The sequence below is a fragment of the Miscanthus floridulus genome, chromosome 8 (assembly GCF_019320115.1).
Source record: "Miscanthus floridulus cultivar M001 chromosome 8, ASM1932011v1, whole genome shotgun sequence".
NCBI lineage: Eukaryota > Viridiplantae > Streptophyta > Magnoliopsida > Poales > Poaceae > Miscanthus > Miscanthus floridulus.
In genome coordinates, this window is record NC_089587.1 from 66,490,568 (window position 1) to 66,562,656 (window position 72,089).

The 72,089-nt window shown below is 43.0% G+C and overlaps 2 protein-coding genes, 3 long non-coding RNA genes and 1 pseudogene across 7 annotated transcripts; 3 read left to right on the top strand and 3 right to left on the bottom strand.

Moving 5' to 3' along the window:
- Positions 1 to 7,259: 7,259 nt before the first annotated feature.
- LOC136472393 (probable methyltransferase At1g29790) lies at positions 7,260 to 8,714 on the bottom strand. The gene has a single exon (XM_066470104.1). It carries the CDS (start codon positions 8,712 to 8,714, stop codon positions 7,260 to 7,262), a length of 1,455 nt encoding a protein of 484 aa, XP_066326201.1.
- Positions 8,715 to 27,973: 19,259 nt separating this feature from the next.
- On the top strand, positions 27,974 to 29,210 carry LOC136469269 (uncharacterized; annotated as a pseudogene).
- A 2,356-nt stretch (positions 29,211 to 31,566) lies between these two features.
- On the top strand, positions 31,567 to 33,041 carry LOC136472394 (uncharacterized). Of its 2 annotated transcripts, XR_010762335.1 has the most exons (4): positions 31,567 to 32,338; positions 32,445 to 32,511; positions 32,694 to 32,785; positions 32,906 to 33,041. It is a non-coding gene; the product is annotated as an uncharacterized lncRNA (long non-coding RNA). The 2 variants fall into 2 exon arrangements; XR_010762334.1 differs by having other exon boundaries at positions 31,567 to 32,511.
- Positions 33,042 to 34,029: 988 nt separating this feature from the next.
- On the bottom strand, positions 34,030 to 38,268 carry LOC136476579 (uncharacterized). The gene is made up of 4 exons (XR_010763654.1): positions 37,894 to 38,268; positions 35,532 to 36,106; positions 34,193 to 34,637; positions 34,030 to 34,160 (listed from the first exon to the last, which is right to left on the bottom strand). It is a non-coding gene; the product is annotated as an uncharacterized lncRNA (long non-coding RNA).
- Positions 38,269 to 41,538: 3,270 nt separating this feature from the next.
- LOC136473856 (uncharacterized) lies at positions 41,539 to 42,979 on the top strand. 2 transcript variants are annotated; one of them, XR_010762763.1, is made up of 3 exons: positions 41,539 to 41,648; positions 41,807 to 41,920; positions 42,848 to 42,979. It is a non-coding gene; the product is annotated as an uncharacterized lncRNA (long non-coding RNA). The 2 variants fall into 2 exon arrangements; XR_010762762.1 differs by lacking the exon at positions 42,848 to 42,979 and adding an exon at positions 42,245 to 42,334.
- A 3,267-nt stretch (positions 42,980 to 46,246) lies between these two features.
- LOC136469270 (uncharacterized) lies at positions 46,247 to 48,874 on the bottom strand. The gene is made up of 5 exons (XM_066467528.1): positions 47,842 to 48,874; positions 47,016 to 47,347; positions 46,606 to 46,648; positions 46,432 to 46,518; positions 46,247 to 46,272 (listed from the first exon to the last, which is right to left on the bottom strand). The coding sequence occupies exons 1-5, from the start codon at positions 48,872 to 48,874 to the stop codon at positions 46,247 to 46,249; spliced, it is 1,521 nt and encodes a 506-aa protein (XP_066323625.1).
- Positions 48,875 to 72,089: the final 23,215 nt, after the last annotated feature.

Genomic DNA, 72,089 nt, shown 5'->3' on the forward strand with positions numbered 1-72,089 from the left:
GCTGACTTATGGAAGGAAGCAGTACGGAGTAAGATTGATTCTGTTATGTCTAATGAAACTTGAGAAATAGTTGATCGTCCCTATGGGTGCAAGCCTATAGGATACAAATGGGTGTTTAAAAAAAAGCTTAGGCCTGATGGTACTATCAAGAGGTACAAGGCAAGGCTTGTGGCCAAGGGTTATACTCAAAAGAAAGGTGAGGATTTCTTTGATACTTATTCACCGGTTGCCTGATTGACCACAATTCGAGTTTTGCTTTCCCTGGCAGCCTATTATGGTCTCATCGTTCATCAAATAGACGTTAAGGCAACTTTCCTAAATGGAGAGTTAGAGGAGGAGATCTATATAGATCAGCCGGATGGGTTTGTAGCAAATGGTCAAGAAGGCAATGTGTGTAAATTATTAAAGTCATTATATAGCCTAAAACAAGCTCCTAAGTAGTGGCATGAGAAGTTCGACAGAACTCTAACATCTGCTGGCTTTGTTGTGAATGAAGCTGACAAATGTGTGTACTATCAGTATGGTGGGGGTGAAGGAGTTATTCTATGCTTATATGTTGATGACATACTGATCTTTGGATCCAGCCTCAAAGTGATTGAGGAGGTGAATGAATTTTTATCTAATAATTTTGAGATGAAAGATTTGGGAGAGGCTGATGTTATTCTTAATATGAAGCTTCTGAGAGAAGGTGATGGTGGGGTAACTCTGTTACAATCCCACTATGTGGAAAAGGTGCTGAGTCGCTTTGGGTTTAGTGACTATGCACCTACTCCTACACCTTATGACCCGAGTGTGCTATTAAGAAAAAATTGGAGAATAGTAAGGGATCAATTGAGATATTTTCAGATCATTGGTTCGCTCATGTATCTTGCTAGTGCAACAAGGCCTAACATCTCATTTGCTATGTGCAAGCTGAGCCAGTTTGTGTCAAACCCGGGAGATGATCACTAGCGTGCTCTTGAGAGAGCGATGCGCTATCTAAAAGGCACTATGAGCTATGGTATTCATTATACCGGACACCTAAAGGTGTTGGAAGGCTATTGTGATGCCAACGGGATCTTTGATGCTGATGAGCTTTATGCCATAAGTGGATATGCGTTTTCGCTTAGAGGTGGTGCTGTTTCCTAGAAGTCTTGCAAGTAGACTATCTCAATAAAGTCTACAATGGAAGCAGAACTCACAGCATTAGACACTGCTGGCTCTGAGGCCGAGTGGCTTCGTGATCTCCTTATGGATTTACCGGTTGTTGAAAAACACATACCGGCTATTTATATGAACTGCAATAACCAGACTGTGATTACAAAGGTTAATGGTTCTAAGGACAATATGAAGTCCACAAGGCATGTTAAGAGACGACTAAAATCTGTCAGAAAATTGAGAAACTCTGGAGTAATAGCATTAGACTATGTTCACATGTCTAACAATCTGACAGATCAGTTCACTAAGGGTCTGTCACGTAATGTGATAGAAAGTGCATCGAGAGAGATGGGTTTGAAACCCACATGAAATTTACTATAGTGATAACCTATTCTATGTGATCGGAGATCCCATAAAGTAGGACGGTGAAACAAGCTAGTAGTAAATTATGAGGAAAGATCCTTAGTAAGACTCATTTCTGATGCATATCTTTCCTTTTAGTAAGGTAGGTTGGTTTTTATCTTAATGTGTTCCAAGTGGCTTGCTAAAGCAAAGATGTTGTCTTATAGAACATCTTTTGAGTTACACACCTATATGAGTCAGTCTGCTGGTCACAGTCTATGAGATTTGGGTGATCTCTAAATATTTATGAAAGGCACTGGAGTATGACTTATATGCTTCAAATAGAGGGAATGCCTCTTGCAGCCAAGTATCACCTAAGGACTTTAGTGACATTCACCTCACACAAAACTGTCAATTCAAGACTTAGTCCATTGTTCAGTTGTGACTGAGTGAAACTATTGCTCTATATGGATATTTAACTTAACAGTCTCCATCGAAACACTAGTATATAAAAGAAATATGGTTCTGAGACTAATTTGTTACAAACCCTAGAGTTTGGTGGGGATTGTTGGATATATTATGGGCTTGGCCCGTATAATATTTAATAAATCAAATAAAACTCTATGGTACGTAACATTAAGCGTTGTATAGTTTAATACCATATGGGATTTTGACTGAACGTTGACTCAGCTTATATGGTTGAAAATTATTCATCTTAATTGAGAAGCTGAGAAAAGAACATAGGCATGCCACACGCGTGCGCACGCCACCGCCACCGCCGCCGGCCGGGCCGGGCCGAGGCCGTGGGCGTGGGTGTGGGTGTGGCGTGGCGTGGTGAGGTGGGCGAGCGGCGAGCGAGCGGGCGGGCGTGGCCAGTCTTTTGCCACTTAATCCACATAATTACGGGAGTTTTCTCTCCTTTATGGTGGAGACGAGGTGATTGCACTGTTTCCGTTTTCCCGTCTCTTCGTGTCTCCGTCTCCTGGATTCCTCCGTTGGCTCTCTTCCTCCCCGTCGTAGGCATAAAACAGAACGCCCTCCGTCAGTCCTTCTTCCGCAACCGCTCCCGAGAGAAACCACATCTCAGTAGCCCTCTGGCTTCCCCATCCCGTACCTCTGTGCGCATAGAGTAGCGGAAGAGCAGGTGTCTCCGGAACCCTCGTTCGCCTGAGAACCTTGCACGGGGTGAGTGGCGATTAGGTTTTTAGGGAGCGATCCGCAACTGCTCGTCCACGTACGTCCTCTTCCTGGTGGTGATTGCTCTTGGAACCTGTCTTCTTCCCGGTGATTGCTTACGAAACAGTAAGGCGTCTTCTTCCTGGTGACCGTTCGTGGGACTGCACTGCGAACATCTTCCTGCATCGACTGTGGTCCACGACTTCGAGCAACGCACTATGTCGACTAGTGCGAATGGAGCCTCCGATGCCCTCGGCATGGGACCCTCCGTTGGGTACATTCTTATCTTTGTAATTACCACATTTTGCGTTCTTACTATATCGATTTGTATGTCATGTCTGCATGCTGTAGCGTTCGTTAACGATATATATATATATATATATATATATATATATATATATATATATATATATATATATATATATATATATATCGTCACAAACTTGTTGATGTTATATTTCTAGATTAAATTGACCATGAAAATACCTATATATATATATATATATATATCGTCACAAACTTGTTGATGTTATATTTCTAGATTAAATTGACCATGAAAATACCTAATTATCTAACAAGTTCTACCATACCTTTCCCTTTTTATGAGCATGGAATCTTTGGTGATTGGTATTTTTGAAGATGATACCAATATAGATTGGTGCAACGATACTCTGATCAATCGGTTCTGTCTATACTCTATACAGTGCCCTTTTCATCTGTTATTGTAGTTGATTTGGTAGGAGAGTCGCCAGCTGCTAACTAACGATGAAGAACAAAGGCAAAACAACCTTTTTTTTTCTTTGTAACCTTTGCTAAGGAAAACAGAAACGCTAGGATTAGGGCGTTCGAACGGTTATCTTTCCGTCGGACGCCTTGTCCACCGCTAACTCCCACTCCTGAGTTAATAAAAAAGAATCCCCACTCCATGCTTGTCGGACGCTTGCATATCCTCCCTTCCCTGCTTGCTCCCTACGCCGCTGCATCCACCCACATGTCTTCTCGCCGCCGTGCTTTGCTCCCAGCTGATCCCAACCAACCTCCGTTCGCTCCCATGGAAGGCATCTGTACGGACGGACAAGAGCACGTGCGTGACTCCCCACTCCACCTCGTCCGTCATGACTCCCTACCCGCCCCCAGCGCCACCGACGAGCACACCGGCGACCTCCACGCGCCGCCCACCGGCCCTATACGCCACCGCTGCCCGTGCCACCCCCACCCCGCCCTGTATGCGTCGCTACCTAGCTCCATGTTGCCGGCGAGCTCCGCGTCGCCGGCGAGCACACCGGTGACCTCCACGCGCCGATGAGCCTCCATTCGTTGAAGCAGCAAAGAGATGTTTTGCGCTGAAAGTGCATGTTGCAACCATATATTTCAAGTGTTTCAGAGGTATGTTGCAAGTGTTTTATATCTATATTGCAAAAATAGATTGGGTTGTTGCAAAAGTAGATCAGGACGTTGCACATTGTAATGGCTATACACGTATGTTTCATGTGTTTTAGACGTATGTTTCAAGTGTTTCATCTGGATGTTGCAAAAGTAGATCTGGATATTGTATATACATGCATGTTGCAAGCTTATGTTTTCAAGTGTTTCAGGTGTTTCATACATATGTTGCAAGTGTTTCATCTAGATGTTGCATATGTTTTGCAATGGCTACACACATGTTTTCAAGTATTCTTAGGTGTTTGCAAGTGTTTCAGATGTACGTTACAAGTGTTTCAGCTGTTTCGAACGTATGTTGCAAGTGTTTCATCTAGATATTGCAAAAGTAGATCTGTTGTTGCACATGTTGTAATAGAACCCACCTGTCGTGCGTGAACTAGGAGGGGAGGCTGATGTCGTGACGTCACCCATGACCGCGCGCATGACTGGACCGTGCGCTGGCCATGCGAGCTAAGTGTCCGATATTTGGAGTTGCACTGGATGTCCAGGCGCCAGTAACTCCGTAAGGAAAAGCAACCTTTTTTTCTTTGCAATCTTTGCTAAGGAAAAACATGTTAGGTTGCTCTTAAAATAAAATAATAATGCTCTAGTAGAAAAATATTATTATAGGGCTAATTGTTGTAGCTAACTCTTGCTATCATAATTTTAAGTCATTCCTCTGCATGGGGGCCATTAGCTGAGTTCTAAAGAATTTTGTTTTATGTCATTATTTAACGATGAAGCTATAGCTCACCCGAGTGATTTGGAGCAATCCATCACTCAAATTTTCTCTTCTCCAAATCCGGCCTCTCCCCCTCTTCTTCTGCAAGTTCGGTGGCAGGCGGTGGGGACGGCGAGAGGGCAGCGTTAGGGTTCCGACGGTGGTGGAGGCGGTCGGGCCTGGTCGGGGTGGGGGCGCCCATGGCCATGGTGGCGGCGGGAGGGGGGAGGGGAAGAAGGTGGCCACAGCGGGCGCGATAGGGTCTCGCTGGGGCGGTGGGCGGTGGGTGGCATTGATGCGTCGAGAGGAGGAAGATGAATAGTGATCCTTGTTTTAACATGATATACCCTTATCCAATAGAACTGTCTAAAGACTTTTCAGGTTGTGTACTATACACTCCAAGTTGGTGCAATAGATCTGTCATGCGTCTTCATGCCGAGGCCTGAATTGACAGGCTAGGGCGAGGCCAGCCACTGGTGGTGGGCGTGGGGGATGGCTAGGGCTCAGGTCAGTTGGCTGTTGTTGCTGCTGGTGTGGAGGGGTGGCGGTGGTGGCTAAAGGCACAAGGTGCGGCTACTACTATTGGCGCAAGGCTGTGTGGCTGTTGTTGGGAACAGGGAGCGGGAACTATGAGAGAGAGAGAGGAGGGACCTACACAATTGACTCTATAGATACTAGCTACCTCTGATAATGATTCCATTTTCAGAAGCCTCTACAGAGCCAATTGTAGAGGCGGCTGGACAGTGAGCCACCTCTGAAGATGCATCTACATAGGCGGCTCGCTTTGCTAGGCACTACAGAGGCGGTTTGATCAGGAGCCATCGGTTGTAGTAGTGAATATATCTGAAGACCTAGATGTGTATCAAGTTATTACATGAGGTAAGTTGGCCGTAAAAAGTGAAATATCAGTGTTGTAAAATGTTCTCATTTTTTATATGATTCATTCACATTTTTTATATCAGATTCAAAGTGCCTTCGAATTGAATTACCGAGAAGTTGCGTCTCATGTCAGGCCAAGAGATGCCACTACAAGCAAGCCCCATGTGGCTTGGAACGAGCACACGAAAATTGTTTTCTACGACATCTGCACGTAAAGCTTCATTAAGCTAATCCAGATGAGCAAGTCAGAGGATCTTGAATCATGACGCCCTGTTCGCTGGTTGGTTTCAGCCAGCCCAAACCAGCCAGCCAACAGTATTTTTCTCTCACAATAAACCAGCACCAGCCAACCCAAACCAGCCCAGAAATCAACCAGCGAACAAACCGATGAGCTTGACCTGACCGTTGAAGTATATATGTGGTTGCTTTGTCTCGTGTGCACAACATTTAGGGTGTGTTTAGTTGGGGAGGTGAAAAATTTTAGGTGTCGCATCGGATGTGTCGAAATGATGTCGGGAGGGGTTTTTGGATACTAATAAAAAAACAAATTACAGAACCCATCAGGAAACTGTTAGACGAATCTAATGATACTAATTAATCGGTCATTAGCACATGTGGGTTACTGCAGCACTTAAGGCTTTTCATGGACTAATTAGGCTTAAAAGATTCATCTCGCGATTTTGCCGAAAACTGTGCAATTAGTTTTTTTTTCGTCTACATTTAGTACTCCATGCATGTGTCCAAACACGCTCTTTTACTGTAGGAGTCAAAAAATTTTGGAAACTAAACATGGCCTTAATTCATCACTTTTTTTTTGCGACGGTTTAATTCACCGTTTTAGAACTGTACTGCTAAGTACACTAGTCAAATCTCACTTGGGAACTCGTGTCAGTGCACAAACAATGGTTTGACAATCTGATTCTATTGTGTCTGCCTAATGAGGTGTTACCCACCTGTGTTCGAATGTGGTGTCACACAATAATTTCTAAGCTTTTTTTCCCGAAAAAGGTAAGGTATACATACCGCGTTTCCAGCGCACCCAAGGCTAGAGCCTCATAATCCCTTTCTTTACATATGTATGGATGTGGTGTGAGGGTGGAGTGTGTGGATTATTTTTTAGAAAGAGCAAGAGTTTTGCCATTTTTTTATTAGACGAAGAAAGGAGAAAAAACCATAATTACAGAAAACTATAGAGTGTGTGGGTTGAGTGCATTTTGTTGTACCCTCTCAAAAAAAGTTCTATTGTACCCTTAAAAAAAGAAGGGAGGTTAATGATTATCCAGTCTGATGCAGGCCCTTTTGGCATGCCATTAATCTAGCTTAAATTTCTCCGCATCCACACAATTGAAATTTTGTAAACAACAAAGAGCTTTTTCTCTGGTACATCTTGCAAGCTTTCTATGAGGAGCCAGACTAGACACAGTTAAACTGGCTTGAGGGAGGACAATGTCATACTGAATTGGATTGGGAAAACACATTGAAATCCTTTGCATTTATTGTTCAACAAGTTAGATTGAATCAGACCCAATTTACAAAGATCATCCGGTGCATGCAAATAACCAGAGTCAGCATGATGATCATATCACGACCTTGGCGGTTTCTCGAGCAGCGCGGAGAGGTAGACCTCGTCCTTGGACTTGAAGGAGACGACCCACCGGTGCTTCTTGTACCTGAACTGCAGGAACATGTACATGTAGTCATCGAGGTCCTTGCGTGCGCAGGCGAACTTGTCCACCCAGAGCAGTCCACCAGGGCGGAGCACACGGTCCCAGTCAAAGAGCACGAAGTCCAGCAGCTGCAGGTCCACCCACCCCTCGAAGAACCCTGCCGTGTGCACCAAATCCATGGTGTTATCAAACAGCGGCAACCGCTGGCTCATCGTCGCGTACAACGGCACCAGCCCCCGCAGCGCCATCGTCTCCGCGAACGGGGCGCCCAGGTTCATCGCCGCTGACACGATGGTCACGTTGCGCTCCCGCATGCGCGCCGCGAAGCTACCCGTGCCCACGCTCATGTCCAGGCCGATGCGCACCTCGCCGGGCTTCGCCGCCAGCACGTCATCGATACGGAAGTCGGCGAGGGAGGCGGTGCGGTTGGTCGACGCTGCGCCCATCCACCGCTGCTTCTCCCGGTCCATGTCGAAGCACCCCACACACCGGTCGTAGCCGCGGCGCTGGTTTCTCGCGGACAGGCACTTGTAATCACGACAGTGGTAGCGGCTCCACCGGACGTTGCCGTCGTCGGGCAGCGTCCAGAGCGACTCGTTGATAGGCAGCGGGCGGTGGAAGAGCTTGGAGGCCGGGGCGAGGCAGCGGCGGCGCGGCAGCGGGTCGCAGCCGCCGAGCATGAGGCGCTGGCCGAGGTCCCAATCGTCGGGGCAGTGCGAGCCGACGTCGTAGCTCATGTACTCGTCCAGCTCTCGCCGCATGAGCACGCACGCGTGGCCGATGGTGCTGTACGTCCGGTTCGTCCCGTACACGCTGGGCAGGCCGTCGCGGTTGCCCTTGGCCGTCACGTACTTGCGCGTCTCCTCGGCCGTGAAGAAGTTGACGAGAGGGTCCACGGCCGGCGTGGTGGAGGCGTCGCCGTCCCCGTCGTCGGGGCGCGGGATGCGGATGAGGCGGAGGGCGATGTGCGCGCTGTAGAGCGGGTGGATGACTTCGTCCTCTAAGAACCGGCGGAACTCCGGCATGGTCATGTTCTCCTGCGGCTTGCGCCTGGCCTTGCTTTTCTTGGTCTTCTTGGCGACCTTGAGCGCCGTGGCCTCCAGCTTGTCTTGGAGCTCGGCGAGCTGGACCAGCACGTCGTCGACGCGGTCCGCGAGTGCGCGGATGTCGAAGCTGGCGTAGCCCGCCGTGTCGGTGTGGAACTTGGTGCAGTGGGCGGGGTCGACGTCGAGGCCGGGGAGGAGGCTGTGGGTGGCGTAGAAGCGGTGGAGGCAAGCCATGCTGATGATCATGACGAACACACCCATCGCCAGCTGCATCACCGCCATGAGCCGCGTGAACCGGCACCGCGCGAAGCAGAAGCCCTCCATTGTGTCAATGGTGCTGTGACATCTTGCCGTCCAGCTTGGACTCTTGGTGCCAGAAGTTAGTTCCTTTGGAGAGTAATTAGCGTGGCAACTGAAAAGTGATCAGTTCTTAGGGTGCACTCCACTGTGAAGCTCAGATCTCCATGCTCATGCATGCATTGTTTGTTTATCAGCCTACTCAACGCTGAAAAAAGGGAGTTAGAAAGAGTACGACATGAAGCAGTTCAAATGCATGGATTGTTGGTGGAGAAAGTTGACGAGTGAAAGTGTGTAACGGAAGAGCGAGTGATACGCAACCGCAACACAGAAGCATACCCCTCAAATATATACTCTATTTCTGCCAGTGGCAAGGACAGTTGTTAGACTCGTGTCTAGTGATCTATAATGCTGATTTTAGTGGCAGCATGTGCTATCTATCTCGGTTTTGATGTTGTTTATTTGCTGAATCTACTGTTTCCGTATTGATAGCAGGTTCTGATGATTGCTAAGCTCTCAAAACTTCAATGACCATGGGTCGATCATGTAGCGCTAATTATGTTAAACAGATAGTCCAAATGGTAATAAAGAAATTAAACAGATAGTCCTTGACCAATTTTGTTGCCCTTTCTTTTAGCTCATTTTAGAGAACACATTACTCGATTTTAACTTCACTTTTTACAGGAGTACTTAACAATAAACATTTTGTTGCTTACAATTGATAAGATTCTGAACTTTGATCGGTGGCAGGAACAAGTTTCCCTGCTATCGTTTTTTTGTTTGTCAAAACGACAATGTAGAGAACATCCTATTATGCGATTTTGTAGTAGACTAAGTTGTTATATATTAATGTTAGTCTTGAAAAATATTCATTTTGATTACATCAATGGTAGTTATCGATTCTGTTTCGCTTGGTAGTTCCATAACCTGATCTATATACTAAAACTAAAGAATGTGAGTCTAGCTTAATTAGTTGGGTGGAAGATACGATCATAGATCCAACCACCAGTTTCAGGTTCTGACTCGAATTTACCGCCTAGTTTCAAGTTCTGACTCGAATTTACCACCGGTCATGTCCATTTTTTCTTAATAATGAAAAACTTAGACATGTATCAAGTAGCACATGAGATAAGTTAGCCAAAAAATGTGGATGATTAGTGCTGTAAAAGATTCTCATGTTAGATACCAGATTCAAAATAGAGATTGAATTCACTGAGAAGTCGCGTCTAATCTCCGGCCAAGAGATGCCACCCAACGGACAGCCTACAAGCAAAGCCCCCATGTGGCGTGGAGTGAGCACGGGGCCTGGAGTGAGCACACAAAAATTGTTTTCTACGACATCTGCACACAAGCTTCGTTAAGCTAATCCAGATGAGCAAGTTGGAGCTTCTTCAACGATAATGCTCCAATTAAGACGTTCGGACGGACGTACGCCTCATTCTGCTCACTCCCGCACCCAATCCCACGCTTCATCCTCCCTTCCGCGCTCGCACCCCACCCACCCCGACGAGCAGCCATGGCTGCCTCCCGGGCCGGCGGCGGTGCCCTCAACCACCCTGGCGGCTCCTCCCCCACCCCGGCAGCGCCCCTCCGCCCACCCTGGCATCCTCACCCACCGGGAGCGCCTAATGCCCGCGGATCTGGTTCCTCCACCCCTGTGAGATCCATGGAGGTGGCACGACGATTTTGCAGGTAGGGATGAAAAAGATCAGAAACGGTCGGAAAATCCCTCAACTGTTTTCTACTTCTACATTTGAATACAAAAAAGAAAGCGAAAGCTGTAAAGCCAGACACGAAAACAAACACGAACTTATAGAATATCGAGAATTTCAAAAACGAACTAATTCTAGCAGAATTATGTCGAACACGGTTGGTATACGAAAAATCAATACTGAATATTCCCATAGGACCAAGTGCATAACAATGACCAAGTGCATAACAATTAACAAGTCTACAACTTTCATATAAAAATATCTCCATTCAACACCATATCGGAAAGATATGATTTTTCTAAGACAACAAGTGCTGGTACGTGATTAATATAGTGCTTAAACTTTGTTTAATTTTTTTTGAACATATTAGTGACCTCGAATGAAAAAACTAAAAACTAGAAAGTTGTAGATCGAGAACTACGATTTTCATATACAAATCATCTTCATCCGAGATTGTATGAAAAAAAATACATTTTTTCTAAAGCTGGACTTCTAGTGGGCCAAATTTGGTTCAAACCAAAATTTGAATTCGGGATATTCTGAATTAAAAGTAGAAAAGTAGAAAACGGTCGGAAAACGTCTAAACCATTTTCATTCCGATTTTGAATTTGGTGTTCCGTATTTCGAACCGAATTCGAATTTGTCCGAAAATACGAATTCGATCGGGTCAAATATGGAAAACGATGCGGTTCGGTATGGGATATTTCTGTACTGTTTTCATCGCTAGTTGCATGAGAGTGGGCGGCTCTCCTCCACCCCAGCGTGGCGCCCTCACCACCCCGGCGGCGTCCTCTCTCACCCTGGCGACAGAGCTTCCCCACCCCGACGGCGCTGAGCCAAGCCCGGTACTAGTAGCGCTGGTGGCAGTGGTGCTCGCGCGCAGCCGCTCGTCGCCGTCTCCGACCCCGACGACCGGAATCAACTGGTCCAGCCTTCCCCTCCCCTATATTGCATATGTATGTTTCATGTGTTTTAGGCGTTTCATATGTATGTTGTAATTGTTTCATATGGATGTTGCAAAAGTAGATCGGGGGATGTTGCGCATATTGCATATGTTGCAATTGTTTCAGAGGCATGTTGCAAGTGTATGTTTCAGGTGTTTCAGATGTTTCAGAGGTATGTTTCATCTGTGTTTTTCGGACGCATGTTGCAAGTGTGTTTATCTGGATGTTGCATGTGTTTCACACATACGTTACATGTGTTTTATCGGATGTTGTGCAGTGCGTGGGCATCCAGACATGGGCATCTGTCCGGACATATGGGCATCCGTCCGGATGTCCGGGTGCTAGCACTACCGTTTCTTGAATCATGAGCTCATTTGACCTGGCAACACCAAAAATGCGTTCAAATCTCGTTGGAATTCTTGTCGGGACTACATGTTGCAGATAATGGGTTTTCACTTTGGTTTTAGAGCTGCTGTTGGGTATGTAAACTCTGAACTCTACTATGAGACCAAGGCCACTGTTAACGGGCAAAATAATTGGTGAAAATTACCACTCCGTGCCGTGAAAACCCTCTTGAAATACATGCCTAGAAGTTCTAAAAAATTGAAATGATGCATATTCATAGTGCATAATATATAAATGTACATTGTCGCAAAAAGTTAGATACAAAATCATTTTTTAAATATTAACATGAAAATAACAAATTTTCATGTGTATATCAACTAGAAGACACAAACTTTGTCTTCTAGCACATGCACATGAATTTTCTCATTTTCATATGAATTTTTATAGATTGAGTTTGAATCTCAACTTTTACAACAATGTACATCTATAGATACACTATATGTGCATCTCCTTATAATTTTTGAAAAAATTATAAATATGTGTATTAAGAAGATTTTCATGATTCCACCAAAGAGATGGTTTCCCACCTAATATTTTCCTGTGTTGGTGTGTGGTCATCAAGGATAGGCATGTGAGTAGTTCAACCTCTCACAGATCTGGTCATCTCTAAAAACTAAACCCTTTCTTAAAAAAAACAAATGGTGATGATTCACAACAGCACAAGTACTGGAGCATGATGTAGGGCATACTGTGCTTCGGCCCTCCCTTGGCTAACAAAGATTAACAAAGGTTTATGTATATATTTACAAACTAGGTAGCATGCTCGTACGTTGCTACGAGACAACTAAATTTTTATACTAAAAACACATAGATCGCACAATAAGATAATAATACTGTAAGACATTAAACTGACATTTAATCTAAAAAGCAAAGTTTGTGAAATTAACAGTCACTATGAGCACGACACCACAGGCTCACAAACTCTACTATATAGACCTTTCCGTGATACGGCTAAAATAATGTTTTATATCGGCAAGAAGTCTCCGATATTACAAACTAAATGAAGCAATCAAATGTTAGACAAAAATTACTCAATCCACATATTTTGAACCTGTTTGACCAATGAAAATGCACAAAATGACTATTATATTAAACTATATTTATGTCCATCATCTATTCAAAGTGCATGTCGCAAGCGTGTAAATAATTTCAATATTATTTAGTTCTCTAAATCTATGAGACGCGACACGGTGTCCTTAGCAAATTCTTGAACTCGGCGACGTCTGGCTTCATCAACAAGCAGACGATTGCGTAGGCCTATAAACAAATAAAAAACTTTTGGGTTAGTGTTGTAGTCAATAAATTAAATCAATGAATTGCCCTAAAAGAACCTCACTTTGAAAATCATGCGCCTGATTACAAATAGGACTGAATACCAATTCGCTGAAATCGTCAGTAGTGGTCACTCCGCCTATAATGCATGAGCAAAAAAAATGTAATAACTGATACTTTATTTAGTTAATACATATGAGGACATCAGTGATACAATACCTCTCTTTCTATTCATTTGTACATGGAGGCCAGCTAAATGCGCAACTCTAATGCCGCTCGCCGCCATTCCGATAAGTGACGACATATGTGTGTATACTTGACTGTTATTATGATGCAGTGGTACCTACGAGTTACAAAATTGATTAGCATCGAACAATAAAAAATTGATAGCATGGAGCAATAATAAAATTTTCAATCTAAGTATCTTTCATTCATCAGCACCACATATATGTACGGTCGCATCCGTACGTCATCCCTTCCTCGAATATTAGACACATGCACAACTATACCAATGACATCTACAAACACAAACGATAGTTATTGATGGAATAGGAGCATAAACAGTTAACTATGTATTTTTAAATATAGGCGTATGAGGTATACCGGCAAAAAAGTACTCAGCTTGAGTGTATACATCCTCGAATTCCATAAAGGTACGAGGACACTAACAAATCCATAGCTCTCTCGGTGGTGCATTAGCCATACTTTGTGGAAATAGAACCACGAAGTAGTCGGCACATAAAAGGAAGATGTAGCCTAAAGGACCAACATGAGTAGGCGCGAAGCCAACTCTCATGAAGTCATAACATTCTCCTACACGAAGCAAACGGTCGAACCTCATGGTTTGGTCGCCGTACGCAACCGCTTCCATTTTGGTTCCCTGTAAGAATATTAGATCCAACAGATTGATAACAATGGTCTATAGAAAAAAATTTAGACATGGTCCAAAAAGATGAGCTCAAAATGCACCTACTCATCCTTCAAAATTATACGCAAATATGTATCACCATGGTGATGTCGTACGTTGCCTTTCCAAAAACCATGGCACTCACATCCCATATGGAAGATATGTGTTCCATTCCCACTTCATGGAATTCAACCCATCTACAATCTCGTCCGTGTCAATCAAAATGATAAAACACACGAGAAAACCTATGTTGATAGAAAATGATTGCCTCGATCAATTATAAGATAAATATAACGTAGTTACCTGTAGATGTGTGTATCGGTGATTGCAGGCGGCGGGTCAGCGTACACCCTCTTTCTTTTGAGCGACCGACAGCTAGAACCCATATCGGCAACTAAGAAACCAAAATCATGAAAAATATACAGGATGACATTAGTCGAACATAATATACTATTATTCTATGGAGATCGGTAAGCAATTAAAGATTTAAAGTTGTCCGCGTGCTCTGTGCCTCTATCCTGTTATCTTGATGATGTTATGTGAGGCCTCTGAAATAACCACAACACCTACATTGTTAATTTGTTAGCATACATGACCACAAATTTAATGCCCATGCGTGGCCACGTGCCAACAAAATTTGAACTACAGTTTACGGAGTTGTGCATGGCTATATAAAATTTGACACATGCATATTTTAAAACTTCTGTAAGTGTTGGACGAGAGGGTCTACTCTATTAGTTGTTGGTTCATTACTATTCATTGACAGACAATATATTGCATTGCCCTTGTAGCTCTGAATTTCACAGAAAAATAGAATTCCTGTATAATTGTTTGCATCCCAAGGTCTATCATGAAAAATTAGCTCCTATTCATGAATCTATGAAAGAAACATGTGTTCCAGTGAAGCTTGTTCATGATTTTTGGCACATGTTTTTTCATATGACTTGGTTTATACCACTGGAGGACCTCCTGATTTCATAGTAGTGCTGCTAATTATTTGTTACCACTAGAACCTCATCAGATTGTTCAAAACTGTACTAACTGAAACCTATGACTTACCGGGAACACATAATACCACGGTAACATATGTATGAGCGTGTATTATACTGTTATCTAAAATAGATACCGCAATCATAATGTTCCAATCAATTTTACATAAGTCTTCACGAAAGATAGATAGTTAAAATATAACTCCAATTTTGAATGCAAAATTGAAACATCAACATTAATTGTCGCATCACTTCATGCCTACGATACGCGAAAGATAAGCTTACACTTCTTTAGGAATCAAGTGCTATGGAAAGATAATCATAACAAGTTTGTGTTTCACAATACATGTTTGATAATCTATAGTATATTGCCCGTGCTAATGCCACGGTGGCATTTTAGGTGACACAAATTAACAACCAAACGTGGTATAAAATAAAATAGATTGAAGATTCACAGAAAAGGAGCGATACAAATTTACAGGCTTATTGTATTATTTAATCAAAAAAGGATCAAACTTATATTGTTGAATACAACAAGGATAATTCATGCCAATTTGTTCATCAGGTTATCAATTTTAGGCCTCATGACGACAAAACCCTTCTTCACTAACGGGTGTCTACGGTGTACCATAAATCTCATGCGAAATATTTACACACCTAATTTTTGCTTTTAATCAATGGCTTGTGGATTCTGCTCCTTCCCATGTCAACACCGAGTCCTTCAACTCGAACATCTGCAAGTACACCAGAACGTGAAAAAATTCAGCAAATGGTAAGCCTCGATGAGCAATGAACCTGAGTATGAAAGCATCCGATGGTGATTGAAGAGCTTAGCTGTACCCGCTAGTGTCGGCCTGAACAAGCTCCTGCACCAGTTGCATCACCTTCATCCCACTTGTCTCAAGATTCTGACGTGTCATATGAATCAATCAAGCCAAAGCTGTAATCATGGGAGCTAATCTGGTCCTAGGATAATCACTTGATCATTACGGCAAGAATCAAGAAAACCAAGCGTGAGCTTTTCATCGTCCACAGCTCCCTAAGCTCCAAGTGCGCGGAAAAAAATTCTCTACAGTCGTGCTGTACCGCGGCGCCCGTGAAGCACCGAGCGTAGGCCATCCATGTATCCTTGTGCGCGAATCTCAATGCATATGAGTCTGAACCAGCTAGCTGCGCGTTCCTTCCACGTGGAGCCACAATGAGTAACCGTCTCTGTTCCTTCGGCTGGTGGGTGCAGACGCGTACATGGCAAGCATGCCATCGGTGCTGCACGGGCGCTAAGGTGCAGCACGATTCCAGAGAATTTTTTCCAAGTGCGCCACCAGCGCAAGTAGACCGAAAGAAGCGAGAAAGAGTACAGTAGATGACTGATCTGCACCGATAGAAAATTAGCCACATTAATCTAAGTAGCTGATTACTGTTTACAGCTTGTATAAACAGAATTGATGTAAAATAACTGAATCACTTTGTTTGGCAACTGGCATTGCTCCAGCATCCGCATGCAAAAAAAGGGTTAACACCAAGCCATATAAGCAATGTAGAGAACAATTCTGTCATACAAAAGATGGTAAAGACCAATCATTGATCCGGCGACCAGGAGAATATGTCAATGTAAGAAATTAATATCCTATAATTACGAAACACAGTTGCACTGATAATAAACATAAAAAATAGCCAGATTCTAAAAATAACAAATAACACTATATCTGAAAATAAAAAATAATCAAGCATTTCTGTTTCTCAATCAATGGAAGGTTAGCATCAGTTCCTCCAAGCAAGGAAAAAAACTACAACTCAGACAGAGATAAATTAGATGGCCAGTAATTGGTACTTGGATGAAGGATAGTATCAGTTTTGTACCTGAAAATTATTTTCAACATTTTTTTCATCGGATGACACAGGAGAACTGAAAAATTATTCAACATAACTGATAACTGAAGATAATATCATATTTAACTGGAAGAGCCTAATGTAGGAATTTAGTACTAAATTATCTAGCCTGTGCTAACGCTGCTAAAGAACCAAGTAGATTGGCCCGGTGTAGGAATTTTGCCTTACAGTAATGGACAACCCATTTTGATTACACAAAAGGATATTGCATCTACATCTCTACTATGAGGACCGACATCTGATTTGTGATAGACAAAGTACAATTTTTGAAATCCAACTAGGCTATTATGGACACACAATAAAAGAATGATGATCAGTAATACAACAAAAGAGAAGATAAGAAAGATGATGACAGAAGAGAACATACTGTGTGAAGCTTGGCCCCAAAATCTGGTGTAAAATCAGAAAAGATATCCAGCCCGATCGGCTGGGGCTGGCTGGCCAGCCCCCTCACATGGATACTATTCACATGAACCAGCCAGCAGTACTTCTCTCTCACATAAACGAACCAGCAACGATACGAACCAGCCAACCGAACAGGCTGATCAACCTGAGTATTCAACATTCAAATCTCTGGACCAACCAACACAAATGGAGCAAACAAATTAACACACTATTAGCAAATAGTAGAAAGGCATCGCAAATACACAAGAACTAATGGTATGTATACCTTGTCAGCAAGCTCAAGTAGCTCTTTTGTTGTCCCAACATCCGCCGCAACACACAAGTTGCTCTGCTTCGCCTCCCTCACCTCAAACAGCTTCCTCCCCATGGGGTTCATGGCCAACCCCGCCCTCTTCGCAAAGGATTCCTTCCTAGCAGTAGCTGACGACTTGGGTGGTCCAGCAGGCACGCCGGGCACCGCACTGGAGTTGAGGAACCACCTAACCTCGGTGACCTTCTCCTCACCCACCTTCCCGTGCCTCACCAACATAGCGAGAGGTAGCCAGCGCCATCCCCACGTTGAAGGACTAGTAGGCGATGAACTTCCCCACCCCGATCCCCTTGGAGAGGGAGTAGCCTGTGATCTTGAAGTGGTGGGCGCCGTTCACCGTCTTGGTGACCGATGTGGACGCCGTCTTGGAGGGGGCCGATCAAGGGGAGGCGGAGGAGGACGTGGCGAGCCTCGGGAACGGCCACCCACAACGGCACCGGCGGTGAGGGAAGCGAAGGAGGGGCCACCGCGGCAGACACGGCCAACGCCCATCGCTGGGAAGCAGAGGAGGGGACGGATCAGGGCAGGACGCGTCGGATTCAGACGTAGGGGCGCGGGGATTTGGGCAAGCGGAGGGAGAAGGGTTGGGCAAGATGGACCTCGCAACCAAAGGGTCGAGCGACACGGAGCCCACGACCTTGGGGTCGGGCGGGTCAAAGCTCGCACCCAAGGGGTCGAGCGAGACGGAGCTCGCACCCCGCAAGACAGCAAGGGTAATAGTGAAGTGTAGGCTCTCTTGGCTATGAATCTGAGGATGCTGGTGGTTGTTTGTGCACTTGATAGCACATGTTAGCTTAAGCATTGTGTTCCCCTTTATAGTACGGCTTTTCTTATACTCAAATTCAAGATATAAAAGAATTTAAAACCTCTTTTGAGTTTGAAGCCATCTACATTTATAATTGGGGGCTCCAACGATTCGTGTAGCATCCTCGAATATAAATTCTCTGCTTGTCATCTCGATAAATCTCATTAGTTCTCTAATTGCGTGGTCATTATCACCAAAATCCACAATTATGGCTTGATTGCACTTTCATATACTAAGATTGTATTTTAATTCGGTATATAATATTGGTAACATTTACTTATATCCGGTGATAAAAGATAAATATAGCTTTTAAATTTTATATAAAAATAATAAAACATAAATAGATGTGTACCATTATCTTCATTGTTTTCCATAAATCCGTTGCAACACACTGACATATTTGTTGTAATATTAAAAGATCAAATTTCTCTCCACCTAGTAATTTTCATCTAACCCAGCCCAAACCCTTGTTCCCAATGGCTCAACCACTTGCTCACCTCTTGGTCTGTCACTTGCTAGAGGCTCGCACTATAGGCTCTCTTCCACACCCCCTCGTCAAAACTTTCTGCACCCCCTCGTCAAAACTTTCCACACCCCCTCGTCAGAACAACCCAACCACTCGCTCACCTCCAAGTCGTCACTTGATACAAGCTCACTTCCGCACCCACTCATCAGAGTCTGATAGTCTGTCCCATCCCCCTCAAAGCAACTCCAGTAGGGTCCCTACTTGAGCCCCCATAGCTAAATATACGTGCTCAGGCCGAAAACATAGCTTCAGTAGGGCCCCTACTCGAGCACACAAATCCTCCCTCTGGCACCCATTCCTAGGGACTGCCCCCAGGCCAAGCCCCCAAAGGACAATTCCCTCTGGCACCCATAGCTTCTCCCCGCTTGCGCCGTCGTTCTCCCCGCGCGCAACTCCCCCTACCCGTGTGTGACTTCCCGGTGGTGACCGCGACTACCCTAGGGCACACGCATGGAGCAGAAGGTCTAGGGTGGGGTTTCACCGACACAGCTCATGCCGCCCACACTTTGGGGCAGGGCTTCACCCACCTGGCTCGCGTTGCCCATGCACGGCGGCTCTCGGCGGCACACCTCACTACGACGACCGCGATTCACATGCCCCTCCTCAAAATTCAAGTCTAGCCTGTGTAGGTTGTGCACATGAAGGATAAAATTGGAGGAAATAGAATAGCGAGGAGGTTGTGCACATGAAAGACAAATTGGAGGAAATAGAATAGAAGAAAGAAGCATACATAGAGGAATCAAACTCACAACCTGCAGGTTAAGAAACTCATCCTTTTCCACTACACCATGTAGTCGGTTTGTGTCAAGTATGAAATTTTGACTCTATTAGCTATACTATACCAGCAGTTCGATCTAGTGGACTAAGCAAACCGTTAATCGAGGGCTTTGCTGGTCCCTTCCTAACAACTATGTGCACCCATTGGCCTCCTCTCCCGCAGTCTTTGTGCTCGATCTCCAAAAAAATCGGTGCCTTACATATCTCCTTGCAATATTCGATCGAAAATGGCAGCGGGGAAGTCCCCTGACCCCAGCCTTGGTAGGTGAGGGGGGCCTAGCTCTGTTGCAAGCCACCAAATGGGATTCGTGTCCAGTTTACCTAGGTCCCACCTTCGATGCGCCTCTGCCTCCTCCACAGCTAACTGTGTTGTCGTTGTCCCCGTGAGCCGTGACCCCGTCTACCGTAGACGAGCTCGAGGCCACCATCACCGACTGTGAAAGGCAAGTTAGACAGAAGTTAGAAGCTGATAACGACTCTATTGCAACGCACGGGCACTTTTGCTAGTGAATATTAAAGGTGGGGTCAAAACCGTCTAGTCGTTTACGAAGGCGGCGAGCGGGCCAATTTCCTCTGTTCAAAGAGCAAAGGCCTCTGAAAATGATAAAGCACCATGGTTGTAGGTATCAAGTTTTTGGAAATAAAAAATGTGCACGTTTGTTGGATTAATACATGAGCGCATCACCCCTCACTAGGGTTGGGCACTTTTAAACTAGAAACCCAAAACCGAGCCAAAATGTCAGTTTTGGGTTTTTGATTTTTGTTTTTGGCTTTAGTTTTAGTATCTGCGATCTTCGGGCATCAGCTTTGTCTTTAATGTTTTCCTCTCCTTAGAATAAAGAAACCGCGACAGGCTACCCTACCTATCCTTTTCTCTTGGCCTCTCCTTTCATCCTCTAGTCAGAGGGGTCCTATGAGAGAATTTGTGAGCGTCCGAGCGAGGTGCTTCTCCTCTTTTGTATGTGTTGTGTTTGTTCGGTTCAACCAGAAACCAAGCTGACAAAAATCGACACCAGATTTGTGAGTTCCTTGTTCTGCGACAAACCGATTGGCTCTCAGATTCTGGAAACCGAAGAAATCAAACCAAAGTGTTGGGCCGGGTTAAAACCGATTAGTCCTACCCCTCACATGAGCCTTTCTTCCCATCTCACATGTACACTAAGTAGTAGCAATCAGGAAGATCTAGATAATGATGACGAAGAGAAACCTAACCAAGAAGAAGATGACCATATTAATGGCTGCAGAGAGGTGTCAAGTAGCAATGAGGAAGATCTAGATGATGAAGGCGAAGAGAAACCTAACCAAGAAGAGAATGGTAACAACAACGAGGAGGGAAACCAGGAGGAGGAGGAGGAGGATATAAATGAAGGCTTAGACGATGACAAGCTAGGGGAGCAAGCATTAGAGGATAGCTTCAATGATGATGGGACGATATCGGACAACGAGGTGTTTGATGGGTATGCCGATGGCGCAGTGTTTGATCGGTTTGGGCCCTGTTCGGCTGGCTGGGAAAATGGCTGGTGTTGATGTTGATTTATTGTGAGAGAAAAACACCGTTATTTCGCTGAGACGATAAGTTCAAGCGAACAGGGCCTTGATCAAGAGGTACCATATGAAGCCAAGGATGAGTTATATATGGGCCGATTCCTAGTGCAGCCACGGAGCGGGGAGCTGCTGCTCGTGAGGCACCAATGGCAATCGATCATGTCGGCGTTCAAGCCCCTACACTCGCAAGGTCGAGGTCTTGAAAGCAGATTTTAGTGTGGGCAAGTGGGTCGCCGCCTCTGATGGGCTAGCCATGGGTGAGGTGATTTTTCTCGGTCGATCTTACAGTAAGGCTGTGTTTAGTTCGCGAAATGAAAATTTTTTGATGTCACATCGGATGTTTCGGGGATGTCGGAAGGGGTTTTTGGATACTAATAAAAAAACTAATTACATAGCTCGCCTGGAAACTGCGAGACAAATTTATTAAGCCTAACTAATCCATCATTAGCGAATGTCAGTTACTGTAGCACTTATGGCTAATCATGGACTAATTAGTCTTAAAACATTCGTCTCGCGATTTCCAACTATACTGTGCAATTAGTTTTTTTCGCCTATATTTAATACTTCATGCATGTGCCGTAAGATTCGATGTGAGAGTTTGGGGTGAAATTTTTTGAGAACTAAACCAGTCCTAAGTGCACTCGTGCACATGGAGACATCCACGAGGGCTTCATTTACTATGGCGCGCCTCTAGACGGCGTGTTTGACACGACATCTTGTACTACTCAGAGCGTCCACAGTGTGTCAACCCGTCCTTGGGTCTTAACTGGAGCCCACAACTGATTAGACGTCACATGTTCTTCTATCAACAATGTATCAAACCCAGCATGAGTCCATACGTGGGCCCAAAATCAACTACACCATCCTCTCCTTTGCGCGAGCAGCAATGCCAGGAAAGAGTTCTTTATTTCTTCGACCCAGGTTCCATGCGAAGGAGCTAGTCCTTCATCGAACCATGGTTGTAGTGTATAGGACCGGGTTCCATCTTAGCATTTATTGTATCGCACCGGCGTTGACCCTCCACTGCGGATGCTCTCATGACATCACACTACATGCGTGGCCATGCAAATGCAGATTGGAGGAATTAACATGGCTTTTCCCTTCGGAGTTAGTGGTTTAAGAAGGCACCAAAACAAGACAAATAGGCATATTAGTGTTTATGATTTTCATTTATTTCTTTAATTAGATCGGGAGCTTTTGCGAAGGCTGGAATAGATTATTCTAGATTAAATTATTATATTGATTCAATGTAATAATCTAAAATTAATAAGATTTTTCTTTATTTATAAACAATTATCTCTGTAACGGGGACTCTGACTCTACTTGTGTCTTCAGTGGGCCATATATATGTATATGATTTCGCTAAATAAATTGGGTTGGCTTTAGTGTGTACAAAATAAATCTAGTTTATTTAGAGGATTCTATACTTAGATAATTTGTATTCTGTACGTCTCATAAAGAGTATCATTTTAACTTTCTATAAGATGTCAAATAATTTTAACTTTGACTAAATATATATAAAAATTTTAACTTTCTATAAGATGTCAAATAATTTTAACTTTGACTAAATATATATAAAAATATTAATATTTATTTATGGTGTATAATTAGTATCATTAGATGAATGACTGAATATATTTTCATAATAAACCTATTTACAGAGATATAAATGTTGCTAATATTTTTTTACGTATATATCCATCTGTTCAAATTATAAGTCGCTTTGATTTTTATTGGTATATCTATTTTACTATATATATATATATATATATATCTAGAAATATGTTATATTCAAATACATAGCAAAATAAACGTATCAAAAAAGTCAAAGTAAGTTATAATTTAGAACTGAGAGAGTTTTAAATTTAAAGAAATTTTTTGACTAGACACCACGGTGCTACTTTTTTAGGGACGGAGAGGGAGTAGCCAGAGATGAACCACGTGCCCTGTTCACGAGTGCCATGCCTACTTGAATGGCATAGCCACGCGCACGCATGAAATACTTGAAATCTCTATAAAGGAATCTTGTTTGGGGGAATTCCTTGTGTGCCATTAAAAAAAACCGTAATGCACTGTGAGCCTCTGAAAAAGTTCAGCGGTTTTTAGCGTCACTGCTCTAATTTTTTTTGTGCCTTCCATGCCACTGCCGTCAGTTTGGGCTCTAACGTCGTCAAACTGCAGGTGTGAAAAGTCAAAAATACCCTTAAGTCTAAATATGTCATTAATTTTTTTTGAGCATCTTAACGACTTCAAATGAAAAAAAACTCAAAACTAGAAAGTTGTAGATCTCGCCGAGATCTATAATTTTTATATAAAAATTATCTTCATTTAATTCCGCAAAAAATATGATTTGATAGGATTAATATATCTTAGAAAATCATATCTTTTTTACGGAATTAAATGAAGATAATTTTTATATGAAAATTATAGATCTCGACAAGATCTACAATTTTCTAGTTTTGAGTTTTTTCATTTAAAGTCGTTAAGATGCTCAAAAAAGTAATGACATATTTAGACTTAAGGGTATTTTTAACTTTTCACACCTGCAGTTTGACAGCGTTAGAGCCCAAACTGACGGCAGTGGCATGGAGGGCATAAAAAAGTTGGAGCAGTGGCGCTAAAGACCGCTGAATTTTTTCACTGGCTCACAGGGCATTGCGATATTTTTTAATGGCACGCAAGGAATTCCCCCATCTTGCTTTCAAAAGACGGGTAGGGGATCGGGCCACGTTGCTCGTTAGCCCAGTAGCCGTCCGATCAGGCAGACAAGCAACGTGGTCCGTCCGATGGTGGAGCGGTTTGGGTCTCTACCTGCTTCTCTGCCCATCCGATGGCTCGCGAATCTTCATGGCTCGTTGGCCCGTCCTGCTCCTCGGACGGATGAGCGGCGTGCAGCAAGGGCAGCGCAACGATTGGCGAGGAGACGCGAACGCGTCCAGCCACACGGACGCTGTCGCCAGTTCAGTTGCGGATTGATCGAGTCCCTCGTTCATCAAGCCAAGACTCCGACCTAAAATCTCTCGAGCCTCACGGAGTCATTGCGCGTCGACCTGTTCGCTTGGGTAAAGGGCGGTAGCGCGGGTGCTACGGTGGCGGCAGCCGGTAGGCCACTGGCGCAGGCATTTCCCATGGTGAATGCCACTACGGCCAAGCGACGAGGCGGCCAGGGAGCTCCATTCCTCCCTTCCCCTGGGTAGCACTAGTAGTAGAAGCGCTTCATCAAGCGCAGCAGCAGCAGCAGCAGCACGAACACGCGATCTCAGCCGTCGCGTCCAGGCTCACTGGACGACCGGGGTAGGAACCAACGGATGAGGAACCACCTCCTTCCGCTGGTAAGCATCACACCTGCTGACCCACCCTTTCACCCCCCGTAGGCCATAGCCCTCTCTATGGGGTCCCTCGCCACTACTCCTGGATGTGCGCTATCTGCTTGATGAAATGTCGCTTCGCCTCGAACATGCTTGCTTACTGCTTCTCCCTTGATTTCTCTATCTTCCGGCGTACCGATCGAAACCACGGTGGTCACCATCGCAGTTGCTCCCTCCCCCCTCCCTCGCTTGGATCGTGTTGCTTTGAGCCCTAGAACTGTAGGGTACCACAGCCAGCGTCTCTCAAGGATGAATTAAATATATCTTAAATGTTATAAAGGTGTTTACACCAAAATTTGCAAGAAGAGTCATAGGGGCTTAAAAGCTCCTAAGGTCATGTCATCAAGGAATCAATCACGTGTAGACCGGTATTAGCTGATTCGAATGCAGAACTAAAATCGGCTTTCTTCAGATAGCGCCAGCAGATAACGACAAAGGCTACGGTTGGCGCCGGGATAAGACATGTTGGACTCTACAAAAAGGAAATATTAGAGTTCAAGTTATCTTAAATTAGAAATACTTTCTCTAGGGTCAAAGATTGTGATGATTCGTGCTTAGATAGGAGTCATGCGTAGGTCCTGGGTATAAATATCAAACCTCGGCTATTGTTAAAGACACACAATCAATCAAATACCAGTTATTTACTTTTTTTTGGCTTTGGCCACCATTTAGGAGTAGGAGTAGAGTAGATCTCGGTGAGTTCTTTATCAAGTACGACTGCATCGATCCGATCGACCTCCACTGTTTGTCTGTAAGTACCGTCATAGCTTATACCTCTGTTCGTACGGCTGCATCGATCCGGTCGACCTCTACTGTGACTCTGGTATAAGTTAGTTATCGACTCTTGTCTAGTTCAAGTACGGCTGCATCGATCCGGTCGACCTCCACTACTCAAACTAGATTAAGGTCAAGTTATCGGCTCTATCTAAGGGTGGCGTTCCTTCAGATAGATTCATTAAGTTACCGATATTGCTTATTGCTTCCATTATTTAATTAATTAAAGCAATATCACTTCGTCTGATTGAGATAGATCTAGATCGGTCTTATATCTTTTTAACCCATCATTTGTTAATCTAGATTGATCTAATTTGTACTTTAAACGATAAGTTATGTTTTATCAGCTGTTTTACATCAATCTTGATCGTGCATAGCGTGCGGTTAAGGCATGTTTGATCTTGAGTAGATCTATTAGCTAGCGAAAACTGTTCTATGGCCAGTTATCACAGTCTGTGTGATTCTGCCTCACACCCCACTATTAGCACTATGGAGTGGGGATAGTTATTTGGTAGATCTGTTCCTGAGAGGACATGACCCTAACTGTGCGCTATGCCTGAATCGACTGTTTTAGCTGATATCGAGCGCTTTCATGAACAGTTCGCATCACGAGATCGTTGAAGTAACGATAGGTTGAAAGATGTGTTAGCCCCATGATCTTATTATTATATTACGGCCTGCATGATTCTGACCATGCCCCACTGATATTAGTAATAAGTTAGTGTCGTCGAGTCTATTGTTGTTTCTACGGCCTGCATGATTCTGCCTCATGCGCCACTGGTCATAGCGATAGATGAGATCTGACATGTTCATTAGATTTATCTCTATTAAATGGTTGAATGATGATGAACTGTTTCTTTTATAAAAGGGGTTCGGTTACTTGCAGTCATTGGCTCAGTATAAACTAATTATTGTTAACATCTTATTGCCATTGACCAATATTTGTCTAAATAATTATATTCATCCTGAACGATAACTGATTCTTCCTACACAACATCATGAGCTTTAACTGATTTATTCTTATGAATATGCTGGAATCGACTATTTCGTCGATCTCCTTTCATATCGGCTCTCAGAGCCGCACATTCGGGACTGTCTGGCAACACCGGCATGTTCCGCCCTTAATTACTAATAAACTTTCTCTCCTTGTCAATTGTAGGATCAAATTGACCGACACGTCTCAGGAGGAGTGCGCAGGATCGACCATCCCTGCGCTGAAGCTAGACGGATCTCCAGCTCCATCGAGCGGACCCTTCCGGCTTGCTCGTGTGTCCTCTGCATGGGACGAAATTCCGTGTCGACAAAAGGTAATTTGCTAGCCTGTACATTCTCTAATCCTCACCTGTTGAAGAATCAAACATTCAGTGCCACTCACATAATCACAATATACATCTTAATATATTTTGATTAATCTTTCTAATCCCATTCATTTTTTATAGGAGCTGGAATGTGAATCGTACCACAACAGAATTCAATATCTCTCACTGGTGGAGTTAATTAAAGGTGCATGGGTTAGACTGCCGATGTCGGCTAAAGATCTGGTGAACCACCTGGATATCTTCGTCTCATAGAAGATCACCTCAGACAATTCAGCATTAGCCAACAATTAGGTGCTGACCAAGGAAACACTTGAGGAGATTGCTTGAACCACCTGAATATCTTCGTCTCATAGAAGATCACCTCAGACAATTCAGCATTAGCCAACAATTAGGTGCTGACCAAGGAAACACTTGAGGAGATTGCTCAGCGCCATTTTGGTGACATATAAGGTCCATCGTTTTCTGCTTCAGACGAGAAATTACTGATTAATAATGATCAGGGTGGACCCCTCTGCTGCGCTGCTTGCCATGCCAAATCTCTCATTGCTTGTTATACAAAAATAATTTCAACTCATGTTTGGCCATTCTCCTTTGATCTGTACCTTGCGTTGTAGTAAGAAGATAGACCCAGCAAGGACATGCTGCTAGCATAAAGGTATGTCTCCTATTCTTCTCTCTCTATGCTACCTTACTCAATAGAGCAAACCTCATTTCACCTTTTGTATACAGTAGGACGAATTAGTTGGAAGTTTCGATGATTAATGAAACGTCCGTTGATAACTTTTAAAATATGGAACATGTTATTTTGTTAAGCAGGTTCAATTAATTATAAAAGGCTCTAGAGTTCCAGGTTGCAGAGATCAAATGGTTTTTTAAATGTATGGAATCTTGAGTGCTAATAAATTATTTTGGGGCTCTTGCGTTTGTACCCTTGTTTTGCATCGAAATTGTGATTTTGCCCCTATTTTTTTGACTTTGTGAATTTACCCCTACTGTGCCATTCACGAAGCACCAGTTTGCCCCTGCTCCGTCATCCACCCCTAACGGTGTTAAACTTTGTACAAAAGGACATGAATGCCCATGCGATTTTGCCCCTATTTATTATGCATAATTGTGATATTACCCTGATTTGGAATTAGACTTTTTTATTGTACGCTGACAATTGATTAAATTTGGTCAAATATATTTGGCACAACTTGAAATTATTTAAACTCAGATTTAATATTGATAAATATTCAAACATATTTGTCATCCGCTCCTATTCTTGCTGCTCGGCAGAGTAGGATAAACTGAACAAAAAGAAGCTTCTTTGTGCTTTCAGATTACAGAGAATCAGAGATGGGGTGTGTGTCGTGCAAGATCCTGGCGAAATCAGGGAGCTTTCAGGAGAAGGTGAGCTGCCTGCAACCTGGGCCACAGCTTCCAGAGGAGCAGCGCGATCGAGGAGATCATCCTCTTCACCTCTAAGAGCAACGGCGACCAGTTCCTAGCCCTCCTCCGCAGCTCCACCTCGTCGGCCAGGAAAGCCAAGGAGCCGGCCAAGATCGAGACGATCGACGTGTCAGAGCTGCTCGCCGTTCTGGAGGAGGAAGAGAGCTGCACGGCGGAGCAAGCGTGGGAACGGCGGCAGAGCAGTCGCGACGAAGACGACGCTCCATGGTCCGCGTCGGACGGGAGAGCGAGGAGCTTCCGCACGGTGGAGGAGTTCGACGCGATGGTACTGACGCAGCAACAGCAGACGCAGAGCGAGAGCGGCTCGCCGTCGGAACGACCGACCGCGCTGGCAACCGAACAGGAGGAGGAGCTCGCTACAGCCACGGCGGCGCCCGCGGCGGCGACGGCCTCGACCGCGGAGGCAGAGCTATCAGGCGGGTCCGGGTCGCAGGCCGCCGTTGGAGACAAGAGGCGGGAGAGGGCGCGGCAGCTGGGCGAGCTAAATGTGCCGGCGGCGACGTTCGACTTCTCCATCTCCAAGTCCGGCAGCCTGCGGGACTGGCTGCGCCAGGGCGGGCAGATCTTCTCGCCGGGCTGCTACGTCACGCCCCGGTTCGGGACGTCGCCGCCGGCTGAGCGCGGAGGAGGAGCTGCCGGCGAGCAGCAGCAGCAGCAGGCGTTGTTCGACCCGGAGCTGGTCGCGCAGTTCGAGCGCGCCATGGAGCAGCTGTCGGAGGACGAGGGCCGCGAAGCGCGCCCGCCGGCCATGCCGCGACGCCCGCCCAGCGGCACCCGCCGCGCCACGAGCTCGCATGGCCGCAGCGCCCGCCCAGCCGTGCCCCCGTCGCGGCCGCCGCACCCACCGCAGCGCCCGCCTTGCCACGCCCGCCGGTCATGCCTCCCCCGTCGATGTCGCGCGCCCAGCCCAATAGGGCGGATTTGCCCCATCAGTATTTGCGAGCACGGGGTCGCGAGGGCCACCATCGCGCCGATGTGGGGTTGCCGGAGCGCCATGACCGGCGGGCGAGGTCGCCGAGGGCCGCCGTCGCGGGGTTGTCGGAGCGCCATGGCCGGCGGGCGTAGGGGCGCGCGGCCGCGACGGTGCTCGGCCGCCGGTCTTCTGTCCGCACGGAGCAGATAGCGACGAAGAGGATGAGCGGATAAGAATGAAGAGGAAGGGGCATTTCAGTCATTTTCGCATCTGATTTTATGTGTTTTATTTTTTTAATCGTTTAATCAACCTCTAAATAACGGACATCCAAACCAGGGGCAAATGGCTCCTTCGTTTCAAAATAACAGGGGTAAAATCACAAAGTTGAAAAAATAAGGGTAAAATCACAATTGAACTTCTGGACAGGGGCAAAAACACTGTTTTCCCAATTATTTTGACTATTGATGAATTTGCAAAACAAGAACTCTATGGTTCTGGAGAAGTTATCATTTTTCATGGTCATTTTTTTGTATTTTTCAATGGACATTGGTACCGATGCAGCTTTCTGTTTTAGTAGGGGGTTATTACTCCCCTCGTGTGTCCTACTGAAAAATTTCAACACACGCACACACACACACAAACTCTTATGAAATTCAAAGGACCAGTTGAACTTGGTAATACTCTGTATACCTAATGTGTCTTAAAATTAAAAGGAACAATTAAATGTGGTTATACTCTGTATACATAATGTATCTTTTGCTCTTGAAATAGAGAAATATCCGACCAGATTCCAAAATAATAAGATAATTAACATAGCAAAAAATACAGCAAGGGAAGAGAATAAGAAAAGAACAGAATAAGTGTTGGCTCTTTCAGAAAATTATTGTACTCTCTTCATCTCAAGGCATGATAACATTTACACCTAAACACTTTATTTTCCTTGCACTAAAGATATATGTAAGTGTTGTTCTTTCTGAAATTATTAAATAAAGTTAGGGGCTGCACTCTTGAAATCTGCCCTTAAGCATCAGTGAAGCTTATATAGCAACCACCTGAATACCATTAAGTTTCAAAACTCCGACGAAGGTAATAAAAAGACATTAGAATATAGCTTTTTATTAGTTGCTCAATCTTTTATGTTCTTCCCATAGAAATTTTGCTACTTCTATGTTTGATAACTAAAGATAGTGATAAAAAAATGTCACACTCTGATAGGGATCGTTGGCGCTATCTTCATACGCTCGCAGCTGGCTTTATCCATAACTATAAATTTAGCTATAGAAAATATTCAGTTTTTAGCTATAATTACATGAAGCCTGTTTTATCATCATTTGCTTTATACTATCTTGAAGACAGACAAATTTAACTGTATAATAAGTGATCTAAGTGAACAACCTTTCACCAAGATTATTTCTGAAACAACGTTCACAGATCAAACAATGTCAGTGCAACCTCCAATTAAATTTGATCGTTTATGCCTTCTCTCAGCTTGTTAGTAGTCATTGTTGCAATTGCTAAAAATATATCACATTGCCACATCAGCATGCACGATATTTACTTTGTTACTCCTATATGTCAAAAACTTTATAGCTCGTGTCCTCATATCCCGATCTCCAAGTCACTTAAAACCTTATAAAGGAGGTGAATTTCAACCATTTTGTTGTTCTCACAGGCTGGTTGCTCTAACAAGGGCGCGGCAAAGCCGCTCCTAGTTTTCTAGTAGGAAAAAGTCTACTTAACCCCCCACCTATCAACCATGGTCTACTTCACCCCCAAACTATAAAACCGTATATTTTACTCCCTGAACTTCTCAAAACCGTCTATTTTACCCCCCCGGGCGGTTTTCGATGGTGGTTTTACTACAGTAACGGTGGTTTGCTACGCTACCTATGGTTTCACCTTTTTCTTTTTTTTATTTATTTTCGCTGAATCTTTGAAAAATCATAGTAAATCATAGAAAAATCATAAAATGAAAAATCCAATTTTGTTGGACTCCACATGAGTAGATCTACATAGTTAACATATAATGTGGTATGCTTTAGTACAAAGGTTTTGCTGTACCTTTAGATTAATTGGAAAATCTAATTTTGTCTGTAATTAATTGAAATTTATCTATAACTAAGTTATACATGGTCCGATGAGTACAAAATTTTTACTATAGTTCAAGCATACAATAATTAGCCTACCATAAAAATTTCACCATAATTGGACCACAGAAGCTGCAGCTATGAATTGTTCCAATTAATTACAGACAAAATTAGATTTTCCAATTAATTTAAAATTACAGCAAAAATTTTGTACTAAAGCATATCATATTATATGTTCATTGTGTAGATCTACTCATGTGGAATCCAACAAAATTAGATTTCCCTTTCGCCGGCGATAGAATCCTGGTAGCGCAACGGGCACATCAAGGACTACCGCGCGGCGCAGACTGAGCGCCAGAAGAAGGATCAGGAGCGCGCGGCCCAAAGGCATGCGGCGAAAGGGCGACAAGGCCGCGGCCGCTGAGGGGTGAGGACCCAACCATCGGGTTCAGGTTTCTATGGATTGAGTTCGCAGTTCTATACCTAGGGTTTTGGATCGGATGAACCATCTTATCATTTCTCGCGAGACTTTAGTACTTTCATTCAGATTCTATCGCCGTTTGAATCGGCAGATCTTATCGTTTTATGTGGTGATGACATTGACGGGAGTTTTAATAATTTCGTTCGAATCTGTCGATCCACGTAACGAATTTGCTATGTAGCATTTATTATTGTCCATTATGTTACATTTATTGCTGTCCAGTTATTCCTCCTTAGTGCCTCGTATTGCCTTGTGTTTTATATCCCAAGTATGCAGTCATTTGTGGAGCATGCAATTAGAACTTTGCTTTACATATGGCATATTCAGAGCATTCAATTAGAGCTTTGCTTTACATATGGCATATTCAGAGCATGCAATTGGAACTCTGTTTTAGATATGGCATATTCGATGGGTTTGGGTCTCGCCGCCGCAACCGGCCACAGGTCCCCTCCGCCTGCCGTGCCGTACTCCGCCCTCCGCCGTTCCCAGCTCCTCACGGCCAGCCGAGCACGGGTCGAGCGGAGTGCCTCCCCTCCCTCGTTGCCGTGCGCGGTCTTCCTCCCTCTCCATTTCTCTGTGCTGCGCGTTCCCGGCCTTCCTCTGCACTGTGCTCGCCACCACCATGCTGTGGCTCTGTACCACGCTGACCACATATCTTGTTTTCCATGTTCACAGAGACAGCTGCACCATAATCCTGGGGCACTAGGATTCAATCGCACTGGGAACTGCTAAAGGGCTTGCTTGCCTCCACAATGCTTGCCTCCTTAACTGTTAGTTGCTTGCTCGTGCTTTCTTCTCATTTTTCAGTTCTATGCATATCATCCACCGGCAATACATATATATGTTTGACATAATGATTTTTCTTTTTGTTTCCAGTGCCATAGGTTTATAATGCTAAACTATCTGACTTTGGCCTAGCAAAAGCTGGTCCTGATTCCTGAAGGTAATGAGACCCATGTATCAATGCGGGTGGTGGAACCTATGGTTATGCTGCCCCTGAATATGCTGACTAGTTCCTCATTGTTTCCTCATTGTTTGAATATTACTTTGTAGAAAAATTATAGTCACAAAAAGTATTATTCATAATGCATAATCTGATATCACATACATATCATTTCTCGACAGGTTCACTACTGCATGGTGTGCCTTTCTCCTGTGGATCATCTCTTGAAGATGCTTAGATCCTAGATTTCTCTAATGCAGCTCAAACAAGAAAGGTAAAGATTAATATCTGAAGCACACATTTCAAGTTCTTAACTTTTCTCTTATGTGTAATAAGATGTTTACTTGTAATCCCTATGTGCCGTCATTTATTCCGTTTCTATTTCTATTTCCAGTTCCAGATATTATAGGTTTGCAATCCAAGGTAATCTATGTGCAAAAAGTCTTGATGGCACAAAAGACTGATGAGGAATGTCTTTGGGCAGGTTTACCAGTGCAAGTCCCACGTATTGCTCAAATGTTCTTTGGTGTTGCTGTACAAACCACAGTTGGTAATGGAACTTTAACTAAATTCTGGCTGGACTGCTGACCAATCTCTTTGGGAATCTCACCAGTGAAGTCATTATTGCCTAGTTTCAGCACTTTAGGAAAAGCACTAGGCTTGCAGTATTGAAGTGATTGAGGTGTATAAAGCGGATAAACAGGCAGCTCAAAGACATCTAGTGCAACCCTGCCTGTTTTTAGCATTGGCAGCTCCATTAGGGCTGTTGGAATTTCACCCGTATTAATATGTCTATATAGAAGAGGGAGTCTAGGTTTCCTATCCAGTCAGGTTTCCTCTCCAAGTTTTTGAGCTTAGATAACCAAGGAGGCATTTTCCCAGACAAAGAACAATCCTTCATGGAAAAAACCTGAAGATTTTCAAAACCTTCAATTATATCATCCTCGGGCATGATCTCATGCTTAAAGTTGAGTCCAATTAACAAGCTGGTCAGGTTCCTGCCACTCCTAAGGATCTGAAATGCACTTGTGATATTTGTAAGGGAGATGTCAACAAGGGATAGGAATGAGAGGGACTTCAAATTGCTGATTTTTTCTGACAACTGGCCGTGGAACCTATTGGAGGATAGTCGTAGTGCAGTTAGATTTTTGCGTGAGTAGATGCTTTCTGGAATTGTTCCATTGAATTTGTTCCCCATAAGATCTAAGGTTTTTAGATTTGGTAAGTTGGAGAAATTGACCTTGGTGAGTTCTCCACAGAAACTGTTGCTCTTGAGGTCGATAATTTGGAGTTTTGTGCACTTGATCAGAGTTGATGGGAGTGCCCCAGACATGCTGTTGTTGCCCAAACAAATCTCTTCCAGTCTCGTAAGCTCACCTATTGAATCTATATATCACCACTGAACTCATTCCCTTAAGGGTTACCAGATTTTTCAGCTTACTGATGTCGCTGATGGATCCTTCCAACTGATTATTTGTAAAAAAGGGCGTATCCAGTGCAGAGAGCTCCCGCTCTGTGCGGGGTCTGAGGAAGGGTGTTAGTGGCAAGCCTTACCCTCGCCTGTGCAATGCGAGGAGACCGCGACTTGAACCCGGGACCTTCCAGTCACAGGCGGTAAGACTCTGCTGCTTGCACCAGGCCCGTCCTTCCTAGAGGATATCTTTGTACAATTTTAAAACGCCTAGTAATCAATACTAATGGGAACTCTGTTCTAAGCTTCTTTGTCATTTTCTGTAATGCTTTCGGCTGAGACCTGATGTAACTAAGCCAAGTGAACTTAGTTCTCTTATACGCATAAAAAAATGAAGGAAATTAAAATGAGCCTAATTGTTCTTTATCATTGCTAGAGGATATCTTTGTACAATTTTAAAACGCCTAGTAATCAATACCAGTGGGAACTCTGTTCTAAGCTTCTTTGTCATTTTCTGTAATGCTTTCGGCTGAGACCTGATGTAACTAAGCCAAGTGAACTTAGTTCTCATAGACGCATAAAAAAATGAAGGAAATTGTACTGGATTTTACAAAGTAGTAACTGTTCATGGGGAAAAAAGGAGAGCACGTACCAGGCTGATGCGAATGCCATTGAAATGTGATCAGGAAATGACATCCGGGGAAACACAATTAGGCTGTACATGCGAATACATTAGTGAATCACTAAATCAAAGAAATAACTGAGCTGAGAGGGTGCGAAACACACTGTATATACAGGTAAATAGGTTGTGTAAGAAAAGAGCACAAAGCTAGAAAACAATGCAGAGAACACCTCGGTAAAGAAATAATCTGATTATTGTTACGTCACTGTAATTTAATTTTCATAAACATAAAGAGGCCCAACAAGAAGAACATGTAATGCTAAAAGTAGCAGCATTCATAGATCAAGGCAAGTACAGATTGCCAAATATTTCTAAAAAGCCTAACCTATGAGTTCCAGAATTCATCAATGTCAAAAACACTGGATTTTCATGTCCCTATTTTTTAATAACCCAACAACTCAACTGAGATACCACATGGAGTAAGCAAATTTAGAGCAGGATCTAATGCTGCTGGACTGATAAAGGGCAACATAGTGGATCGGTGTCGATGTAAATAATTTAAAAGACAGCCAGGTTCATAGACATATGGTGGACCATCTAAATAGGCAGCAAAGGCACAAACAGGCCGTGCACATAAAAACATTTAATCGTACCTAAACAGGACAGGAAAGCAGAATTCACGGTCGATGACCAAGGTTTTATAAAATGGATCACATTGGCTAATCCTTACTGAAGTAACAAAGGGCGATTCAAGCAGAAGAAGTGAGCTTATAAAAATACAAAGCAGCAACAAATCAGCAAGGGCGGTAATTTAGACGAGAAACAGGCTCACGAACGCAGGGTAACTGAAAGGAGAAATTTTAATTCTGTGTTGTCCCTGAATCTTTTTGCTAGCCATAAAAAAGATATGCAATGCTAAAACTAATATGTCTTGCCTTTGAAACTGACACCAAAACTAATAGCACAAGCAGAGCAAAGATGCTACACCTTTGTGTTTCAGATCTGTGTCCAATATATCCATGTAGACATTTCATCAAAAATCATGAGGGCACTTTTTATGACATCGTACCTATGGAGAAGGGGTCACATGGTCATAGTATTAGCATGTTATCAGTGGAACACCCATACATAAAGATAAATTCGATACTCTGATAACATGACAACCTCAAAAACAGCTAACATGTACTAATTAAGTTATGTGGTGACAAATTAAGAGAAACTAAAACTAAGTCACCAAGCCTACCTGAGTAGTAATCAGTTATGAAGATAGGCAGGTCTATTTACCCATGCTACACATGATCAGTAAAGCTAGGGAAAAACATAGTCCTGATTCCTGAATCATTTTGCTAGCCCATAACAAAGATATATAACACTAACACTAACATGCCTTGCCTTTGAACATTGGCTTACTATCCTTTTGCTAAACTGGATTTCATTTGCCCATGCGAAGATAAGCTGCAAAAGGATAGTAAGCACTGGTGACATCTCACATGTGCATTATATCAAACACATGGTATGCAGCTCGCAACACATTAGTTTGGTCACCAACCGATCAAGGAAATCTGCAACAAGAAGCCAATGTTTGAAGCTAGTAATCTAACAAGAAAATGCAGAAGTCACAAATCAAACCCAAATTTAAAAAAAAAGGCAACGCAAAAAGAGAAAGAGGAGGGGCAACATCTCAAGGGTGGAACCACATCCTCCTGCCTCCACCAACGTAGGAGAAAATTGGTTATTTGCCATTGTAAACAGTGGGCTTCGCAAAATTGCTATTAAAAAAATTGACTTCGCAAAATTGCCAGTCTAAATATGTACACTTTGTTTTTGTTGCCATAATCCCTATTTAGCTCCTTTGTTTTTGTTTTTTGGATTGTCCTCCACGCGAAAAGTCGTTGCTGTCCTTGGCTTGGCTGCTGAGAGACGTCGTTTGCATCTTGGCTGCATCAGTCGGAAAGATAGTTCAAATCCGTTTCCACGTGCAAACTGCATCGGACGTAAAGATAGTTCAAATCTGTTTCCACTGCATCGGACGTCCTTGCAAACGAAGAACGCGTGCCCTAGACGTCCATGATGCAGGGCGGCCATGATGCGGCACCGTCGGTGGACGCGCTCGCCGCCGCCACACAACCACCCGTGCTCAGCGCCGCCACGTCGTCACCCGCGCTTGCAGCGACCACGATGGCCGTCGGCACGACCATGGAGGAACTCGCAGCGACCTCGGCAGCCGTCGGCACGACCACGGTGGAACTCGGAGTGACCTCGCCGCCCCTCGTCGTGGCCCCGACAGTAGGCGCGCTCAGCTTGCTGCAAGCGGCCGACGCACTCGACAGGCTAGATGCAGCCCCAACGTCGTCACGCGCCCCGCCGGATGTGAACTCATTTTATTCTCAATTTATGAATTTGTGTGACAGACATATGCGTGAATGCAGGTGGAGTGCATGCAGTTGTCAGCGTCACACTGTTGCTGAACATATGAAGAACGCTGACGGTTAAAATTTGTCCATGAATTTTGCTAGTAGCAAAGTGCAGCAATAGCGCATATGCATAGTAGCATCATATCATCGCTCTAGTAGTGGAATGCATCCCCGGAATACGAGTGTATGGCAGCAATAGCTAGCTGATATTTAGTAGGTCTGCTCCCTGTTTTACTTTCTGAGAACCTTTTTCTATTATAAAAAATTGACAGAAAGAGCATGTATGTATACAAAATTCAGATAAAATACAAAAATAAACGTTATTGTAATCTGTCACTTCACATCAATTCCCAGTGATTTGGTGTCATGATTGCTTTTGATAAATCATACCAAACGTAAAAGGTGTGCTTAGTGCCGTGGGGCTGGACAAACAGTACAGGTAGAGATTTTCAGTATCCTGTGGGAGCATAAGCTCCACGATTAAATCCTTTTCTACAGCCTTATATGGCTGAAAGTCATGTAGTTTTTGTCGTGCACAAAACGTGCCCTGAAGCAAGCTGTCATCACGATCCTTCTGACGCAGCAGAGGTGCGAACGATGATCCATATTCTCGTTCCCTTCCAGAAACATGACGCTGATCTTTCTGACTTCTGACGCAGCAAAGGTGCCAATGATGATCCGCCCGACGTCTCGCAGCAGCCAAGGACATAAATGTCTTTTCGTGTAGAGGACAATTCCAAAATATAGAAACAAAGGAGCTAAATAGGGATTATGGCAACAAAAACAAAGTGTACATGTTTAGACTGGCAATTTTGCGAAGTCAATTTTTTGAATGGCAATTTTGCGAAGCCCATTGTTTGCAATGGCAAATAACCAATTTTCTCCCAACGTAGCCCCGCACCAGGACCTGCAAACGCAGAGGACGAGAAAATTACCTGGCTTTGTGCCGCCGGACTTATGCCGCCGTCGCGATGCAGCCGGGGTCATGGAGAAGAGGCAGCTAGGGTTTCGTGAAGCACAGAAGCACAAGCTGATCGGCGGAAGGAAGCAGCGTCGGGGTGCACCAGCGCCGTGCGTCCACCGGCGGGGCCCCGTCGCGTCGCCGAGGAGGGGGCGCTCGCACCTGCGCCCGGGGGCGGCCACCTACCGCGCCGGCGCAGGACCTGGCGGGGGTCGCCATCGCCCCCGGCCGTGCGCCGTGAGGGGAGGCGTGGAGGAGGAGGAGGGCGGCCGACGCCGCACCGAGGGCCGGCCACCGCCGAGGACCGCTCGCGCCGTCGCCCTAGCCGCGTTGGGAGCGAGCGAGCGAGAGCGAGCGGCGAAGAGATAGGAAGGAAGGGGAAGAAGCCAGGAAGAGAATCAGAAGCCTCTGTATATATTTGGGCCCCATTTGGCCGGCTCTGGGCAGCTCCGGTTCCTGCGATTGAATCACTGCAGCTGCACTATTTATGGAAACCGTTTTTTTCTTCCCTTCTTTCTTCTTTTTTCTTCTCACACTGACACCACCGGAGTCGAAGAAGCTTGTTTTTTTGTCTCCCGTGGCTCCTGCTACAGTGTCATTGTGATGTAGGAGTCGGAGCATGTGGGAGCCTAGCCAAACAGGGCCTTGGTTGGCCGGCTCCGAAGGAGAAGCTATAAAACAGCAGGAGAAGCATGGAAAAAACAAGAAGCAGGCCCATAATTCGCTCCCGATGAAATCCGCTCCAGACAATCATGGCCATCCGATGGAAGATCCGACGGCCATAAATATTTTGAGCGGCGTGGACCCTGCTTCTCCACGTGGAAGCTGGCGGGTTTTGTAGGGGAGAAAATTGTCGGTGGCCGGCGACGGGCTGGATCTGTATAGGGTATAAGTATTCATCATTCATCAATCATGATAGGTATATATATACTCCCTCCGTTCCAAAATAGATGTCATTTTTGCTTCTCGAAAAATCAAACACTTTTAACTTTGATCAAATATATATAAAAATTATCAATATTTATAATATATAATTAGTATCATTAGGTAAATCGTTGAATATACTTTCATAATAAACTTATTTAAAAATATAAATGTTACACGTATTTTCTATAAATTTAGTTAAAGTTAAGAAAATTTAATCTACACGCATCTCATAACGACTTCTATTTTGAGACGGTGTGAGTATAGTACTAGCAGGTAACCCCGCGCTTCGCGCGGGCAGCAGACTGAAAGTATACACGATATACAACAGATGTAGATGCAGTGGGAAAGGCAGTATTATCAGGTAGTTATTGTTGAAACATATTCCTTCCATTCCAATACGTTGCGCTGGCTACAAATGCAGGAGTAAGTATTCCTTTTTTTGGCCAGTAGCATATAGGCCAGTACAAATGTGTGTGCATTTCCCTTCCACAGCAAGCTCCAAATAAAGGAAGCGTAGAAATGTACTGGAGCAAACACAGTGTTGGTAGATATAGATAACCAAAACATGTAAACTGTCGGTAAACTGCTGAATATTTCCTGCCCTTCTGAAAGAAGCGTGAAGCATACATGGTAGAAGGGTTTGATGATGCGAAGAGGGTGGAGCTATGAGCACTAATAAGGCTTTGATAGGCCGGTGACAGCTTTTGATGAAGCCTAACATGGTCTGTTCATAGGAAAGATCAATTTTTGAGTGGAGAGACGTTAGAAAAAGCTACAGGAGGAGTGCAGAGATGAGTATCCAGTAAAGCATAAGACAACAGGAGTATCCAGGAAGCTGAAGATTTGCATAATGATGAAATCAACATAACAATGCCCAATCAACATAACAATGCCCTTCTTTTCAATGATCTAGGTCTTTAAAAGCTTAAATCTGTGAACCAAATATGCGACTGTGACAACTATATGATCACCATGACCTTGTCATCATCAGCATTGAGAAGCCAGATCAGTCGCAGCAGAATGCAAAGGGAATAGAACCACCTGTCCACTGCAAGGTACATCATCAGCTTACCATAGGCAAGCTAGCTGGTTATGCATGGAAAGTAATGGCATAATAAAATAGAATAAGAATAAATGTTTCAAACAAAATAGAAATTTGAAGGAACACTCGCCCTGTTTGCTTAGGCTTATTTGGCTTATAAGCCGTACTTTTTCAGCCAACGAATAATATTTTTATCTCACACAAAATCAGCCAACGGTACTTTCAGGGCTACTACTTATGAGTGAATCCAGGATTTGAACTACCCAAGAGTCAATGAGTTAAACCATGGGTTATAGACCAATTCGCTCACTCCCATCATTTACCTACACAAGCCGGACATGCTCCTCCGACAGAAGCGCCGTCCACGTCGCCGTAATTTTTTCGATCGTTGGATCTTGCAATCCGATGGCTTAGGTTGCTCCCGCGAGATTCTACCGAATCAGCTTCTGCTTCTACTGTACAGCTTCTACCCGCTCTCTCTTCCGCAAGAATCAACCTACTCTTGCTTCTTGTCAGAATCTGGGCAAACGAATATATGCTCAGCTTTCCCTTCTCTTCCAATGTCCAGATATTTCTTTGCCCCTGCCGGTCCATCCGTAAAAAAAAGGGGAAAAAACCTCCCTCTCTTCTCCCTCGTTCTCCGACGCCCACAGGGGCGACGACGACGGCGCCGGGCGCCAGCGCAGCGCCGCGCCGCGGCCTCCCTCCCTCCCTCCTCCTCCTCCTCCTCATCCGTCTCCTCCTCCCCTCTCCCCTTCCCTCCCGAGACGGTGGCGGGCGCGTGACGCCGGCGGTTGCCTGCAGGCGGCGTGCTGGCGCGGTTGGAGCCCGGCGGCTCCCTTCCTCCCCCCATCCTCCGCGAGGACTCCACATTGACTCCTCAGATGGGTTCCGTGCGCTCTCCTATGCCCGAAAAAAAACTAGGGTTTGTCTGTACGGCCAGCCGGCGTTCAGGCGCCGCGCAACCTCCTCGGCGTCCTGTTCTTCATCGCGCCCTTCGCCAACGACGAGTATCCATGTATGCCGGCCCCTTCGCTTCCCTTCCTGCTGCGCGAAACCGAGCACCCAAACCTTGAACTTCTCTAATTTTTGGATAAGGCAGCTTGGCCCACAAATTGCGTCATACATGCTCAGCGACTCTTCAATGGCCTTATCTCTCCAGGTACTAACCAATTCGAGCTGTTTTTTCACAAATATTCAGAGTTCATCTGCAGTATAGATGTGAGCCATTTATGTTTTTGATGATTCAATGAAGCACTATGCTATGGGCTGGTTCTTTGAGATCATGGTTCTGCATATTTTGTTGTTTATAGCGTAAGAATGGGACAATAGTTGCTTGCGTGTTTGATAAAATGCACACCACGCTTCATATAGCTCCAAGTATTATGTTCCTGTTTAATTTTGACAGCTTCCAAAAGAAGTCGGTAAACAATTTGTTTGCCACCAAATTTTCCAGTGTACTCTATAGCAGCGAACAATTTCGTATGAAGAATGAAAACCTATAGCATGTGTTTCTAGCCTGATTGGTTGGCCATGAGGATATCTATTAATTAGAATGGACCTGCCATTTTTCCATTCAGGTTGGAACAAGCATGATTACAAGTGGATGCGAAATTGCTGAGAGTAATTGATGAATTTCGTAACAGTAGCTGGGAACCCCATGGGGCACAAATCTTGGTCCTGCGTTGGTCAAAACAAAGGCTGCAAAGAAGGAGCAGGAATACCTACTTACAGCAGCGACAGATTATGCGTAAGTAAAGGTATACAAGCAGCAGCATCTGTTAATGATTTTGAGGCCCTCCTCATCTTTTGCAATAGATATATAGGCTTTTTTGGAAATTTTGAATTAACCCTTTCCTGATTTTCCATAGTCATGGGTTCCAATCTAAGATGTCCCAAATTATTGCTAACTGCAGAGAACGATGGCCTCATACTACCGTCCCTCATGATGAAATGTCTTCCTTGCTCAATTTGCTCTGAATAGCTATTGGATCTCAAAAATTGAAACCTGAATTTTTCATAATGTTTCAAGGTTTGTGCCTGATCTTGTGATCACCCTACCTGATATACATATCTCTATTCTTGTAGTTAAGTGCAGTTGTCTCATCTATATTTTACTTTGAAGTGTGTTTGTAGATAAACTAAATTAACAAGCCATTTGTCTCATTCTTTATTATTAGTGTTTATGTTGTTGCGAGCATTTTTCTGCTATGGTAATTTGTATCAAAGAGGGATTAGAAGAACAGTGTGTGAGAAGCCATAGTCGTATTGGTGTCTAATTAGACATCAAACTGGTTTAGATTCTTAAATATTTACAGAAACCAGTGGGAAGTGCATTAACTGAGATAGCTTACAGTTTGCATGTAGTTTGGTGACTATTCAGGTCAGCGTGCAGTGATCTCCAGAAGGTTCAGATGTGTGTACAGAAAGGAATTTTGGGTTGGGTAGTCTTATAGCAGTCCGTTACAGATCAGACGTAAGTTTAGTTCCATATATCCCACGTAAATTCTCAGATTTCAGTCTGACCTTGTATTGCGGACTTGCGTTTCCTTTTATTTTAGTTCCAAATTATAAGTTTAGTTCCATATATCCCAGCTAAATTCTCAGATTCCAGTCTGACCCTGTCTTGTAGACTCGGGTTTCCTTCTATTTTAATTCCAAATTCATCTCTTCCATAGATGTTTTCCCCTGATATCTTGGAAAATTACATTTGAATAGATAAGCCAACACACCTTTTGTTTCTGTGAACAAATAATATTGTTACTGCAAAATTACATTTCAATAGATGTTTCATGGACTGTGATAATATTGCTATGTTTCTGTAAGAAAAAAAAAGAGGCCATGGTTCACGCTTTTTAGTTTCTATTTTGATGGGCGATTCCCTTTTCTGTTAGCTGCTTGGCTTTACTGCAGTTACCTCATTGCTTGACATAATGCAGGTTTCCTCTCTGCATTGCAGGTAAACATCTTAACCCCCAAACTTCTTGCGACTCAGCTGAGCAGCACATTGCAAGGTATGTTGTGGAGATTAATTTGTTATCATTACTACTATATTGTTTGCCGCTTCCATCTTGTGCTCCTAAATTCATGTTGATGGCTCTGGGGTTCCTAATTCATGCCCCATGCTATATTATAGTAACTTAAAGTGGGTCTACACAGCTTATTCCATTCCTTCTGCTCTATTAGATATCAAAAACTATAAAAAATATATATTTTCCTAGGAAGAAGATTCTATGTCTAGCTTTGTAGAGTGCTTGATCACAAATTAATTTGGATCTGCGCTATTCAATGTCGGTTTTCCCTAACTGTACTTCTCATTTCCCTATTGCTTGCAGGATGTGATCTTGATAAGTGGAGCTACCTTCCTCTCTATAGATTTGCCTGAGCTCCAACGTCAACCTTGGTTACGTAACTGGTCTACTTTCGGTGCGCTATCTTCGAGGCTAAAAATAATGCTTACAAGGTACTACACCATTGCTGCCCTGTTTGCTTCCTTGATGAACTTATAATTCCAAATGCATTGCATTTGTACATTGACACCCTCAGTATCAGTTTCTCTATTGAATTTTTGATTATCTTTGAAGATCCCTGACATGCCGTATTGCATAGGTTTTACAGATTTCTATTATTATCTGTTGTTGTCGATTTGAGTAATTTAGTATGTGCTACCTAGCCATCTCAAGTTCTCAGCAGTTTGAGAGGAACTATCTTTTCCTGACTGGAATTATGGTAGTTTTCCCAAGTTTAGATGGCAACCAACAAAGTTCTCCTTATATTCTAAGCCAACGTATCCCTCAGTAATATGCTTCTGACCCTACAGTTTCTCTTTAGTGCATCTACCGTCTTTTTCATTCCAAGCGTTCAGTCTGATCAACATTTCTTCTCTACTGATTTAGGCAGCTGCTTCCCCAGCAGCAGTAGCATAGGTGTGTCTGCTGAATGTTGCCGATTCTATCACCATGATCTTGGCATTGGGAAGCGAGCTGCCAAATAGTTGTTGTCGTTCAAAGAAGAAAGTCTGGGATAATACTTCTACTTTGAGCTGCATTGAATAAATTATTTCTGCACTCCACAGTCTAGGAGTATATCTCTTAGGGATGGAGACATGGACAATGTGTCAGATACTGCTATCAGCACTTGGCCTTCTTACAAAATAACATTTCTTTCTCGGCCCGTCGTACCTTGATAGGACCCCCTTGGGGAAATAGCTGGGATGACCAGCGGTGTTGGCGAGCCCTCGGTGTTGGCGATGTCCACTCTCCACCTTGGTTAATTTCAATCTGTTATATAATTCATGGTAGGTTGCGCATGTGTTGTTTTCGTAGGTTTCCTTTGTCTACTATTATTTATGCATTTTACCTTTGCTTGTCCCACATTACTTTTCATGCTTTGTGCTAAGTGTATTGATTTATGAGCAATTTGTGAGAAAAATACATTGTTATAGTACCTGGGCGCCCTTTTGGAAAATATTGCATGTAGAAACAATTTTGACTCGTCTTACATTGGTTGGTTGTTGGAAGGAATTTTTACAAAAGGAGGTTGTCTACATAGTTATTCATCATTATTCAGTTTCATGCAAGTTATCCACCAAGATAAGTATAGTATGACAGCACCCTATGTAAGTAAATTGTATCCAATATGAAACTGAGCACCAGGCACTCCTAAAATTAATTGTACTTCGTTTTTGTCATTCATCTTAATATCATCGTGATCATATAGATTACATATATTCATGTAGTTACCTATCCCTTAGTATTTACTGCAAATTGGTCCTTGCTTATTGCGAGACTGCTTTTAGTTGTTAGAAACCATGGTTATGGCAGGTGGTTAAACACCAGCACCTGCATGTAGCAGTCCTATGCAAATAGTGGGGAAAGGAAGGTATTAGCAGCTCTATCATGCTCAGCCAATAATATGTTGTCAAAAAATAGTATTCTTTATGATCCTGAGGGGCCTTGTTTTCATTATATGCTAAATAAAATTCATGTGATTTTAGGTAGTTGCCTGTAATTTTGGATTACATCTGTCTGGTCTTTTAATACGAGCAAAATGGATGTCATCAAAGTTACATATGGGAAATGGATGAGACAATTATTTTGCTCAAGTCACTTCAGGGGCTTTTCATGGCCTCAACGATTGTGAGAAAATTAATGAAATAGGGCAGCGATGGGAAAACCTTTGTTAACCTCTGCGATTACCACTTCTTTTAGGAGGTCAGTCAGTACTTCCATACATGCTACCTGTGTACTACATGAACAAATGGTATACCATTTTTCCTTCATTGTTCTGCTTAAGACATTTATCTGCTCGTTTTTTTGTATATGTTGTTTCACTTTTTTAAGCTCGTCTCTTAATTTTATTCAACCGATGTTGCTATTTTTTTCCATTCTAGGATATTATTTTATATTGCTCATACCAGTTCTGTCCAGTTACCCAGCTCAATGCACTTCCACACCTGTTGAAGCACTTATGATGGCCAAGAGAAGCTTCAGTTCAGTGAGAACTTCCTGTAATAGGATGCTTGGACTATGGTGGTTTTTTGGACAATAATCCTATCTCTATATAAATGAAATAGATGAAATAAATGAAAGTTCTACCTCTTCCAGCCCTTTGAAGACTGTAAACTAAAGGTTATTGTAGTCATGCAAGATGTAGAATTTGTTCTAAGTCGAAAAAGAATGTAGCCATGCTCTGAGCAGCTTATGTATGTTCTGTTTTCTCTGATGTAACATGTGTTTATGTCAATCTATTATATATCATTGTAATGTGCCACCAACAAATATTATGTCTTCGAGTCACATCTATTCTTTGTCATATGGATATCGAGATTATTCCATTTATCAAATAGTCAAAAAAATACCAGGTGCAAAAACCATGTTATTTAGCTACTTGACAACAGAGTCCACACGCTTTCTAGAAAGGACGCGCCCCTTATACTAATGGACCAATGAACCTATGACTGGTACCAGCAATAACATATGTTTATTCTCGTATGTCTACCATTACTTCACCACGGGCGCGCGAGTGCGCGCGCAACGATACTATTATGAACATATTCTCCAACACCAGTGAGCCACAGCAGGCAGAAAGGCCTCTTTTCCACACATGGATCCTGCAGAGCAGGTTGCTGGCAACATATCGCAGGTCTTGTGGTTGTCAGCACATAAAAGCAACTAAAATAAAGGAGGTTCAGCGTGGAAGTATTAGAAACAACTATTGCTCTGTAGTGACTGACCTGGCACATATTTGCCGTGTTGCAGCAGCACCGAGGATCGAAAACGATCAGGATACCAATTGCAAATTCAGAAACCTAGAGTACAACTAGAGATCATCAATAAAAATAAAATTTGGAATGTAGTTAGAAACCTTGAATTACAAAATCAACTGAAATTTAATCAAAAACCATAGTTTCTAAGGCGGTAAGGCGAGGTGCGGCGCTCCACCCCCTTCCAGACGCCTAGGCGAGTTAGGCGCGTAGCGAGACGACGCCATACACATACTCTAACGTTCCATAGGACAGCACAAACATATACTTATACATACCTTTCTGCTGCCAATTCTGGAGCCCATGTAGCAGTGATCCTCCTGTTTCCACTTTCCGGTTGTCTTCTTCCATGTGCCATATAGCCCCTAGCAAGTTTCAACATGTGTGACTCATTAATATAATTATGTAATAGAAATACTTTGTAATCAGATTAAATATGGATAGTGAAATACCTTTTGATGATATGAACTCTCTTTTCTTCTTCCAAACAACAAGCTGCATATACAATAAGGAATTTAACAACAGCAAGGAAATTTAGCAACAAAAGACACAAGTAAATATCAATATATCATCATTACATCAACCCATAAACTCATATAAGAGTCTTAGTGGCATAGTTAGCCACGTTACAAACATTCCAGAAATATAGATAAGAGTCTTAGTGGCATAGTTAGCCACATTACAAGCAGTTCACAAATATAACTACGTAAGATAGTCTTAGTGGCATAATTAGTAGTCCACAGCCACAATTACATAACATAGCCTAACCATCAAAAGTTAGAGTCTCATGGCATGCTAAGTAGTGCACAAGTACAACACAAAAGTAATTTTAGTGCAGATCTAAAATCTGCTAGCAGCCAACTCTCAACAGCCAATATCCGTCATCAAACTCATCAAGGATGTTTGGAGCCTCCATGTTTTCGCCGCCACCGTTGGAGCCATTGGGATCCTGCTCACAATCACTCACATCAGCATCATCATGTGGATCTTCCTCTTCCTCTTCCTCTTCTTCATTGGCCAAACCTAAGTCTTCTTCAAGTTCAGCCAACCTTGACTGCCCATTTCTTGCACGCTTGCTGCTGGCATTCCTTGGAAGATTACGGCCTCGCAGTGAGCTTGATGCACCAACGGCTTCATCCACATGTTCCCATGTAAGGCCATTACCATTGTCACCATTGTCACACCCACGGGCACCTTGAGGATGAACATAGGAGTCAGCCCACTCATTGTCCCAATCAAACTCCTCGATGACCAAAGGATAAAAAATTTCCCCTTTTTCTCACGCCTTAACTGAAACCTAGTCTTCATCTTCCGGTTGTAGGAAAGAAACATAATGTCATTTAATCACTTATGCAGCAACCTATTTCTTTTCTTTGTATGCATCTACAAAAGAAGAATGGGAAAACAACAAATAAAGGTGTCATTAATTGGCTAGCTGAGCACAAATCAATTAGAAGAAAACAGTGACCAGTGAAGTTGGCAATACTCACAAACTCAAATGTACTCCAGTTTCTCTCACAACCAGAGGATGAAGCACAAAGACTAACAATGCGTCTAGCAAACCTTTGAAGCTCAATAGCACAACCACCATATGAACGCCACCAATCAACTATATTGCCAAATACAAACATATATTAGCATTTTGAGATGAAATATACTTGCTAGAATTAAATTGCACATACTAAAACCTGCTGCAATTATAAGAAAAACATCTCCTCTAAGGCCTTCATAGTCCAAGGATCGAGCATCAATCTTGCTTCTAATTTCTTCATCCTCCACCATTTTTCCAAGCACATCAAGAAAACAGCCTCTTAACTGCCCGACAGTTGCATCATCATTAGCTTGTATGAGAGAATGCAGTCTTCCTGGGTTCAAATACAGTGCAACCCCATACAAAGGATGGTCCATTTGTGTGACCCAATGCTTCTCAATGATCTTAATGATATTCTTGAGCAAGGTTTTCTTGTTTTCAGTAGCAAAGCTGAGCTTAATCTTCTCTTTTGCATGATTCATTAGTGCTGCAACCTCTGGCATTGCAGGCCTCTCATCACCATCAACCACCCTAAGAACAATAAGTAGAGGTGTTGAAGCTCTAAGGCAATCTTCAACTAAATTCCAAAATTCCATAGAGAGCACAGTGTTGTGCACTTCTTGACCGGCTGTAGTTTTTGCCAATTTGTTCCCCAACCATTCTTCACTAACAAATAAAGCCTTCAAAGCATCTCTGTGCTTGTGCAAACTTTTTAAAGTGAGGAAAGAGGTGGCAAATCGAGTGGCTGTAGGTCTCACAAGATCAACCCCTGTCTTTTCTCTCATCAAACTAAGAATTCTCCCATGCCTATAGATGAAAGTTGTGACACGTTTGGCTCTTGCAATGGGCTTCTTAAATTCCTTCGAGTTCCCTATCTCTTCCAGCATAAGATCCAAGCAGTGTGCAGCACATGGGCTCCAATACAACATAGAAATCCTTTCCATTAGAATTCTACCAGCTGCCTTGTAATTAGCCCCATTATCAGTGATAACTTGAACCACCTTGTCTTTTCCAATCTCCTCAATCTTTGCCTCCAATAAATCAGCAAGCATAAATGCATCATGTACCTCACTTGATGCATCAATAGACTCCAAGAAATAAGTCCCTGTAGGGCTGTTCACAAGGAAGTTGATCAAATGGCGGCCTCTCTTACCAGTCCAGCCGTCTAACATAAGTGTGCAACCATACATCTTCTAGGCCTGCTCATGTTCCTCCCTCATAAAACTGGTCAATTTCACAGCATCCTTAAGCAATGGTTCACCTAACATATAGGGAGTAGGAGGCTTGTAACCTGAACCAAATTGTGTAGTTGCCTCAACTGCAATCTCAAACTGTCTTGTTGCTGTTGCATTAAATGGCACACCACACTCATAGAACCCCAAGGCCCACTGCTGATCCACATAGTGCTTCTCCTCTTTGGTCCTTATCTTGACTGAAATTGTTGGCTGAGAACATCCTTTACGTCTTTCATCAACAACTTCTTCAGGTGTTTTCTGAAGCATCTCAACAATTGACTTGTTAACCTTTGGCTTTGCCTTTGTATTGCTTGCTGTAGTAGCCTTGAATAAATAATTTGCACGCCTTTGTTTAGCTACAGTCCCTGAACTTGGCTGCACCTTGGAAGCTTGGGATTCTACAGGTGCAGTGTCTTCAGCTTGAACAGATTTAGCTCTAGCTGCTGGGGCTGCTACTGCATCCACCACCACCACATCTGCTGGTTCCTTGGGTGGCTCATCACCCTCTTTGTTGAACAATGGCCTCCTCCTCTTATTGGATTCCAAGTAATCTCTCATCTCCTTCCTAATGGCAGTGGTGGTCTTAGGACACATTTTTGTATCTCCATATCCACCTGCAAGATGCTGCTTCAACCTTTTTATCCCTCTAGAAACCTCAGTGTCACAAAGAGTACATGTCACCTTATCTGGTTTCTAAAAGTTTGCCCAATATCCTTACTTCCAGCTTGGATCATTTGAGTTGGCCTTTCTTGCTTTGCCTACCTTAGGATCATAGTTTTCATTGTTGACAGAAGGTGGACTTGCCATTCTTTCCTGTTGGTTTGTGCTGCATAGAAAGAACCAAGAGAGTAATTAAAAACTGAGGAGATTGAGTACTCGATGCAGCCTGCAGTAATCTAATCTAAGCAGTGAAACAGTGACAGTAATCTAGCATTAGAAAATTAGCAAGTTGGCAATGGCAAGTCTAAAAAAAACTAGCAGACAACTAGTATATGTACATGTAATAGGCATTTTTATAATGGTGTTCACCATCAAAGCCTCAGGGGGCACATATAACAATGAGTCAATGACACAGATCAATAAATTAATCTCTCTTATGTAGCAAAGTTCAGATATCAGACATCAGACAGACAAGCAGTCAAGCATATATTAATTATTCACAGCAATTAGGTAACCACATCAAACAGAAAGGAACACACATGTGAGCTATCCATTCCAACTATCAAACTTTACATACAATAAATAGGAGAAAGGAGCACAACAAACAGAGCAAAGTACAACAGAGGAGTACAGGAAGGAGCAGAGCATGAGAACGAGGGGGAGGAAGAGCAGAGGAAGAAGGGGGAGGAAGAGCAGAGTCGTAGCGAGTAGCAGAGGAAAGAGGAGGGGAGGATATACCTGGCAGTCGCGTGGAATAGAGCAGAGTCGCAGGGCCAGAATCGATCGCAGAAGCAGACAACGTCAGAGTTGGTCGTGGCTCACGGCAGATGGAGTGGGATTTGGTTGCGGACAGGCCGGAGTCGCAGACGGAGCAGATTATCAAAGTCTCACGGTCAAATGGAGGAGTCGCTGCGCGAAGCAGAGTCACGCGGACGGGCGGCCTCACGTGGCTAGGACAGACTTGTGTGGGGCAGTCGCCTACGTCACTGTCGCTGCCCTCTCCTCTCTTCCTCTCTCCTTCCTTTCTCTCTCCCTCTCTCACTCTCTCGGACACGATGGGGATTAGGAGCCTTTGGCGGGTGGTGTAGGCGTGACGCTACTGCTTTTCTCGTGCGAGGGCATCGCGCCGCTCTTTTCCCACCCGCTTGAGCACGTGGTGCCGCTCTTTTCCTGCACCTTTTAGTCCCGCGGTGTCCGCCTCAGCGAGAAGGACGACTAGACGACGACTTTGACCGCGAGGCGACGCCATCCGCTAGGAGGATGCGGTGATAGCGATGCCAGGTTTGAAAACCCGCTCGGACGACTAGTCGTCGCCTAGGCAATGCCTTAAAAACTATGTCAGAAATGTTTGATTACATAATGGTTAGTGGAAAGGAATAGCAAAGGATATTTATAAATTACATAATAGCTAAAAGGTTGAGGTAATTGGTTTTTCAGAAACACCTACAACTATAAGCAGTTATGAACAAATATGAAATATTCAACGGCACTAAAAGCGAATGAGGTTTAAAGATATCCAATATATGTGATTCACACACGCCATGGTGCCAGAGGGAACAATAGCCTCATCTGCTTATCCTAAACTGCTCCATATGGCAGAGATCTAAACCAGCTCTAGATGAGAAAGTAAGATTGTGATAACGTAACAAAAAAGGCAGAAAGGAGAAGGATTGTGGGGCTTGGAAGAATACTAACCTTTTTCCAGAACAGAAATTGCATTCGTCAGCATGCAAAATTAGGGCACTCCATCAGCCTGTTTGGCAGACCTAAATTGGCTGGCTAGAGCTAGGGCTAGACCAGCCAGTCAATTCCAGCCACCAGCCATTCCCAGCATGTTTAAAACGGCTGATTTCACAATTTCAAATTCAAACTGACTACTGGCACCAACAACAGGTGGTTTTCATATAATGATGCCAAACCACAATGCACATAAGGTTGTTTACAACACATTTGCAATCCACAATTCACAGTTAAACAAGTTACAGGTTCAACCAATAATTTATAATCCATTTGTTCTATCCATACAACACAAAGATCATACACTACAAATACCACAATAGACATATATGTAGCACAAACATTATGGCCTTCATGATCCCACTAACTAAAATGCACGCATACCTGCAACCTGCAGGTGCACATACACCACCCACCTTCGAGCTACTCCTACGATCAGTACCCATTGTCACTCATAAACAAATCCATAACTACCTAATTCACATTGAATTACTAAAGTAGATGCATTACCTCAACTCTCCTAAATCAGATACCACTCCACACAACCATAGATATCAACTCCCTAACTGCAGAGGTTTGGGTTCCCCGATTTAGCTAAACCCACTCCAGCAGCTCATATGAAGGTAGATCAACTCCATACTTAAGCAGCCACAAGTAATTTTTCAATGCAAAGCATGAAATGATTATCATAGCATGCTTCTTCCGCTTGCAGTACGACACCCCTTTCAGACTATGCCAACATTCTTTCAAGCCCCCAAACCTCCTTTCAATGATATTTTGTAGCTTCGCATAAATGTAGTTGAATTTTTCCTCCCGCCGCAACCGATGCAAATCTACATCCCTAAAATCGTTCATATGATACCTTGTGTTTCTGAAGGGAGTCATGTAACCTGGCATGTCCATGTAACCCGCGTCCGCCAGGTAGTACCGGCCTACAAGAAATGACAACAGATCACCAATTAGTCCTACTTATGAGGAAACACAACACAACAAATGCCATTGTGGTTTGTACTCAACAGAAACACCTAAAGACAACTCTAGTATAGGCTAGCTAGCAAGGTTCAAGTATAGTTTGGGCTATTGCTCAGGATTCCGGATTCACCATCTGGAGGCCGATATATCCATTGTAGCCCTCTTATTTTATGACTTTGTGGTACTTTAATATTTTGTTGCTATTTATTATGTTCCTAGTTTGCTCTAGTTATATGCTTGATATAGTCATGATTGATTATGAATATATGCATATGTTCGCAAAGCGCTTTGCTCAATACTCGAGTGAGTTAAGTGGTCGACATTATGTAAGCGTGGTGCTTAAATATTGTTTACCTACGGATGCATTCTACACTCTGTGTCATGTGGTAGATCGCGGATGTGATACTCCTATTGAGTCCTTTGTAGTCCACTTCCCGTTTGTAGAGCAAGTAGAACCCAATTGCGAAGGGAGTCAAGCTCTGTTCTTATATTCCTTAGTAATGTTCCTTATGCATAGATCAGAGTTAATTATGCTATAGATGAGAGTGTATATACTTGAGTGTATAAAAGACTTAGTAAATAAGAAATAACCTAGGAATCTTTTGCTCTTAACTAATCTCCTGCCTAGCCATACTACATTTATAAGTATCTATTCCTATCTCTGGATTACTATCAATGCCTTACACTTATCATTTATTTATCATTTGACTTACCCCTGCTATAGCATGAGAGTAAATGATCTTGTCATAAGTATGCATATTTGTCAATATCTCTTGCCACCCCATTGCTCCTCTCTATGGATAAAATATAAATAGCAATATCTGGTATATTCCCAGTTGAAATGCTACAATGGTATATTATCTATGCTCTTGTGGATACTAAACATATATATACACACATATATATATATATATACAAGTGTTCTTATAAAATGCCAACAAGCATTTTTGGCGTCGTTGCTGGGGAGGGGCACAAGGCTAAGAGAATTGATCAAATAAATGCTTATCGATGAGATCATAACTTTATACCTCTGCTTTAGCAGGCTTACCCTTGTTTATCTTTGTTTATATCTTATACAGGGTATTGCAGGATTGGTTGTGATTCACCTACAATCTCCATCTGTCGACACAGAATTTTTGCCTCCGTGCCGAGGACACACGTAGCAAGCCAAAAGGGTCTGCTCGAAGGAGCAGATCCGCCTAGCTTTAGCGCAAGGATGGTTGATCCTGCGTAATCCTCCTGAGACGTGCCAGTCAATTTGACCTTGCAATTGACAAGGAGAGAAAACTTATCAGTAATTAAGGGGCAGAACGTGCCGATGTTGCTAGACAGTCCCAAATGTGCGGCCCTGAGAGCCAATATGAGAGAAAATCGACTAAATAGTCGATCCCAGCATGTTCATAAGAATGAATCGATTAAAGCTCATGGGGTTGTATAAGAAGGATCGGTTATCATTCAGGATAAATATTATTTAAGCAAATATTAATTAATAGCAATAAGATATCAATGATGATTAGTTTATACTGAGCCAATGATTATAAGTAACCGAACTCCTTTTATTTAAAGAAACAGCTCAACACCTCTTAACCATTTAATAAAGGTAATCTAATAAACATGTTAGATCTTATCTATCACCATGACCAGTGGGGCATGAGGCAGAATCATGCAGGCCGTAGAAACAACAATACACTCGACAACCTTAACTCATTACTAATATTAGTGGGGCATGAGATAGAATCATGCAGGTCATAATACCGTAACAAGATCATGGGGCTAACGCATCTTTCAACTTATCTCTACTTCAATGATCTCGTAATGTGAATTATTCGTGAAAGCATTCGATATCGGCTAAACAGCTGATTTAGGCATATCGCACAGTTAAGGTCATGCCTTCTCAGGAACGGGTCTACTAACTAACGATCTCCACTCCATGGTGCCAACAGTGGAGTGAGAGGCAGAATCCCACAGACTGTGATGACAGGCCATGGAGCGGTTTTCATTAACTAATAGATCTACTCAAGATCGGACGTGCGTTAACCACATACTATGCACGATTAAGATTGACGCAAAACAGTCGATAAAAACATAACTCATCGCTTAAGATGTAGATTAGATCAGTTTTAGATTAGCAAACGATGGGTTAAACAAGATATAAGGCTGATCCAGATCAATCTCAATCAGACAGAGTGATATTGCTGTAATTCGATAAACAATGAAAGCAATAAGCAATATCGGTAACTTAATGAATCTACCAAAGACTACCATACTAAGGTAGAGCCGATAACTTGACCTTGATCCAATTCAAGCAGTGGGGTATGAGGCAGAATCACACATGCCATACTTGAATTAGACAAGAATCGATAACTTGCCTAGACCAGAGTCGTAGTGGGGTCGACCAAATCGATGCAGCCATACGAACAGAGGTATAAACCATGACGGTACTTACAGACAAGCAGTGAAGGTCGATCGGATCGATGCAGCCATACTCGCTGAAGAACTCATCGAGATCTACTCTACTCCTACTCCTAAGGGGTGGCCGGAGCCGAAAAAAGTAATTGACTTTGTATTTGATTGATTCATATCTTTTTACAATAGTCGAGGTTTGGTATTTATACCTGGAGCCTAAACATGAACCTTACTCGAGTATGACTCAATACAATCTTTGGTATAATAAAAATATTCCTAATTTAAGATAACTTGGACTCTAATCTTTCCCTTTTTATACAATCCAGTATGTCTCGTCCCAGCGCCGATCGTAGCCTCTGTCATCATCTGCTGGCGCTATCTGAAGAAAGCTGACTCCAGTGCATCCGAATCAACTAGTTCCGACCTCCACGCAGCTGATTCCTTGATGATGACATGATTTTTGGGAGCTTCCGAACCCCTGTAACTCTTCTTCTAAATTCTAGTGTAAACACATGCCCCCCAATTTTGGAATAAAAGTAATTTTATTCCAAAATTATCACGTCTTCATCTTGATGGTTCTGCAGTCACGGGTAGAGAATCTCGATCTGGGGTCTACTATTTGTCGCTGCCTATATCAGCTCATGAGCCCATGCTTCACAACTTTTACGAGAGTATTATCACTTCACGGGCACTTGGATTCATCCTCCCAGGCCAGCTATAAAATGCCTATCTGCCCCCGGCGAGAGCAGCTTAACGATTCAGCTATGTTTCTCTTCTACCTGCTCTCTCAAGCTCTGACTTTGTCGGACCCTCCATGGTCCATCTTTCGCTATGAAGGTTTTGAGTGGCTTGAAGAATTCTTGTGTATAGGGCGATTGTGTCGCTCATTCTAGCGCCTTATCGAGCAAGAGGATCAGCTATTGTGGCTAGAAGAAGTCTTGTGATACCACCTGAGTCTTGTCTCCATGCTCGCAAAGCTCTTCTAGTGTTTGCAAGAGCTAAAATGTGTGGATACTTTTCCCTTGTTTGCTTCATCAAACACCTGCTAGGAGAGCCACAAGCTTCTTTCCCGTAGTTTTCGATCTGCCAAGCGGGCGGCCTTTCCCCTTCTCGTGGTAGAATTCCATTATCCGGCCGATGTAACCTGGTTTATGATGACCTTCGGCCTTGTGGGGGCCCGGACTCCCTTCAATCCAAAGAAGTCTTGGTGGGTTGATTTCTAATTAAATGTAAATTCTTTGCATCTATCCCACGACATTTCATAATCTAGGGAAGCAATAAGTCCAAATCTGTTATCTCTTCGTTATTTCTCCCCTGAAATTCCAGAGTGCCGATCCATTTCCGTATCTATTTTCAGTTTTCATATCCTCGGTGAAATCTACCTCCTCGCCTCCTTGGGCTATATATGCGGGCCACGGCTGGGGCTCAGAAAACTACCCATCTCATCTCAAACCTCCTGCGTCTTTAGCATAGTCCCTACTTTTCTGTAGGTTTTAGATCATGGAGAATAGCAAGAGGCTTGCTGAGGAAGTTCTTAACGGGTCCGCACCATCGCGCCAGCGTCTTCATCGTTGAGAAGGCGCTACTCAGGATGTCTCCACCGCCTCAGAGCATAGGGTCGACTTGGTTCAACCTTTAATATCGTCTTCAACACTGACTCGTCGCCAGCTTCCTAGTTGTCCAAGGAGGCAGATCGATAATGACGATATAATCGCTTCCATTGATCGAACTGATCAAAGTTTAACCAACTGTCTTTCCCTCGCAGAGTCGGCTCTGGCCATGATTCAAATCCAATCATCCTCTGAGGCCGATCTGAGGGAACAGTTGGATAGGGCTGAAGTCAGAATCGTAGGTAAGATGGCTACCGCAATTTCTTTCGCTTTTCCTTAACTTTGCCTCCAAGACCTTCTGATCAATCCTTCCTTTGATTTTTTTTAGATCTAACTGACCAGTTGAAAAGCCTTCGATCAGCCACAGACCACGTGGTGGGATTTGTCAATGCCAGGGGCATCGTTCTGGTAATCCGCTTACATGACATCCCAAACCGCGTCAGAGAGGTTGCTTTCCATGGCGTTCATCATGGTGCTGCCACAGCGTTGGCTACTGCACAAGCCCACTTTGGTCACAATCTTCGGCTCCTTCCTCATGGTTTTCCGGATGTAGTGCCTCCTGAGGATCATGAGCGTTTGATTGAGGAATTCTTGAGTGCCACCAACTCTGTAGCTTTCAATACTTTGGCTGATGACGTAGTGAGCAAATTGTTTTCCGGGCCATAGCTTGTAATAGGTGATTTTTAGCAAACAATTCCTTCTTATTTCATATTATACATATCACTTCATCCATATTTGCTTTCCCCCTATAGGCGATACATACCGTACCGGCTTCTTTTCCTTTGGTTTCATTTTTTTGTACTAGAGGTGATATCTTTCTGATATCGGCTATTAGAGTTGTTGACCGAACAAATCAGCTACTTAAGTGTTAATCCAAACGCTGGGATAATATTTCTTTAGATATTTCCTATTGATTGCTCGGCCGAACTCTTCTTCTCCTACTAGTGTCTCCAAAATATAAGCATTGCTGGGCACACAACGTTTGATTTGATAAGACCCTTCCCAATTGGGTGACCATTTGCCGAACTTACTGTCCTTTGACCCAATCGACAATTTCACTTTCCACACCAAATCTCCTTCAAAAAATTATTTATTCTTGAGTCTTTTATTGTAATATTTTGTGACCCTCAGTTTATTAGCTTCAATATTTTCAAGAGCGCATAGCCAAAGGCAACTTAAGTCTTCTAAGTCGTCCATCATAAGATTTCTATAGACTTCAGCTATCAAATCATTTTGTAACATAACACGCCACGATCCGGTCTGAACTTCCCAAGGAAGGACTGCGTTATGGCCATACACAAGCCCATAAGGTGATGTTTTAATTGATCCATGATAGACCATCATGTATGCCCATAGTGCCTCATTAAGCGTCGAATGCCACTTCCTGGGCTGTTCCTGAATTTTCTTCTTGATCAGCTTAATCATAATCTGATTGGATGCCTCTGCCTGACCATTAGCCTGAGCATAGTAAGGAGATGAATTTAGTAGTTTGATCCCTATACTGGCAGCGAAATCCCTAAATTCCTCTGATGTGAACATGGTCCCTTGATCGGTAGTGATGGTTTGAGGGATCCCAAAACGATACACAATATGCTCCATGACAAAATCAACCATGTTTTTTGAAGTTACCGTTTTCAATGGGACTGCTTCAACCCACTTGGTGAAGTAGTCTGTTGTTACCAATATGAACTTATATCCTTTGCTCGAGGGTGGAAAGATCTGGCCAATTAAATCAATTCCCCAACCCTAAAACGGCAATGACTTGATTATTGGGTTCATAGCCGATGCAGCTGACTTCTGGACATTACCAAAACATTGACAGTCTTGGCACCCCTTGTAATATTCAAAACAATCTTCTAATATTGTTGGCCAAAAATACCTAGTTCTGTGAATAATCCATTTCATCTTATAAGCCGATTGATGAGCTCCACATATCCCTTCATGCACTTCGCCCATCAACACCTTAGCCTCTTCTTGATTTAGGCATTTGAGTAAGGCCCCATCGATCATTTTGTAATACAGCTGATCGTCTAGCAAAACATATTTAGTCGATTTATACCTTAGCTTTCTGGTAACTTTTCGTGATGGATCTCTAAGGTAGTCGACTATCTCAACTCTCCAGTCATTATCCAAGGTTTCATTGCTCAAGATTTCTTGAATTACTTGATAAACTGATGCACTTTGAGCTAAACGGTTAGCTTCTTGATTTTGTGCCCTCAGAATGTGCTGAAATGAGACATGAGAAAACTCTTTGAGCAACCTCTGACACTTGTCATAATATCTTCTCAAAGTGTCTTCTTTGCACTCATATAGGCCGATCAACTGATTAATAATTAACAGTGAGTCTCCAAATATTTCAATTGCTTCGGCCTTTACCTCATGAAGAAGTTGAATCCCTCTCAAAATAGCCTCATATTCTGCTTGATTGTTGGTAACCATTGGCTCGGTTGGAAAGGCAAACTCAAAATTTGCCCCCTGAGGTGAAATAATAACAATACCAATGCCACCACCTTGCTTGCAAGATGATCCATCAAAGAATAATGTCCAAGGTACCGGCTCTACATAATTCATGCTTGGTTTACGATGCTAGGTGACAAAATTGGCTATTACCTGCCCTTTGACCGCTTTAGACGATTCGTATCTCAAGTCAAACTCTGATAACACGAGAATCCATTTTCCCACTCTCCCATTTAGTATTGGCATCGATAACATGTGCTTGATTATGTTAGCCTTGGAAACAACCGTACATTCAGCTGACAATAAGTAATGCCTCAACTTGGTGCAAGAGAAATATAAGCACAAACATAACTTTTCGGTGGGAGAATATCTTGTTTTGGATCTAGAAGTCTCCTGCTTAGATAGAAAACCACTCGCTCTTTTCCTTCAAACTCTTGCATTAGGGCTGATCCAATTGTTTTGTCATCGATCGATATATACAACTTGTAAGGCTTACCTTGCTGCGGAGGAACTAGCATGGGTGGACGCTTCATATACTCTTTTACCTCTTCAAACGCCTTCTGTTGTATGTCACCCCATCTGAATTCTTGATCGTTCTTTAATTTCAACAAGGGAGAAAACAGAAGAACCCTCTCCGACAAATTTGAAATAAACCTTCTTATGAAATTAATCTTGCCAAGCAAAGATTGCAACTCTGTCTTAGTAGTCGGGGGCACTGCATTGTCAATTGCTTTCATGCTCTTCTGACCGACCTCAATCCCTCTCTCATGGACCATAAAACCCAAGAATTGCCCTGCTGATACCCCAAAGGCACACTTATTAGGATTCATCTTTAGACCATGTGTTCTCGTGCATTCCAGAGTCTCCCGCAAATCAGCTAGATGCTCTTTGTATCCTTTTGATTTTATCATCACATCATCAATGTAGATTTCAACAATCCTACCGATCAACTTATGAAAAATATAATTCATTGCCCTTTGATAAGTAGCACTAGCATTCTTCAGACCGAAGGTCATCACAACCCATTTGAACAAGCCGATTGTGCCAGGGCACCTAAAAGCGGTCTTCGCTATGTCCTCTTCAGCCATGAAAATTTGGTTGTACCCTACATTGCCGTCTATGAAGCTAATAACCTTATGCCCGGCTGCTGCATCTACTAACATATTGGCTATCGACATTGGATAACCATCCATAGGTGTGGCTTTGTTCAGATCCCTGAAATCAATGTAAACTCTTAATTTTCCATTCTTCTCGTATACAGGGACAACATTAGATATCCACTCTGCATATTGGCATGGTCGGATAAACTTCGCCTCTAGTAGCCTTTTAGTCTCTTTTTTAATATCATTAAGCACGTTCGGATTGAATCTCCTTGGAGCTTGCTTGAATGGCCGATATCTAGGTTTGATTGGCAACCGATGCTCAAAAATTGACCGGTCTAAACTAGGCATTTCGTAGTATTCCCAAGCAAAGCATTCTTTAAACTCTTTCAATAAATTAACTATTTCCTGCTTATACTCCGGATCCAATTTAGCACTTACATATGTTGGCCTAGGTCTGTCTCTAGAGCCAATATCCACTTCTTCCAATTCATCAGCCAACGTGAAGCCATGTCCTAGTTTACCATCTATACCATCTATGGATTATCCATTAAAACAAACTTTCAAAGCTGACTGCTTGGATCGGCTGTGGGCTTTCACCATTGACTCTGAACTCTGATGGTAATAGAAAAATCATTCGAATATTAGCCGATGATTGCTTTCTATCGGCTATTTGCTTGGCATGCCATACTTGAGTTTTACTGGATGCCTAAGTCTGTTCTAACTCCTTTTTCCTTAGGCGTTGCACTCTTCTTTTCTGGCTTCTTGTTAAACCTCCAGGGCACCATTGGCCTTCCTGCCAAACATGTTCCCTCTGGTTGTTTCCTTCTTCATGATCAACCCAGTCTTGGTCAACAACTCTCTTTCCCAACCAATCATGAATACTTTTATTTCTTAAGCGTCGATCCATGTTATTATGATGATATGCATTCTTGGCATGGATAGACCGATGGTTGATTTGAGATTGCCTAAACTCCCAATATTGATTACTGCATTCCGGACAGTCATGTCTGGTAGACAATTTCAAACCTTTGTTCTAGCAGTATCTAAAGAAAGGACAATTCCAGTGCGATTCAGCTTGCTTCCTTTCATACCTTTCTTCTTCTAGTTGACGCTGGTATTCTTGATCCTCTAACCATTGTTGATGATCTTTTTCCTTCTGTCGCTACCACTTATTCAATAGGATCCGAGATGTGACTCGCGGCCTCATCTCAAACCTCCTGCGTCTTTAGCATAGTCCCTACTTTTCTGTAGGTTTTAGATCATGGAGAATAGCAAGAGGCTTGCTGAGGAAGTTCTTAACGGGTCCGCATCATCGCGCCAGCATCTTCATCGTTGAGAAGGCGCTACTCAGGATGTCTCCACCGCCTCAGAGCATAGGGTTGACTTGGTTCAACCTTTAATATCGTCTTCAACACTGACTCGTCGCCAGCTTCCTAGTTGTCCAAGGAGGCAGATCGATAATGACGATATAATCGCTTCCATTGATCGAACTGATCAAAGTTTAACCAACTGTCTTTCCCTCGCAGAGTCGGCTCTGGCCATGATTCAAATCCAATCATCCTCTGAGGCCGATCTGAGGGAACAGTTGGATAGGGCTGAAGTCAGAATCGTAGGTAAGATGGCTACCACAATTTCTTTCGCTTTTCCTTAACTTTGCCTCCAAGACCTTCTGATCAATCCTTCCTTTGATTTTTTTTAGATCTAACTGACCAGTTGAAAAGCCTTCGATCAGCCACAGACCACGTGGTGGGATTTGTCAATGCCAGGGGCATCGTTCTGGTAATCCGCTTACATGACATCCCAAACCGCGTCAGAGAGGTTGCTTTCCATGGCGTTCATCATGGTGCTGCCACAGCGTTGGCTACTGCACAAGCCCACTTTGGTCACAATCTTCGGCTCCTTCCTCATGGTTTTCCGGATGTAGTGCCTCCTGAGGATCATGAGCGTTTGATTGAGGAATTCTTGAGTGCCACCAACTCTGTAGCTTTCAATACTTTGGCTGATGACGTAGTGAGCAAATTGTTTTCCGGGCCATAGCTTGTAATAGGTGATTTTTAGCAAACAATTCCTTCTTATTTCATATTATACATATCACTTCATCCATATTTGCTTTCCCCCTATAGGCGATACATACCGTACCGGCTTCTTTTCCTTTGGGTTCATTTTTTTGTACTAGAGGTGATATCTTTCTGATATCGGCTATTAGAGTTGTTGACCGAACAAATCAGCTACTTAAGTGTTAATCCAAACGCTGGGATAATATTTCTTTAGATATTTCCTATTGATTGCTCGGCCGAACTCTTCTTCTCCTACTAGTGTCTCCAAAATATAAGCATTGCTGGGCACACAACGTTTGATTTGATAAGACCCTTCCCAATTGGGTGACCATTTGCCGAACTTACTGTCCTTTGACCCAATCGACAATTTCACTTTCCACACCAAATCTCCTTCAAAAAATTATTTATTCTTGAGTCTTTTATTGTAATATTTTGTGACCCTCAGTTTATTAGCTTCAATATTTTCAAGAGCGCATAGCCAAAGGCAACTTAAGTCTTCTAAGTCGTCCATCATAAGATTTCTATAGACTTCAGCTATCAAATCATTTTGTAACATAACACGCCACGATCCGGTCTGAACTTCCCAAGGAAGGACTGCGTTATGGCCATACACAAGCCCATAAGGTGATGTTTTAATTGATCCATGATAGACCATCATGTATGCCCATAGTGCCTCATTAAGCGTCGAATGCCACTTCCTGGGCTGTTCCTGAATTTTCTTCTTGATCAGCTTAATCATAATCTGATTGGATGCCTCTGCCTGACCATTAGCCTGAGCATAGTAAGGAGATGAATTTAGTAGTTTGATCCCTATACTGGCAGCGAAATCCCTAAATTCCTCTGATGTGAACATGGTCCCTTGATCGGTAGTGATGGTTTGAGGGATCCCAAAACGATACACAATATGCTCCATGACAAAATCAACCATGTTTTTTGAAGTTACCATTTTCAATGGGACTGCTTCAACCCACTTGGTGAAGTAGTCTGTTGTTACCAATATGAACTTATATCCTTTGCTCGAGGGTGGAAAGATCTGGCCAATTAAATCAATTCCCCAACCCTAAAACGGCAATGACTTGATTATTGGGTTCATAGCCGATGCAGCTGACTTCTGGACATTACCAAAACATTGACAGTCTTGGCACCCCTTGTAATATTCAAAACAATCTTCTAATATTGTTGGCCAAAAATACCTAGTTCTGTGAATAATCCATTTCATCTTATAAGCCGATTGATGAGCTCCACATATCCCTTCATGCACTTCGCCCATCAACACCTTAGCCTCTTCTTGATTTAGGCATTTGAGTAAGGCCCCATCGATCATTTTGTAATACAGCTGATCGTCTAGCAAAACATATTTAGTCGATTTATACCTTAGCTTTCTGGTAACTTTTCGTGATGGATCTCTAAGGTAGTCGACTATCTCAACTCTCCAGTCATTATCCAAGGTTTCATTGCTCAAGATTTCTTGAATTACTTGATAAACTGATGCACTTTGAGCTAAACGGTTAGCTTCTTGATTTTGTGCCCTCAGAATGTGCTGAAATGAGACATGAGAAAACTCTTTGAGCAACCTCTGACACTTGTCATAATATCTTCTCAAAGTGTCTTCTTTGCACTCATATAGGCCGATCAACTGATTAATAATTAACAGTGAGTCTCCAAATATTTCAATTGCTTCGGCCTTTACCTCATGAAGAAGTTGAATCCCTCTCAAAACAGCCTCATATTCTGCTTGATTGTTGGTAACCATTGGCTCGGTTGGAAAGGCAAACTCAAAATTTGCCCCCTGAGGTGAAATAATAACAATACCAATGCCACCACCTTGCTTGCAAGATGATCCATCAAAGAATAATGTCCAAGGTACTGGCTCTACATAATTCATGCTTGGTTTACGATGCTAGGTGACAAAATTGGCTATTACCTGCCCTTTGACCGCTTTAGACGATTCGTATCTCAAGTCAAACTCTGATAACACGAGAATCCATTTTCCCACTCTCCCATTTAGTATTGGCATCGATAACATGTGCTTGATTATGTTAGCCTTGGAAACAACCGTACATTCAGCTGACAATAAGTAATGCCTCAACTTGGTGCAAGAGAAATATAAGCACAAACATAACTTTTCGGTGGGAGAATATCTTGTTTTGGATCTAGAAGTCTCCTGCTTAGATAGAAAACCACTCGCTCTTTTCCTTCAAACTCTTGCATTAGGGCTGATCCAATTGTTTTGTCATCGATCGATATATACAACTTGTAAGGCTTACCTTGCTGCGGAGGAACTAGCATGGGTGGACGCTTCATATACTCTTTTACCTCTTCAAACGCCTTCTGTTGTATGTCACCCCATCTAAATTCTTGATCGTTCTTTAATTTCAACAAGGGAGAAAACAGAAGAACCCTCTCCGACAAATTTGAAATAAACCTTCTTATGAAATTAATCTTGCCAAGCAAAGATTGCAACTCTGTCTTAGTAGTCGGGGGCACTGCATTGTCAATTGCTTTCATGCTCTTCTGACCGACCTCAATCCCTCTCTCATGGACCATAAAACCCAAGAATTGCCCTGCTGATACCCCAAAGGCACACTTATTAGGATTCATCTTTAGACCATGTGTTCTCGTGCATTCCAGAGTCTCCCGCAAATCAGCTAGATGCTCTTTGTATCCTTTTGATTTTATCATCACATCATCAATGTAGATTTCAACAATCCTACCGATCAACTTATGAAAAATATAATTCATTGCCCTTTGATAAGTAGCACTAGCATTCTTCAGACCGAAGGTCATCACAACCCATTTGAACAAGCCGATTGTGCCAGGGCACCTAAAAGCGGTCTTCGCTATGTCCTCTTCAGCCATGAAAATTTGGTTGTACCCTACATTGCCGTCTATGAAGCTAATAACCTTATGCCCGGCTGCTGCATCTACTAACATATTGGCTATCGACATTGGATAACCATCCATAGGTGTGGCTTTGTTCAGATCCCTGAAATCAATGTAAACTCTTAATTTTCCATTCTTCTCGTATACAGGGACAACATTAGATATCCACTCTGCATATTGGCATGGTCGGATAAACTTCGCCTCTAGTAGCCTTTTAGTCTCTTTTTTAATATCATTAAGCACGTTCGGATTGAATCTCCTTGGAGCTTGCTTGAATGGCCGATATCTAGGTTTGATTGGCAACCGATGCTCAAAAATTGACCGGTCTAAACTAGGCATTTCGTAGTATTCCCAAGCAAAGCATTCTTTAAACTCTTTCAATAAATTAACTATTTCCTGCTTATACTCCGGATCCAATTTAGCACTTACATATGTTGGCCTAGGTCTGTCTCTAGAGCCAATATCCACTTCTTCCAATTCATCAGCCAACGTGAAGCCATGTCCTAGTTTACCATCTATACCATCTATGGATTATCCATTAAAACAAACTTTCAAAGCTGACTGCTTGGATCGGCTGTGGGCTTTCACCATTGACTCTGAACTCTGATGGTAATAGAAAAATCATTCGAATATTAGCCGATGATTGCTTTCTATCGGCTATTTGCTTGGCATGCCATACTTGAGTTTTACTGGATGCCTAAGTCTGTTCTAACTCCTTTTTCCTTAGGCGTTGCACTCTTCTTTTCTGGCTTCTTGTTAAACCTCCAGGGCACCATTGGCCTTCCTGCCAAACATGTTCCCTCTGGTTGTTTCCTTCTTCATGATCAACCCAGTCTTGGTCAACAACTCTCTTTCCCAACCAATCATGAATACTTTTATTTCTTAAGCGTCGATCCATGTTATTATGATGATATGCATTCTTGGCATGGATAGACCGATGGTTGATTTGAGATTGCCTAAACTCCCAATATTGATTACTGCATTCCGGACAGTCATGTCTGGTAGACAATTTCAAACCTTTGTTCTAGCAGTATCTAAAGAAAGGACAATTCCAGTGCGATTCAGCTTGCTTCCTTTCATACCTTTCTTCTTCTAGTTGACGCTGGTATTCTTGATCCTCTAACCATTGTTGATGATCTTTTTCCTTCTGTCGCTACCACTTATTCAATAGGATCCGAGATGTGACTCGCGGCCTCATCTCAAACCTCCTGCGTCTTTAGCATAGTCCCTACTTTTCTGTAGGTTTTAGATCATGGAGAATAGCAAGAGGCTTGCTGAGGAAGTTCTTAACGGGTCCGCATCATCGCGCCAGCATCTTCATCGTTGAGAAGGCGCTACTCAGGATGTCTCCACCGCCTCAGAGCATAGGGTCGACTTGGTTCAACCTTTAATATCGTCTTCAACACTGACTCGTCGCCAGCTTCCTAGTTGTCCAAGGAGGCTGATCGATAATGACGATATAATCGCTTCCATTGATCGAACTGATCAAAGTTTAACCAACTGTCTTTCCCTCGCAGAGTCGGCTCTGGCCATGATTCAAATCCAATCATCCTCTGAGGCCGATCTGAGGGAACAGTTGGATAGGGCTGAAGTCAGAATCGTAGGTAAGATGGCTACCACAATTTCTTTCGCTTTTCCTTAACTTTGCCTCCAAGACCTTCTGATCAATCCTTCCTTTGATTTTTTTTAGATCTAACTGACCAGTTGAAAAGCCTTCGATCAGCCACAGACCACGTGGTGGGATTTGTCAATGCCAGGGGCATCGTTCTGGTAATCCGCTTACATGACATCCCAAACCGCGTCAGAGAGGTTGCTTTCCATGGCGTTCATCATGGTGCTGCCACAGCGTTGGCTACTGCACAAGCCCACTTTGGTCACAATCTTCGGCTCCTTCCTCATGGTTTTCCGGATGTAGTGCCTCCTGAGGATCATGAGCGTTTGATTGAGGAATTCTTGAGTGCCACCAACTCTGTAGCTTTCAATACTTTGGCTGATGACGTAGTGAGCAAATTGTTTTCCGGGCCATAGCTTGTAATAGGTGATTTTTAGCAAACAATTCCTTCTTATTTCATATTATACATATCACTTCATCCATATTTGCTTTCCCCCTATAGGCGATACATACCGTACCGGCTTCTTTTCCTTTGGGTTCATTTTTTTGTACTAGAGGTGATATCTTTCTGATATCGGCTATTAGAGTTGTTGACCGAACAAATCAGCTACTTAAGTGTTAATCCAAACGCTGGGATAATATTTCTTTAGATATTTCCTATTGATTGCTCGGCCGAACTCTTCTTCTCCTACTAGTGTCTCCAAAATATAAGCATTGCTGGGCACACAACGTTTGATTTGATAAGACCCTTCCCAATTGGGTGACCATTTGCCGAACTTACTGTCCTTTGACCCAATCGACAATTTCACTTTCCACACCAAATCTCCTTCAAAAAATTATTTATTCTTGAGTCTTTTATTGTAATATTTTGTGACCCTTAGTTTATTAGCTTCAATATTTTCAAGAGCGCATAGCCAAAGGCAACTTAAGTCTTCTAAGTCGTCCATCATAAGATTTCTATAGACTTCAGCTATCAAATCATTTTGTAACATAACACGCCACGATCCGGTCTGAACTTCCCAAGGAAGGACTGCGTTATGGCCATACACAAGCCCATAAGGTGATGTTTTAATTGATCCATGATAGACCATCATGTATGCCCATAGTGCCTCATTAAGCGTCGAATGCCACTTCCTGGGCTGTTCCTGAATTTTCTTCTTGATCAGCTTAATCATAATCTGATTGGATGCCTCTGCCTGACCATTAGCCTGAGCATAGTAAGGAGATGAATTTAGTAGTTTGATCCCTATACTGGCAGCGAAATCCCTAAATTCCTCTGATGTGAACATGGTCCCTTGATCGGTAGTGATGGTTTGAGGGATCCCAAAACGATACACAATATGCTCCATGACAAAATCAACCATGTTTTTTGAAGTTACCGTTTTCAATGGGACTGCTTCAACCCACTTGGTGAAGTAGTCTGTTGTTACCAATATGAACTTATATCCTTTGCTCGAGGGTGGAAAGATCTGGCCAATTAAATCAATTCCCCAACCCTAAAACGGCAATGACTTGATTATTGGGTTCATAGCCGATGCAGCTGACTTCTGGACATTACCAAAACATTGACAGTCTTGGCACCCCTTGTAATATTCAAAACAATCTTCTAATATTGTTGGCCAAAAATACCTAGTTCTGTGAATAATCCATTTCATCTTATAAGCCGATTGATGAGCTCCACATATCCCTTCATGCACTTCGCCCATCAACACCTTAGCCTCTTCTTGATTTAGGCATTTGAGTAAGGCCCCATCGATCATTTTGTAATACAGCTGATCGTCTAGCAAAACATATTTAGTCGATTTATACCTTAGCTTTCTGGTAACTTTTCGTGATGGATCTCTAAGGTAGTCGACTATCTCAACTCTCCAGTCATTATCCAAGGTTTCATTGCTCAAGATTTCTTGAATTACTTGATAAACTGATGCACTTTGAGCTAAACGGTTAGCTTCTTGATTTTGTGCCCTCAGAATGTGCTGAAATGAGACATGAGAAAACTCTTTGAGCAACCTCTGACACTTGTCATAATATCTTCTCAAAGTGTCTTCTTTGCACTCATATAGGCCGATCAACTGATTAATAATTAACAGTGAGTCTCCAAATATTTCAATTGCTTCGGCCTTTACCTCATGAAGAAGTTGAATCCCTCTCAAAATAGCCTCATATTCTGCTTGATTGTTGGTAACCATTGGCTCGGTTGGAAAGGCAAACTCAAAATTTGCCCCCTGAGGTGAAATAATAACAATACCAATGCCACCACCTTGCTTGCAAGATGATCCATCAAAGAATAATGTCCAAGGTACCGGCTCTACATAATTCATGCTTGGTTTACGATGCTAGGTGACAAAATTGGCTATTACCTGCCCTTTGACCGCTTTAGACGATTCGTATCTCAAGTCAAACTCTGATAACACGAGAATCCATTTTCCCACTCTCCCATTTAGTATTGGCATCGATAACATGTGCTTGATTATGTTAGCCTTGGAAACAACCGTACATTCAGCTGACAATAAGTAATGCCTCAACTTGGTGCAAGAGAAATATAAGCACAAACATAACTTTTCGGTGGGAGAATATCTTGTTTTGGATCTAGAAGTCTCCTGCTTAGATAGAAAACCACTCGCTCTTTTCCTTCAAACTCTTGCATTAGGGCTGATCCAATTGTTTTGTCATCGATCGATATATACAACTTGTAAGGCTTACCTTGCTGCGGAGGAACTAGCATGGGTGGACGCTTCATATACTCTTTTACCTCTTCAAACGCCTTCTGTTGTATGTCACCCCATCTGAATTCTTGATCGTTCTTTAATTTCAACAAGGGAGAAAACAGAAGAACCCTCTCCGACAAATTTGAAATAAACCTTCTTATGAAATTAATCTTGCCAAGCAAAGATTGCAACTCTGTCTTAGTAGTCGGGGGCACTGCATTGTCAATTGCTTTCATGCTCTTCTGACCGACCTCAATCCCTCTCTCATGGACCATAAAACCCAAGAATTGCCCTGCTGATACCCCAAAGGCACACTTATTAGGATTCATCTTTAGACCATGTGTTCTCATGCATTCCAGAGTCTCCCGCAAATCAGCTAGATGCTCTTTGTATCCTTTTGATTTTATCATCACATCATCAATGTAGATTTCAACAATCCTACCGATCAACTTATGAAAAATATAATTCATTGCCCTTTGATAAGTAGCACTAGCATTCTTCAGACTGAAGGTCATCACAACCCATTTGAACAAGCCGATTGTGCTAGGGCACCTAAAAGCGGTCTTCGCTATGTCCTCTTCAGCCATGAAAATTTGGTTGTACCCTACATTGCCGTCTATGAAGCTAATAACCTTATGCCCGGCTGCTGCATCTACTAACATATTGGCTATCGACATTGGATAACCATCCATAGGTGTGGCTTTGTTCAGATCCCTGAAATCAATGTAAACTCTTAATTTTCCATTCTTCTCGTATACAGGGACAACATTAGATATCCACTCTGCATATTGGCATGGTCGGATAAACTTCGCCTCTAGTAGCCTTTTAGTCTCTTTTTTAATATCATTAAGCACGTTTGGATTGAATCTCCTTGGAGCTTGCTTGAATGGCCGATATCTAGGTTTGATTGGCAACCGATGCTCAAAAATTGACCGGTCTAAACTAGGCATTTCGTAGTATTCCCAAGCAAAGCATTCTTTAAACTCTTTCAATAAATTAACTATTTCCTGCTTATACTCCGGATCCAATTTAGCACTTACATATGTTGGCCTAGGTCTGTCTCTAGAGCCAATATCCACTTCTTCCAATTCATCAGCCAACGTGAAGCCATGTCCTTGTTTACCATCTATACCATCTATGGATTATCCATTAAAACAAACTTTCAAAGCTGACTGCTTGGATCGGCTGTGGGCTTTCACCATTGACTCTGAACTCTGATGGTAATAGAAAAATCATTCGAATATTAGCCGATGATTGCTTTCTATCGGCTATTTGCTTGGCATGCCATACTTGAGTTTTACTGGATGCCTAAGTCTGTTCTAACTCCTTTTTCCTTAGGCGTTGCACTCTTCTTTTCTGGCTTCTTGTTAAACCTCCAGGGCACCATTGGCCTTCCTGCCAAACATGTTCCCTCTGGTTGTTTCCTTCTTCATGATCAACCCAGTCTTGGTCAACAACTCTCTTTCCCAACCAATCATGAATACTTTTATTTCTTAAGCGTCGATCCATGTTATTATGATGATATGCATTCTTGGCATGGATAGACCGATGGTTGATTTGAGATTGCCTAAACTCCCAATATTGATTACTGCATTCCGGACAGTCATGTCTGGTAGACAATTTCAAACCTTTGTTCTAGCAGTATCTAAAGAAAGGACAATTCCAGTGCGATTCAGCTTGCTTCCTTTCATACCTTTCTTCTTCTAGTTGACGCTGGTATTCTTGATCCTCTAACCATTGTTGATGATCTTTTTCCTTCTGTCGCTACCACTTATTCAATAGGATCCGAGATGTGACTCGCGGCCTCATCGCTCCATCCTTTAATGTTCCCCCCTGCTCATATCGGCTCTTCTACTGATCATGACATTTTTTAACCTCTCTATATTCATCAGCCGATATTTGCACCTTAGGATCGACTGTTCCATCTTTTCTTGATTTGGCCAATGTTAGGACATTAGTTTTTCCTCTGAATATCCCAACATCAACCATATTTTGATCTCCTGGGAAAGGATTATCATCAACTTTCATCTTTCGAGGCGTATCGAACTTGAGTCTCCCTTGCTGAATAGCCCACTGTATATGCTGTCAAAAAATCCTACACTCATTAGTGGAATGAGAAGTAGCATTATGGAACTTACAGAACTTCTTATTCTTCAACTGTTTAGGGGGCAACATAACATGATGGTCCAACAATTTGATCTAGCCCTTCTCAAGTAAAAAGTCAAAGAGCTTGTCTGATTTTGTGACATCAAAGTCATAACTCTCCTCGACTTTTCTTCCCTAAGGATTTGACACCATTATTGTCTTCTTGCCCCAATTCCAATCAGCTACAACAACCTCATCTTCTTTATCTTCATAGCCATCATCTGCTGAGTATGGATCATAAGCTTCGGCTATGGTGGTACTCTTCTGGAATCAGGTGTCTCTACGCATACTCTAGAATTAGCCATTGAGCGCTGCTACTCGTTGAGCCAATTGACCCAAGTTGTCAAATTCTTGTCTTAGCAGCTTTTTCTTCCACATTGACAGCATTCCTTAGACAACTAAAGTAGCTAGCTGATCATCGGCCAAACTCAATGAGAAGCACAAATTCCTAGTCTCTTGGAACCTCTAAAGAAACTCAGTGTCTGATTCATTAGTCTTCTGTCTCATGGTCATCAGATCGGTGATATTCTTTTCTCCAGTCCTAGTGTAAAAATATGTATGAAACTTCTTCTCCAGGCCAGCCTAATTGGCAATAGAGTTGACTAGTAGTGACAAGACCAAGTGAAGGCTGGCCCTGACAGGGATAAGGAGAAAAACCAAACCCAATGGGCATCCTCAACTGATGCTTCACTCAATTGTGTAAGATACCAACTAACATGTTCTATTGTGCCTATACTGTCTTGACCAATGAACTTGGTGAACTCTGGGAGCCTATAATTTGTAGGAAGAGCAACCAAATCATGCCATTCTAGATATGAAC

Excerpts from the sequence above, each read along its gene's own strand:
- LOC136472393 (XM_066470104.1), bottom strand. The coding sequence starts at position 8,714 with ATGGAGGGCTTCTGCTTCGCGCGGTGCCGGTTCACGCGGCTCATGGCG.
- LOC136469270 (XM_066467528.1), bottom strand. The coding sequence starts at position 48,874 with ATGTATGGTTGCACACTTATGTTAGACGGCTGGACTGGTAAGAGAGGC. Across the intron at positions 47,348-47,841 it reads TTTTCTTATAATTGCAGCAG|GTGCCCGTGGGTGTGACAAT; the intron begins GTTTTAGTATGT and ends TTCATCCTCAAG. Across the intron at positions 46,519-46,605 it reads AGAGTTCATATCATCAAAAG|GGGCTATATGGCACATGGAA; the intron begins GTATTTCACTAT and ends GAAACTTGCTAG.